The sequence below is a fragment of the Peromyscus eremicus genome, chromosome 15 (genome assembly GCF_949786415.1).
Source record: "Peromyscus eremicus chromosome 15, PerEre_H2_v1, whole genome shotgun sequence".
Taxonomy (NCBI): Eukaryota; Metazoa; Chordata; class Mammalia; order Rodentia; family Cricetidae; genus Peromyscus; species Peromyscus eremicus.
Genome location: NC_081431.1, coordinates 84,553,618 through 84,625,706, shown reverse-complemented (window position 1 = coordinate 84,625,706; position 72,089 = coordinate 84,553,618). Strand labels below are relative to the sequence as shown.

Genomic DNA, 72,089 nt, shown 5'->3' with positions numbered 1-72,089 from the left:
ATAGTTGGCAACATTTCAGAATGGATTACTACAAAGGAGGTTTGCAACACTCAGCAACAAGCCAGGCCTGGGTGTTACAATTCCTCATCAGACAGAAAGCAGTAGGGAGATTTCATGCTGTCCCGTGGACTCCTGGCTCCTTCAACATGCCTAGCACCTTAAAACCACTCAATAATTTGGCAGACTAAAGGATAAAATACCTAAGAATGCGCCTGACTTCCACAGGCTATTGATCAAATTTGCATACGGTAATTTTGTTTGGAAGACAAGTGTCTTGTGCCACACCGAACTCTAGAGCCTGATTCTAAGTGATACTCAAAAATATTGGCTGAAAATAAACTAATAAAGAGAAAATCCTCATAGACTGCTTATAGATCTTCTCTTCTCCCCCTGTGTTCCCAGATCCAGTACCCCAGTCGCATCCCCAGCTCTGCAGCAGAAACCCCGTGGCAGCCTTCTTGCTCCCATCTCCTGTGGAATCCAGAGATCTTCCTTTTCTAACCTCCCTCACCCCAGTCATTGCTTTTTCCCCACCACCAACCCCAGCAGACACCCTCCGTTAACCTAAGGACAGCCCATGTCCTACAGGAACAGGAGACTTGGTAGCCTAGAGACCTAGGGTAGAATCAAACACAACTGGCAAAAAAAAAAAAAAAAAAAAAAAAAAAAAAAAAAAAAAAAAAAAAAAAAAAAAAAAAGAAATGATTACAAATAATGTTTTGCCATACTCATAGTTCAGGGTCTTGTCCAGTAGCCATCAGAGAGGCTTTCTTGGGCAGCAGATGGGAGCGGGGGTGCAGAGACCCATAGCTAGACATTGTGCAAAGAGAAGGTCTAAACTGGATGACTCTATTGGGTCCCACCTTTGGATATCTGGGAGCCCCAAGGAAGCAGGGCAGGTTTTTAAAGCATGTCCTTATGATTCTCTGTTGTTCCTTAGAGTCTGTCTTGTTAATAGTCATAATTTTGTAAATTTGGATATTCTTTCTCCACCTTTTATTTAGTTTGCATGCAGGTTTATCTATTTTGTTGATATTCTCTAAGAATCAACTCTTTGTTTCATTGGTTCTTTGTGCTATTCTCTTTATTTCTATTTTACTGGATTCAGCCCTCGGTTTGATTATTTTCTGTCATCTGCTCCTCTTGAGTGTGCTTACTTCTTTTGTTCTAGAGCTTTCATGTGTGCTGTTAAGTTGCTAGTAAGAGATCTCTCCAGGTTTTTGTTTGTTTGTTTGTTTTTATGTAGGCACTTGTGCTTTGAACTTTGCCCTTAGCACAGCTTTCATTGTGTCCCTTAAGTTTGAGTATACTATGTATTCATTTTCATTGAATTCTAGAAAGTCTTTAGTTTCTTTCTTGACTCATTTTTCACTCAGTAGAAGGTTGTTTAGTTGCCAAAATCTAAGATTTTGTTGTATCTGTTGTTGAAATTTAGCTTTAATACATGGTGGTCTAATAGGATGCAGGGGGTTATTTCAATTTTTTTTTTTTTATCCATTGAGACTTGCTTTGTTTCCAAGTATGTGATCAGTCTTGGAAAAAGTTCTATGTGATGCAGAAAAGATACATTTTTCTGTGTTTGAGTGGAATGTTCTGTGTATATGTTAGTTTCATTTGGTTTATAAGTTAGCTCCATCATTTCCTTGTTTAGTTTTTGTCTGGATGACCTGTCCATTAGTGAGCATGTCGTATATGATTTAAGCTGTAGTAGTATTTCTTTTACAAGTTTGGTTGCTTTTGTGTTTAAGACATAGATCTTAAGAATTAAAACGTCATCTAAGTGGATTTTTCCTTTGATGAGTATGAAATTTCTTTCACTATCTCTTTTGATTAGTTTTGGTTTGGAGACTATTTTATTAATTAAAATGGCCATGCCAGCTTGTTTCTTAGGTCCATTTGCTTGGAATATTTTTCCAACTCTTTACCCTGAAGTGATATTTATCCTTGACACTGAAGAATGTTTCTTAGATGGAGCAGAAAGATGGATCCTATTTTCACATCCACTCTGTTAGTCTGTATATTTTTATTGGGGAATTGAGACCATTGATATTGAGAGATATCAATGACCAATGGTTGTTGATTACTGTTATTTTATTGTTAGTCCTGGTTGTGTGTGTGGGTGAGAGAATGGGTGTGTTTCTCTTCTTTTGGTTCTGCTGATACAAAATTATGTATTTTCTGTGTTTTCATGGGTTAACTTCCTTAGGTTGGTGTTTTCCTTCTAACATCTTCTATAGAGCTGGATTAGTAGATAGATATTGCTGACATTTGTCATTATCATGGAATATCTTATTTTCTCTATCTATGGTGATTGAACGTTTTGATTAGTTAGTAGAATGGGCTGGCATCTGTGGTCTGTTAGAGTCTGCAGGACATCTGTGCAGGCCCCACTGGCTTTCAGAGTCTCCACTGAGAAGTCAGATGTAATTCTAATAAGTCTGCATTAATATGTTACTTGGTCTTTTCCCCTTGAAGTTTTTAGTATTCTTTGTTCTGTATGTTTAGTGTTTTGATTATCATGTGGCAAGGGTACTTTCTTTTCTGGTCTAATCCATTTGGTGTTCTGTATGCTTCTTGTACCTTTATAGGCATGTCCTTCTTTAGGTTAGGACATTTTTCTTCTATGATTTTAGTGAAGACATTTTCTGGGCCTTTGAGCTAGATTTTTTCTCCTTCCTCTATTTCTAATTTTTTTAGGTTCAGTCTTTTTATAGTGTCCCAGATTTTCTGAATGTTTTGTGTCATTAGTTTTTTGGATTTAACATCTTCTTTGACTGATATATCCATTTCTTCTACCGTATCTTCAAACTGAGACTCTTCCATCTCTTGGATTCTGTTCACGAAGCTTGTCTCTGTAGTTCCTGTCCAATTTCCTCGATTTTTCATCTCCAGATTTCCCTCAGTTTGGGTTTTTTCTATTGATTCTATTTCCATCCTCAGGTCTTAAGCCATTTTATCTATTTCTTTACTTTCCTGGATTTCTTTAAGAATTGATTAATCTCTGATGGCTACTGGACAAGACCCTGAACTATGAGTATAGCAGAATATTATTTGTAATCATTTCATTATTTTTTTTGCCAGTTGTGTTTGATGCTACCCTAGGTCTCTAGGCTACCAAGCCTCCTGTTCCTGTAGGACATGGGCTGTTTCTGATGTTGCAGGACTCAAGAAGAACCAAACATTGGTTGTCTCCTCCCACAAGTTCTCTGAAATTTGTACTCTATCAAATTGGAAAATTGAAAAGAAATGGATAATTTTCTCGATATATACCACTTACTAAAGATGAATCAGGATCAGTTAAGCAATTTGAGTAGACTTATAGCCCCTAGTTAAATAGGAGCAGTTATTAAAAGTCTCCCAGCAAAAAAAGCCCAGGGCCAGATGGTTCTTACACCGAGTTCTACCAGACTTTCAAAAAAGAGTCAATGCTAATACTCCTCAAATTATTTCACTAAATAGAAACAGAAGGAAAATTTCCCAATGTTTCTTGCAAGCCCACAGTTACCCTGATACCCAAACCACATGACCCCCCCCCAAAAAAAAGAGAATTGCAGAACAATTTCCTGTTTGAACCTGCAAAAACACTCAATAAAAGACTTGCAAACTGAATCCAAGAACTCATCGAAAAGAATATCCATCATGATTAAGTAGGCTTTATCCCAGAGATTCAGGTATGGTTCAATAAATGAAAAAGAATAAATGTAATCTACCGTATAAACAAACTGAAAAAAAAACCCACATATGATCTCCTTGGATTGGTTGTAAAACATCCTTTTACAAAATCAAACCCCCTTTCAAGAAAAAAGTCTTGCAGAGATCAGGGATACAAAGGACATATTTAAAAATAATAAAGGCAGTTACACAACCAGCATTAAATTAAATGGAGAAAAACTTATAGCAATTTCACTAAAATTGGGAACAAGACAAGGTTGTCCACTCTCTCCATACTTATTTAATACAGTACTTAGTCTTAGGAAATCAAGGGTTTACAAATTGGAAAGGAAAAAGTCAAAGCATTGTTATTTGCAGATGATATGATAGTACACATAAGTGATTCTAAAAAATCCACTAGGGAACATCTACAGCTGATAAATACTATCAGCAAAGTATTTGAATACAAGATTAACACACAAAAATCAGTAGCCCTCCTACAGACAACTGATAAATAGACTGAAAAGAATCAGAGAAACAACACCCTTCACAATAGTTCCAAGTAATATAAACTATCTTGGAGTAACTATAACCAAACATGTGAAAGACTAGATAAAAATCTCAAGTATTGAAAGAAATTGAAGAAGCTATCAGAAGATGGAAAGATCTCCCATGCTCATATATCTGTAAGATTAACATAGTAAAAGTGGTCATCCTACCAAAAGCAATCTACAGATTCAATGCAATCTCCATGAAAATTCCAATACAATTCTTCACAGGCCTTGAAAGGACAACTCTCAACTTCATTTTGAAAAACAAAAAACCCAGGATAGCTAAAACAATCCCAACCAATAAAAGAACTTCCAGAGGTATTACCATCCCTAATTTTGAACTGCATTATTGAGTAATAGTAATAAAAACCACATGGTATTGGCATAAAAACAGACAGGTTGATCAATGGAATTGATTGAAGACCCAGAAGTAAAGTAAATCCACACATCAATGACATGTGATTTTTGACAAAGAAGCCAGAAAGACACACTGGAAAAGAAAGACAACATCTTCAACAAATAGTGCTGGTCAAACTGGGTGGCTGCATGTAGAAGCTTCATACTTATTACCCTGCACAAGACTCAATTCCAAAAGGATCACAGACTTCAACATAAAACCATATACACAGAATCTATTAGAAGAGAAAAATATGGAATAACCTTGAAATCCTTGGCACAGGAGATTTTCTTAACAGAATGCCAATTAATCAGTTTCACGAAACTGAAAAGCTTCTGTAAGACAAATGACAAAGTCATTCACACAACGCCACAGACTACAGATTGCAGAAAAAATATTTTTTACCAACTCTACCTCTGATGTAGGACTAATATCCAAAATATATAAAGAACGAGAGAAATTAGATATAAAAACCAAAATAATCCAATTAAAAAATAAGCACAGATCTGAATAGAGAATTCTCTGTAGAGGAAACTCAAATGGCTGAGAAACACTTAAAGAAATGCTCAACATCCTTAGTCATAAGGGAAGTACAAATAAAAACTACTTGAAGATTCCATCTCCTGTCAGAATAGCTAAGATCAATAACACAAGTGACAACTCATGCTTGTGAGGCTGTGGAATAAGGGGAACACTACTCCATTGCTGATGGGAACATAAACTTGTATAGTCAGTACGAAAATAAATATGGCAATTTCTCATAAAGTTTGGAATTGATCTACCTCAAGATCCAGCTATACTATTCTTGGATATATACCCAAAGGACAATTAATCCTATCACAAGTCTGTAGCATGAATCTTAAAAGGTCTTATTAATAAAAACAAACCTGGAGCTTGGTATTAGGGTGAATGATGAAAGACCAGGGAAGCAGAACAAGCCACAGCCAACCTCTCTTAGCTAATTTCTCAGCTGATCTTGTTTCCTCAGACTGAAAGCCTTTGAATCCTCATCCGAATGGATCTCAGCTGAACTGCTGCTGAAAGCTTAAAGTTTAAAAAGGCTCTAGTTCCTGGTCCTCATGCCTTATATACCTTTCTACTTCCTGCCATCACTTCCTGGGATTAAAGGCATGTGTCATCATGCCTAGCTGTTTCTACTGTGGCTTTGGACTCACAGAGATCCCGGTGGATCTCTGCCTCCAGAATGCTAGGATTAAAGGCATGTGCTACCACTGCCTAAACCTACATTTAATGTAGTGGTTATTTTGTTTGCTGACCCCCAGATAAGTTTATTGGGGTATACAATATATCAACCACAAATGTCTACTTATTTAACTGTGTTCATTGCTGTTCTATTCATAATAGACAGAAACTGGAAACAACCTAGATGTTCCTAAACAGAAGAATGGATAAAGAAATTGGTACATTTACACAATGGAGTATTACTCAGCTGTTAAAACAAATGACATCATGAAATTTGCAGACAAATGGATGGTAACTAGAAAAAAAAACCATTCACAGTGACATAGCCCAGAAAGATAAATATGGTATGTATTCACCTCTATACTCTATATGGATAGTAGCTATTTCATAAATGATAATAAGCTACAATCCATAGACCCAGAGAGGTTAAGTGTAGAGGAAGGGACTTGGGGTGACACATGGATCCCCCTGGAAGGGAGAAATAGAATAGATTTTATGGGTGGACTGGGGTTTGGTTGGGATACAAATGGGAGGATCAAGTGGGAAGAGATAGGGGAGATAGAGTTGAAGGTGGGAATGTGGGGAGAGACAGCTAGATTTTGAGGGGTATTTGAGGGTTGGTATGAAAACCTAGAGTAGTGGAAACTTCCTAAAATATATGAAGGTGCTCATAATGAGATCTCCTAAAAATGGTGGTGATAGAGTCTCAACTGGCCATTTCTTGTCACCAAATGAGTCTTCCAGTATTGGGACAGGGTTGCATTCAATTGAGTTGTAAACCAAGGGAGTTTCATGGAAATCAGCAAACAACCCAGGCTGTTGCCAATGGGTTTCTCTCTGCAAACTGACTGTGGGGAACCATTGCAGAGTACAACACCCATACAATTCATTGAGCACAGAGAAGTCAAGCTAGAGCGTACCTGGAGCCTTCAACCCTCTGTTCTGCTGCCTTTGGTGCAGGAAGGTACTCTGTAGGCTACCAAAAAGGAAACATAAACACCAACAAGTCACAAAACCTTGACCTACACCATGTCTTTCCTCCAAGATATGCTAGGGCAATGGTGGCACAGAACTTGAAGTAGCCAACCAACATCTGTTTAGACTTAAGATCCACTCCAAAAAATGGAACCCATACCCAACACTGTTTGGATAACCAAGAACCAGAGACTAGATAGCCCAGAAATTTAGGGTAAAATTATATATTACTCATCTAAAAAAAAGTAACAATAAAATGACTCCTGTTGATATTCTGCTATACTTAGAGATCAGTGCCTTACTCAGCCATCATCAGAGAAGATTCCTCGTGCAGCAGATTGGAACAGATACAGAGACTCACAGCTAGATATTATGGAGAGAGAGAGAGAGAGACAGAGAGAGAGAGAGAGAGAGAGAGAGAGAGAGAGAGAGAGAGAATAGAACACCCAACTGTAAATTGGCTTTCTCCATCAAATCCTTCCCCTCCAGAGCTCAGGAAACCCAGTGAAAGTGGAGGTAGACAGAATGTAAGAGCCAGAGGAGGTGGAGGACACCAGGAGAACAAGGTCCTCTGAATCAACTAAGCAAGGATTATATGAATTCACAAAGACTAAAGAAGCAAGAACAGAGCCTACAGTGGCCTACAACAGGTCCTATGTGTACATAGTGTAGATTTTAGCTTAGTATTCTTATGGGACTCTTGAGTGTATGAATAAGTGGGTCTCTGATTCTTGTGCCTGCTCTTGAGGCTTTTTTTTTTCATTCTGTTGGTTCACCTTGTCTAGCCTTGATGTGATAGTGTTTATCTTATTATATTTTATTTTATCATGTTTCATTGTTATCACCAAGAAGGCTATTCTTTTCAAATGAGAGACAGAAAGGAAGTGAATCTGAAGGGGAGGGGATGTGGGAGGGACTGGGAAGAGTAAAGAGAGAGGAAACTGTAATCAAGTTACATTGTATGAGAAAAGAATTTATTTCTTTCCTTTTTTTGTTGCTTATTTGTTTTGTTTTGTTTTGTTTTGTTTTGTTTTGTTTTGTTTTTTTGAGACAAGGTTTCTCTGTGTAGTTCTGGCTGTTCTTCAACTCATTCTGTGTACTAGGCTGGCCTTGAACTCATAGATTTGTCTGTCGCTGCCTCCCAAGTGCTGGGATTAAAGGCATGTGCACCACCACCAAGCCAAAAAAAATTGCTTTTAATAAACAGGAAAAAAAACAACTTTAAAAATAAAACAGAAAAGAAAAAACTAATGGATACCTCTAGACATAATCTACAAATGTGTATTTTATTCTTATTTTAAACATTTTTATTGAAATGAATAAAGTCATCCATAAACTAGGTTGCAGCAGACTTAGAGTTTGTAAATAACTAAGTATGCTGATGAATAGGCACAAATTCAAAAGATGAGGTGTTAAGAGCACAATGAAGTGCTTGGCATCTAGCCTAAAAAGTATTAACTATAGGCTTGTAAGGATGGAGTTCCCAATAATTAATACAAATGAGGCCTGAGATTTACTTGATTGCAAACTCAAAAGCATGACATCAGTTCTAAAATATAAATGTGATTTGGTGCTACATCAATGATTAACAATGGTCCTGTGGTCTACGAAGCCATCTTTGTGCACATGGTGCTGTGTATGAATACTTTTCTTGGGAGAAAGAGGTCCTGTCTTTCATTAGCTTTTTAATGAGAAAAGTGACTCATGAAACATGAAGCTTGAGCAGCCCAGGAAGAGACGGTAAAAATCCTATTCTGGACACATGTTAGGTCAAATGACACTTGTACCATTGGAATTAGTTCTTGGAAATGCATTTTAAGGGGATATTGATTAATTGAAGCATCTCCAGGAGGCAGTCTGGAGCAGTGAAAGGTCTGAAACCCATGGCCTGTAAAGGTGTATTGAAGGAACTAGAGGGCAAGGCTGGAAGAGAGTATAATTTTACAGAAATGTTGCATGTGACTTAAAAAGTAGTGGTTATATTGAAAAAAGATGAAATTGTAATGTGTGATAGAGAATGTGAGGTAATGGAAATTCTCATAATCTGGTAATGAGTATGATGTGATCATACTGCAAGCAATTATGAATGATTGGTGTTCAAAGTACACATTTATTTGTTCATCTTTTAAAGGTATTTTGTAGACAAAGTATATATACAACACCAAGACATTTATAAGGTGATTACCATGATAGTTTTATTAATTGTTCCAAACTGGATATTCTCAAAGAACTTGTCATGTTTAAGAATACCACATGGCAGTTAAAACCAAAGTGGTGGTAGACCTAATGTGCAAAGATAAAGATTTATCTAGTAGTGTGACCATCTAGCACATGAGGGAAACTCTATGTGTGTGTGTGTAGTGCACAGGGGTGGGGGGATCAAATAGTCTGGAGCCCCATGTCATACTTAAGACTCTGAAAAGAATCTGACCTCCTGCTGATGCATGGTCAGAAATTTATCTCAATGAATAGCTGTTTATTCTTCATTGAGATACCACATACTAATCAGTCTGGTCTAATACAGATCCGTAGGAGACATAAACAGCAGGTTTCACACCAGGACAGTTTGCTCCATCAGATGGTGTGCTGGCTAGGTTTTTTTGTCAAGTTGACACAAGCTAGAGGCATTTGGGAAGAAAGAATCACAACTAAGAAAATGTCCCCCCGCCCATATTGGCTGACAAGGCTGTGGGACATTTTCTTGATTAATGACTGCTATGGGAGGGCCCAGCCCAGTATGGGTGGTGGTACTCCTAGGCAGGTGGTCATGGGGGTGTATAAGGAATCAGGCTGAGCAAGCTGTGGGGAGCAAGCCGGTAAGCAATGTTCTTTCATGGCTTTTGCTTCAGTTCCTGCCTCCCAGTTTGCCACCTTGACTTTCCTCATGGATGAGTGTGTCCTAAGAGTTGTTTTTGGTCATGATGTTTTCCGACAACAATAGAAAAGTAGCTAAGACAAATGTTTGCAGGGGTGGGAGTGGAGCATCCAACATCTATCCTAGAAAGGAGTATTTACTGATGCTGGACTAGTTTTGTTTTAATTTTATGTTACTTTGACTCTCATTCTTATTTTTAATCTTTCCTCATGAGTACACAGCTCTGAGTATTTTATTTGAGTTTTTGCCTGTTTTTTATTGATGTTTCTGCTTCTATTCTATTTTTCTCTCCTATTTCTCTATCTAGTCTGTTTTATTCTTGTGTCATCTCCTTTCTCCTCTTACTTATCATCTTAACTATATATTTCTGTGGACTGAGTGATCTTTAAATTGCAGTTACCCTAGTAGTATCCCCACTTTTCCTTCCCATTCACTTTCCTTTCCTTTATTTTTATATGTTGCTCTAATATTAATACCTAGTCTTACATGGTTCATATACTTTCCACTCACTTCCTTAAGAGCTAATATCTTACTACACATTGTATTATATATTATTACTTTCCTTTAATAAACTTATTTAAGGACACAACCACAAAAGAAACTTATAGGACAATATCTCAGATGAACACAATTTCAAAACTTCTCAGTAAAAATAAATACCTGTGAACTGAGTTAAGTGATGCCCTCAAAACATCGTTTAACATGAACAAGTTGGATTCATCCCAAGGAGAAACATCAAAAAGTGTAACGTCTCACATGAGTAGATCCAAAAACAGAAATTAAATTATATTTATTTCAAGTGATACAGAAGCCAAATGCCACTTTATAATAAAAAGCAGAAGAAATTTGAAATAGAAAGAATGCACTTCAACACGATAAAGGCTACATAAAAAAAACCCTATAACCAACATTATACTATATGTGAAAAAACTCATAGCATTTCCATGAAAATCAGAAATGAGATAATGATGGCTTATTTCTCCATTCTTATGCAATATAGTGTTTAAAATCTTAGCCAAAGCAATGAGACAAAAGATAGAATTAAAAGGAATATAGACAGAAGAGGAAGTGAAAATATCCCGGTTTGCAGATGCCCTCATAAGAGTGATCCTAAAGATTTCACTAGAGAGCTCTGAGGCCTGATATGTACTTTATCAAAGTAGTGGGCACAAAATCACCATGCAGAAACAGAAGCCTCTCTATAGACCAATGACAAACGTGCAGAGGAAGATGTCAGAAAGATGATAACTTCAAAACAAAATTATCCCCCACCAAAAAAACCTGGACTAAGTCTAACAATTCAGAATATTATATTAAATGCTCCAAGTGATAAAGTGAAGAAATGGAGGAAACTGCTTTCAAATTTTAAGATGAATTAAAAGATAAATGTAAGTAGACAGAGAATAACTTTCTAGCTTTGAGAAATGGCTGTGAAATGGATCATAGAAGCAAGGTTATAGAGTGAGTTTGTACATGTTTATATCCTACCTGAACGATCTCACAATGAAGGGCAGATGAGTGAGTGGGTGTGTGGAAATGGAGTATGGTTACATAATTTCATTTTTGGAAGGACGACAATGAACAAGTTTCTATGAGAAGACTTACTGAAAGCTATGTGGCAACGTTCATCTTTTATAATGTACACCAAAATTCGTTTCTTAAGAACGTTTAAAGTTTTTCATCACCTGTCCCTTTATTTTCTTGTAACTTGTTTGTAGAATGATTTAAAATATAAAAAATTAAAAGGACTCATGTATATGTATGATGATGACTGCTTCCTGCTTTAAAAGGGTTAAGTGGAAATAGATAACTATAAATAATCTTATATTTGTATCAAGCACTTGATACAAATATAAGAATATAGCAAAAAGTCACATAACAGGTTATTATAAGACAGTTTGCAAAATATCTTATAAAAACCTTTTCCTTTATTCTATCTTTTACATAATTCTTTGTAAGTTAGTGTTATTTTTTCTCTTGATATTTTCCCTGTGCTTAGAGTTTCTTATGTAAATGGCTTTTTAATTGGTGTATAGTTTTGCTTAGGAATATGAAATAGTTCTGGTGATGGATTCTGCCCAGCAATGTGAATGTACCTAATGCCACTGATTTGTACAATCACAGATAGGTATTTTATGCTATTTTTACTTTATCTAATTAAAAATTTTTGCATCCACTGACAATGAAACACTTACATTTTAAATTCACCTCTACAGAGCACTTCAGGAACAGCATAGTCCTACTAAAGCCTTTATTTTGAGTGACCTACCAGTTTCGGGAAAGAATCAGGATAATGTGGATGTTGTGTACATGGATACACTCACATCAGAGAGAGAGAGAGAGTTCAGCATGAACACACCAAAATATTTCAGTTAGATACTTGAAGAGATTATAGCTTGGTATTAGGAACTGCTCTTGTGTGCAATGAGGGTTGTAGTGGGCTAACATATTCATTCCTGAGAGGAATTGATTTTGCTGAGTAGCTTCCATTGTGCCTGTTTCCTGAGTCAAGCTGCACATAACAAGGCTCTGAGATCTTGTACACTTGAATAATCAGCGTCCAGGACCCCTTGGGGCTCGCAGCTTGCATCTGGCTACTTGTGTCTCCTTTCCCACTGGCTTTCTTCCATCACACATGATCCACAATGCCAACCACACCTGCAGCTGCTAATACTTTGCTTTCTAGTCTCTGGAATCTGATGATGGGACCATGAAGACACAATTGTAAGAATTCAAATAGAGGTGATTTTGGTCATGCCTAGGCATTGGAATAGTTGCCTGAGAGAGCAAACCATGTCTACATAAAAATGAAGTATTGAATTGCTGAAGCTTATGATGATGATGATCAGTGTCCCAGTGCACTGACTGTCTTAGATATATTATTATGCTACACTTACATAGATGGGCACTGTAAAAACTGTGACAAGGGAAAGTATTTTTATATGTTTCTTTGGACATTTCTCTATGTGTGCTTAGTATTTCCACCACATTTCTAAGGAGTCTCCCATTTTTCCTGAGAAGTTGAACCGCTTTTGTGCTCTATTCACTACAAGGATTTCCCTGAAATTTTTTTAAAAAGGATTTCCAGCAATGGGGTCCTTTCAGAACACCTACAGAGGATACAAAAACCACATTGTTGTGTATTATATTGATGTCAACAGGATTGTGTCTGCACCCTAGTGTGATGTCAGAACAATAAAGTGTGCCTTTCATGTTGCCAACTCACTGGAATAAAAGACCCATTCAGAGAGAAACTCTTGGATGGTCACAGTTTTTAGGAGTTTTTATGCATGGCCACACAAGCTTATAACTTCAGACATTTCTTTAAACACTGCCCTTATCGTGTCTCCTTGTTGAGGCTGAGTTTTCAGAGATGAGTGAATATTTTTATATTTAGAAGATGAAACATCTGTTCATTCTTTGCTTAACAAAAATAAATATGCTTTCTAGAGTGACTGCTTCCCAAAGCCAGGGTCAGCACTTCATTCAGGCTACTTTCTAAGGCCCCTAGTGTTAAGATTGACAGCCAAACGTGGGTTTCATAAATCTAGTCTCTGCACAGTTGCGAAGCCCCCTGAGCAGGAGGTTAACTCTTGTAGGGATGGCTAGCCCAGTGGGTACTTTAGAAAGAAATGAGAACCTTCTGCACTTCTGTGCCTCAACTGAGAAAGCATTTCACTTTAGCAATTAGACTTTGGAGAGAGAAAATTAAGCACTCTACCCTACTTTCTGACTCTTCATTTAATTGTTAAACTTTCTTTCCCCTAATTACAAGTTAATTTTGAGTGCTGGAGAGATTGGCTGTCCAAGGACCAAACACCGGTTACCTGGAAGCTGCCTTTCCTATCCCACCCACCCACGTCTGTTCTTGTATTGAGTCTGTCTAGTTCTTTGAAACACATAACCTTTTCATTCATAAGTAAACACTGAAAAGCATAATTTTAATGATTATAAGGTATTTCATTATAGAGTGACTACTAGTTTAAAGAATAGCTTGATTAGGACACTTGTGTTATTTTTATTTTATATAACTTTCTGCAATTTTAAATATTTTTTTTTGATTCTCTGTCTCTTTTGGTTGAATCACCATGTCTCTGCTCAACTATATTGATGTATTTTGTACAAAAAAGCCACAATCTTCCTCTCTGTGCACATGCTGAGCACTTATGTAGTAGAGCTTTCTAGGAGGTGCAGACCTTTGTAATGGGTTGTGGGCCTTTTATTATCACAGGACTTGAGATGGAACATAGGCCTCATGCTTGACAAACAAGGACTCTGCCTTTCAGTCACAGCCTAGTTTTATATTTTCTATATTCTAATAGATAATGTCAAGTTGCTACTGAAACAGATGTATCAATTTGCATCCCTGTAGCATGAATCTCTAAAAATCTTATTAATAAAAACAAACCTGGGATGAGGTATTGGGGTGAACGCTGAAAGATCAGAGAGACAGAACAGACCACAGCTAACCTCACCTTGCCAGTTCCTCAGCTGATCTTGTTTCCTCAGACAGAAAGCCTCTACATCCTCATCGGAATGGATCTCAGCTGAACTGCTGCTCAAAAGCGTAAAAGCTTAAAAAGGCTTCTAGTTCCTGGTTCTCACACCTTATATACCTTTCTGCTTCCTGCCATCACTTCCTGGGATTAAAGGCATGTGCCACCATGCCTGGCTGTTTCCAGTGTGACTTTGAACTCACAGAGATCCAGATGGATCTCTGCCTCTGGAATGCTAGGATTAAAGCAAGTTTTCTAGTATTACACTTTATCTTGGAAACATTTGTATGGTTTTCAAGATCTGGCAAGTTTATTCTTTTAATTCACTTTTTATCTTTTAATTTTACTTATGGTAGTTTTCACTTAGAAATATTTTTAATTATAGCCCACATTTTTATCAATTTCCTTATGAATTCTAGGTCTTATGTATGTTCTAGAAATGTCTTCCATAAAAATATTGTTCATGTTTTCTTCTAGGACTATTGTGCTTAGATATGAAATCTATTTGAATTGTGTTTGTGTGTATACCCATATGCATGTGAGTGGTGTAGATTTGTGTTTCTGTGGGGCTGTGCATGCGTGTGTATAGCTTTATGTGGTAGTCAGAGTCAATGTCAAGGGTCTTCCTCAATCACTTTTACACAAATCTACCCCACTCACGTGCATATAATTAACTTATAGAATAGCAAGTTTTCTAGTATTACACTTTATCCACACTTGGAAATTTTTTGAAGTTTAGTTTAATTAAATTTGATAATCTTTAACTCTACATAGCAACTTTAAAAATAAGTAAAAATAGACAAAGAGTGGACTTGTTCTGGCTTCGACAATCGGCTAGGCCAGTAGAACCAAAATGCCCAGTTGTGGTGCTGGTTGCCTTCTATGGCATTAGTTTTCCGTTTTAGGTTTAGGATGACTTGGGAAAAGTGGAGGGAAAAAACTGAATGTGTAACTAAACACTGGTTATAAACAAGCTTTAGACGTGCTGGGTGGTTCTTGTACACAGATCTGAAGCAGGAATTGATATGTCTGTAGCTGCCTTTGTAAGGATAACATTAATATCTTACGTTAGCTACTGTAACACTGAACAATAGTTCCAGGAAGCCCAGCTTAGAAGAGGATAGTTTAAAGAATTCATAACCAAGGATTATCTTACTTAAAAAGAGTGTCAACCTTAGTGTCCTCAGAACAATGACACATCACAACATCATTGTATTACACCCTAGAAATGACCCCTGTCCTTCTCATCTCACATGAGACAGAACTGAGCATGGTCAGTTTCATCCCCAAAGTGTCCCACACTTCCCCCCAACTTCTTCCTTTCTGTCAACCTATTTACTCAGTAGTCTAAATAATCTTTTCTCTGTAACAATGATGTATTTTAATTGACACATGATAATCCCACATCTTTGTGGATGAACTGTGCTAATCAACACTTGAATCCTGTGTTATGATCCACTGATGGAACCTAGCATTTGTCTCCTAAACACTTGTCATTTCTTTCTGTTAGGACCTTCAAACCCCTCTCTTTCTGTTCTTCAAAAATAAGCAGTACTTTCCTTTCTTTCTTTCTTTCTTTCTTTCTTTCTTTCTTTCTTTCTTTCTTTCTTTCTCTCTTTCTTTCTTTCGTTCTTTCTTTCTTTTGGTGGAATTGTTACCCCACTGTATTACATGTAGAACTCTAGAACGTTTTTCTTTTATCTAACTGCATGTGATAATGGATCCATCTGACCTTCCTCTGCCCCTCTCCATTTCCCTTCCTGTCCTCTAGTTGCTATTTTCTACTTTTATGAATTCTGCTTTTGTAGTATCCACTGGTGAGGAAACACAGCATTATTAATTAATTAATCAATCTACTTACTTATTTATTTATTGTGTGTGTATGTGTGTGTGTGTGTGTTTGTGTGTGTGTGTGTGTGCATGTGCGTGCACGTGTGTGTGTATCTGACTTTAACACAGTGTACTCTGGTTCTATAAATGGTCTTTTACATTTTTTATTTTTATTTTAATTTAAATTAAAAAATCTTAGATCACAAAAATTTGAAAAGTCATTCAGAAAGTTCTTACATACAACCTACTAATCTTCTAACTTTAATAGCTTTCATACATCCCAGTTATGGACACCCGAAAACTGAGCTGATTCAATGCTGTTCATTAAACTACAAAACACGTCCATTTCACCAGCTGTTCCTCTCATGTTTCTGGTCCAGGATACAATCTAGGTTCCCACATTACATTTCCATGTCATAACTCTTTAGTGTACTGCAATTCGTAACAGGTCCTTAGCCCTGGCCTTATGGAAACGTGACATTAGCGGCTTATTCTGTAGAGAGTTCACTAGTTTAGGTTTGTCTGTTTTTCCCATGATTACATTGTGGTTATTCATTTGGGGGAAGAATAGCCATGAAAATGGTGTGCTTTTCTCCATACATCATGCCAAGGAGATTGTCTTGTTAAAGATATGTTAGCATATGCCACAAACTCTTATTGTTTTCCCATTTATTTGAGAGTAAAATAAAAAACTTTCCTACTCAACAATACTACCCATTACTTTAACTTAAGCATTTTGTAAGGGTCAATGCAAATTAAAAGGCAAATGCTTATAATTTTCCCTGCTGAAAACAAAGAGAAAAAACTCCATCCTCTTCTGTTTGGGACATTTACTTTGGAAACTTTGTTTTTTCTGTTTGAAATGCATGAGAATTGTGTTTAAAGCTAATAAACTTCTTGCCTGTTCTGGACTGTCTCTTTTAAGGCTCAGGGCTAGCTGTTGGAAATGTAATTCCCAAGGAAGACAGCACTGTCTTACAGTTCCTATGGGAACACAGCCCCTTATTCCAAGTTGCAAAACTACCTGTTGTCATAAAGAGTCCTGTGGATAAAGGCGCACAGCTAACATAGGTAGTGTTAGCCAAGTGACTGAGAAGATGTGTGTGAGACAGGCTGTGTTTTTAGCAGCTCTTAGGTGAGGACTTATAACAATGTGTCTTGAGGAACTTGAATCCCATTCATTGTTTCTGCTCAGCAGTATAGAAGTGCATAGGCCTTTTAGTCATTGTATTCTATTAGTGGACTACCTGTGTTATGTTAATATTATTCAACAATACAATTCTTTACTGTGTGGAAAGGTTTTCTAGATTGGGAGATGATGTTTTTAGCTCTGTTCTCCAACAGTTTCCCCTCTACTTGCTCCACTCACTGTGGCTTTCTTTCATATGTTGGAAAATACTAAGTTGTCGTTTACCCCAAATCCTTTATGTTCCCCATCTCTTCATCTGAGTGGCTACTTCCATTGTTCAGACTGAGTTGAGATGTGATCAACCCCTTGCTAACATGTTTATCCCACGATCCTGTTTATGTCTTGCAGAATACTTAGCACAAACCATAGTTGTTGTATTTATTGATCTCTTCATGTATTTATAGTACATTTATCTCCATTACAACATGAGCTATAGGAGGAATGCCTCTGTCCTGTTCCTAGCTGCTGACCCTTCATACCTGGAACACTGCCCAACATAGAGGCACTTCGTGAGTACTTGTGAAATGGACCAATGAATGAACACGTAAACTGAGAATGATGCACAGCTTGGGATGGTTATGTAATGAAGATATGCCTCTCCTTTTATCTACTTTCTTATTGCTCAAAAGCTGTAGTTTTTAAACAATATTTTTATTTAATGGGCATATAAAATCAGTGTACCAAACGAACAATACATGAAAAATTCACCTTCATCCTTGAGTAAAAATTAGCTCAAAGGCTTGTTTTTGAAATGGGAGGATCTGTGATTTTTTTTAAATCATCAAATATTTTAGGAGAGATTTCATGTTAATTCTGGATATTGCTGGGGCCATTTGAATTAGCATTGGCTAATTGGCCACTGAGCACCAATTACTTGTGAATAAAGAGAAAATGAATGCCAAGAAGAGGAAAATGGAGACTCATTGTTCAGCATGTCTACTAGGTGCCTGCACATCCTTACGGACAAGAAGGGATCTCCTGTATAGCGCTGGGAACGAAGGTAAGACGACAGTTGAGGGAAGGCTTAGAGTAGTGCTTCTCCTGGAGAGCTTTTTAGACACAGACTGCCCAACCTCTGCCTTGAAAGTTCCCCTGTAGTAGGCCTGGGGAAGGGCTTCAGAATTAGCATTTTAAGAAGTTCCCAAATGATGCCAACCTTGCTGATTTGGGCTCAGCACTTTGAGAACTGCAAGTATTGGTTGACTACTGGAAAGATAACATTTGCTCATAACAATCTTTTCAGAGTTGGTCATGGACTTTTTTGATTAAAAATCGTTTGTTCTAACGTTATGTGCGTGCGCATTTTGCCTGCACGTGTGTATGTATACCACATGTGTCCCTGGATCAGTGCTTTATCACAACAGAGAAGCAAGTCAGGATACCGGGCAAGCACTCCACCAACTGATATACATTACTAACCCAAGAAAAGGATTATTTTACATGCTCCAGTCTCTATTTTTTTAGTGTGTGTGTGTGTGTGTGTGTGTGTGTGTGTGTGTGTGTGTATGTGTGTGTGTGTGTGTATTGCATGTACTGGTTATACACATTATTTAATTTAATGCTATATACCAGGGTAAATGTTATTCTTTTCTCTTTTACCCATGAAATACTTAAGCCTCGAGTGTTTGATTACTGTTTATGACTCCCACGTAGTTAGTGACAGGTACATATCTTCCGTAGGGCTTTCTGACTCAATCATAAAGTCTCTGCATTAGGTTGCTTCTCAGGAAAAATAGAAACACATTTTAATTTGAAGCTAATGGGTAACTCCCTGAGTTGTTATTAGACTGACATGGAAGTCACTTCTTTGCTTAAAGTTAACTTATTTTGATATGGAGGGGTTGTTAACATAAACGTCCTGACTTGACATGTCATATCTTGGTCCTTTATTATCCAAGGAAGATGGTAGCCTTGCTTATGGAAACAGCTGGAAGTATTTACAAGTTAACTCTAGCAAAATACCCACTTCTTCTTGAGTCTGGGTAATTTGTCTAGGTTGCAGAAACAATCTGACCTTTTCCTTTCTTTCGCTTAATTGCCCATATGATATACTGAATTTTCTATGAAAAGAAACTAAGACCAAAGAGTTCTTCTTAACATCCCCAGAAATGCAGGGATCACCTTGAAATCCTCTGAGAAACTAACCAGGAGAGGCACATGACTACACCCATAAATGCTTCTCTTTTTCCAAGTCAAAATTAATGGCTAATAGGATAGCATAGATACCCAGTCCATATTGACACTATTTATAAAGTCTTGATATTTTAGACTTGTATTGCACCATTAATCTCAGAATCATAAAAATGGTTGTTGAAATTTATACCATATTAATCTGATTAACACTGAGATGGTCAAAATAAAGGATTGGAGAGAAATATTTATTTCACAAGGGTAAAGACTTTAATATACAGAAAGCAGCATAAATCTGCACATGTTCTAATTAGATTTGCTGAACTGCTTCAGCATGTAGAATAACATGGATTTACTCTGGCAACCACCAAGAATAACTTTTCTGATGCAAAAAAATGTTGAACTTCCAATATTGAGACATAAACTACCCCAGCCCAGGGGATAGATTTCTTTCGCATAAATTTCATTGGCTCCAAGCCCCTTAGCACCGAAGTTCCTTTATTATAAGACTCCAAATGGATTTGCTGAATTGTACCCTGTTGGTACTCTCCTTTGATTACAGTACCTGGAACCTTCCTTCCTGTTAGTAGTTAAGCATTAACCTTAGATCACTAGGATTCCATCAAGCAAGTTATTCATATGATGCTTAATTTACAATCAGGAAGTAGTGCAGGCAGTAAGAAAATCTGCCTCATAAAGGAGGTGACATTAAGAAAATAAGAAATATATTTCATAGGAAGCATTTTTGTTAGCTGATTTCCTATCTATTTTTGTAACCTTTGTGTGTATGAGTTTCTCTCTCTCTCTCTCTCTCTCTCTCTCTCTCTCTCTCTCTCTCTCTCTCTCCCTCCCTCCCCCTCTGTTTATCCCCTCTTATAGACAGATTTCTAAACGATCTTATTAAATAAAGAACACGGAGCCAAATATAGGGGTGAAAGCCTTAGAGATCAGGGAAATAGGAATAGCCACCAGCCAACCTTACCTCACCAGCTCTGCAGCTTCCAAAATGCCATGACTTCCTGTCTACCTAGGCTTTTATTGCCTTGTGGTTCTGCCCTCTCATTGACTATCTTAGCCTAGCTACCTTACTTTCTTGTCTCTGCCTGTCTGTACAGACCTCCAGGTCTCTATAGTAGGTACTGGGATTAAAGGCATGTGTCATCATGCTTGGCTCTGTTCCCTAGTATGGCCTTGAACATACAGAGACCCTGCCTGCTAAGTGATAGGATTAAGGGCATATGCTACCACTGCCTGACTTTTGTGTTACCTTAAAATGGCTTGCTATTTCCTCTGATCTCCAGGCAAACTTTATTTATAAACATACAATTAGAATATCACCATATTTCAGCACAGATAAAATATCACCTCTCTCTCTCTCTCTGTCTCTCTGTCTCTGTCTCTGTCTCTCTCCCTCTCCCTCTCTCTGTTTCTCTCTCTCTTGTGTGTGATGTTTGTGTGTCTGTGTGTCTGTGTGTAGTGGTATTGTGTTCCCAAAATATTGTACACTCTAATAAACTTATCTGGGGTCAGAGACAGAACAGCCACAATATTAAACATAAAGGTTAGGCAGTGGTAGTACACGCCTTTAATCCTAGCGTTCCAGAGGCAGAAATCCATCTGGATCTCTGTGTGTTGAAGGATACAGCCAAGCATACTCGTCAGGGTAAATCTGGGTAAATTCATGCCTTTAATCCCAGAAAGCGAGCCTTTAATCCCAGGAAGTGATGTCACAAAGCAGAAAGGTATATAAGGCATGAAAACCAGGAACTAGAAGCATTTGGCTGGTTAAGCTTTTAGGCTGAAGCTGAGATTCATTCTGGATGAGGACTGAGAAGCTTCCAGTCTGAGGAAACAGGATCAGCTGAGGAACTGTCGAGGTGAGGAAGCTGTGGCTTGTTCTGCTTTTCTGCTCTTCCAGCATTCACCCCAATAACTGGACTCAGGTTTGATTTTTTTAATAAGACTCTTTAAGATTCATGCTACGTGTGTGTATGTGTGTGTGTGTGTGTGTGTGTGTGTGTGTGTGTGTGTGTACACCAGAATTAGCTATTGGTCCCCACCTTCTATCTCATTTGAGGCAGGGTTGTATTCACTGCACATATTATGGCCATGATAGCTGGCTGTCCATTTTCTGGCAATTTTCTTGTCTCTATCTCCAAACTCACTGTAGGAGTGTGGGGGATTACAGATGCTCATTACTATGCCTGTCTTTTTCTGGTGATATTTTGTTTGTGCTCTAACAAATAAAGCTTGTCTGAAGATCAGAGGGTGGAGCTAGCCACTAGTTAACCATAGAAGCCAAGCAGTGGTGGCACACATCTTTAATCCCAGTACTTGGAATCTCAAGCCTTTGATACTAGTACTTGAAAGGCACACACCTTTAATCCCAGCACTAGGAGTGTGGAGACAGGAAGTGATATAGCTGGGCAGAAAGAGGAATATAAGGTGGGAGGGGACAGGAGCTCAGCTCCCTTTCAGGCTGAGGTGTTGGTGGGGTTAGAGATAGTTGTGGCCTGCTCCTTTGTCTCTCTGACCTTTTAGCAGTTACCCATAACTGACTCTGGGTTCTTATTATTAAGACCAATTAGGATTCACACTACAGCTTTGTGTAGATTTGGGGATCTGAACTCAGGTCGTCACACTTGTGCAGCTAAAGATTCACCACCAAGACATCTCTTGATTTCTTCTTTTCTTGAAAATGTGCCAGTTTTTTTTTTTTAATCTTCCATATCTCGTCAGGGTAAATCTGTGTAGTCTTATGTTAAAAAGTGGTTCAGTGACTCTTCTGGACCTTCATGGAGGTCCAAGTATGGGTACAGTAAGAAACACACCCTCATTTGGCTTGGGACCCCTTACTTGATTCTTTTTGGTGCTTAGCTTTGGAAAGCCCCATTGGCAACACCAGCTTCCCATTCTATTAATCACTAGACCTTTCTATCAGATGTGTTGGGAGGTTTTTGTTTAACTATTTTTCTTTCTTCAAGAGCAAGGTGAAGGAGAATGTTCTTTTCAAAGGATGTCAAGGAGAAATGTGATGTAAGCTGTGTTTGGACCTCATTTCATTGGCTTCTCCTTAGACAAGCCTCCCTTTGGTCAATATTCCCTCAATTATATTTGATAAGCCAACCTGTTCTCCTTAATTACAATGTTGGCAGGCCATCTTTATGTGAATCCATGCCAAGGATTTGTTATAATCCTCACGTTTTATGATTTTCCATTTTAAATACTGAAAGAATAATTTCCTGAACCTGTCTGAAGGAGCACCTCTTGTAAGCATGAATTTTATCTCTCTCATAATCTTTTCAGATCTCAGTGAATTTGTGTGGAACAAAAACCACACTGCTCAAATATACAGTGTTTTAATTTTTTTAATAAAACAATGTAGCTATGAAAGGCATTTAGAGGAAATTGATTTGAAATAGATGTTACAGTGTCATAAAAAATAGTTTGCAAAATTCAGAACAGTGAACATAGAAAATCAACATTATTTGTAGACTTACCAGCTACCCATTGCTGTAGAATCTAAGTCAGGAATATTATAAAGTTATGTAGGACAAGCTCTTAGCATTGACATTTAACACCTGTTTGTCCTGTTAACATATTTTGTTTCCTGTATATAAAGCTATATATCACAGAGTACATGTAGCATTTGTGCATCATATAAACATGTATTTTGTAATACACAGACACACAGTATGTATGTGTAACTGATGTCAAAACAAAGTGGTAACTGATATAAAACCCCATAGTGCCTATAATATATAAGAAACTGTGTGTCAATTTTCCTTGCTTTCTCTATATTTTCCTTTTATTTCTTGGACATTTGCCTTTGCATGCTCACTTCCCTTGAAAGATAGGTTGGGAATTAAAAGGAGACTGAATTGGGTTAAGCTTATTAGAATGCTTTGTAGCACACTGCACAGGGAAATACTGGCAGATGAGCTTGGACACAGCTAATGTGAGTACAAGAATGACGGTCCCTCTTCTCACTCCAAGACTGTGTTCCTGTCAACATGGGTCCTGGGGATTAGGGCAGAGAACAATGTCAGAGTAGAGAGACAAGCTATGGGAGTAAACTCTTTAATGGGTCAAATCGTGTGCTCTCAGAGGGATGAGGCCTACAAATATACCCTAATTTAGTGTCCAAATGACAGCTACTTCCTCTTATGCATTAACTACTGAATATGACTCAGCTTCTGATCATGTGGGGCTTTCTACCTATGAAAATAATGATTCAGTCTTTATTCACTTCATTCTGAATGCCACTGGGACACTGAAGATGGATCCAAAGTCATCCTTGGTTCTTGATTCCATGTTTTTTTCACCAGCTAAGGTGTTGCTGGGGTACTGTCTTAGCTGAAAATACAGACATTTGCCTTTGTTATATGTCTGAGGTGAATAATCTGCCTATTTATCTATCATTTGATAACACTAGACAGGAACAACTGGCCCCTCTGGATAGCATCCAGGAAATGAAATTGTGCTGGCATAGAATAATGCAAGATGTGAATCCAGCAGAAGCACAATCTAAGCCACTGCCATGGTGATGGGTAGAGAAAAGAGCAGAGTTTCTGTGCTTTGTACATATTCTGAATCAATGGAAACCCAATTGTCACCACCAGCTTTTCTAAGTTCAATAGACACTGCTCACTTTGCTTATTTTTACTTCATGGAATCTCAGTGATATGCCGCATACCTTAAAAAAGAACCTTGATTTTGCCTCTAAGTCTTTGAGAAGCTAGCCAAGGAAGGACTATTCAGATCGACTATTATCTCACTAACCACATCTACCCCCAAGTCTAGCAGTTTCTCTTTTGCTTTGTGCTGTCTACAGCTGGCAGCCCAGACAGAGTTAAAGCTCATTAGCAGTCTGCAGAGTTCTGCTAGACTTTCTTTGCCAGATAGTATGATGTCACGGTTTTCCTCCTCTGATAGAATCTGGAAAGGGCTGAGACTGCAAGTCGGGGGAGGGACATGCAACAGGAAGCAGCCCCATTGTCCCTATTCTTGGTAATTGTCTCATGATACAGCTACACACTCAGCTCCTAGGACAAAAGCAGGTGTTTTACTTTAATTAAGACCAACAAAGACTTTTCTGTTCTCATAGGTTTGTATTTTTAGATACTAAGGTAAGGCAGAAGAGGACATTATTCTATTCTGTGCATAAAAATAAATATTCTGCATGAACTGTGTAATTAAGAACTGAAACAGGAGAAATGCAATTCAATTAAAACTGACAGAATAATACATGGAATCAATGGCTTTATTTGGTGTTTAATGATGATATTGTTTTCATTTCATTATACATGAGTCATAACCAGCATTGCCTTAGTTTAATTGTATTCCTTACAGAGTAAACCTAAGTATGTATTTGCAGTAGACTCATCAATTAAAAAGAGGCTTATTTAAGGTTGTCATAAATTTATTCTCATGAATAAAACTCAATTTTCCCCATTCTAATAAATTAATCTATTGTAACTATGATCAAGCTTAGGATGGGTAGAGAGAGGCACTGGTATAGAGATGGAGTGAGGGAAGAGTAGTGTGCAAAGGGTACAGGAAAACTTTCATAAAAAATAACAGTGGGGTGATTCCCAGTGGAGGAAGGATAAGTCAATGTCATTTTGATTCAGCAATCTGAAAAAAACATGATGGGATTTTATATGAGAGAGGAAATGCTAGAGACTATGGAAAATGAATCATGGAATTGGCACAAAATCAAATGTAACAAGGAGATACCATTTTTATATTTGGGTTATGGATATTTGACTTTTGTGGGTTTTATTTGAGGGGTAGTAGGGTTTGTCTTAGTTAGGGTTTCTATTGTTGTGATAAAACATCATGATTAAAAGCAAATTGGTGAGGAAAGGGTTTATTTCATCTTACACTTTCTTGTCGAAGTCCATCATTAAAGGAAGTCATGGCGGGAACTCAAGGCAGGAACCCAGAGACAAGAGCTGAAGCAGAGGCCATGGAGGTACGTTGCTTACTGTCTTGCTCCCTATGGCTTTTGTAGCTGCCTTCTCACATAACTCAGGATCACTTGCATAGCAGGGGATACCACCCCCAATGGGCTTGGCCATTCCACATCAATCATTAGTCAAGAAAATGACCTACATATATGCCTACAGGACAAGCTGCTGAAGACATTTCTCAATTGGGGTTCTCTATTCCAAGAAGACCTTAGCCTGTATCCAGCTGATATAAAAACCTAGCTACAGTCTTACTATGTAGCCCAGGAAAACCTTGAACTTGCTGTGTGGCGCAAGCTGGCTTCACACTCATGGTCCTCTTGCTTCAACCTACCCAGTAGTTGGACCACAGGTGTGCACCATGACTCAATCTTTTAGGTTTTATAGCTAGAACATGAGACCCAGAGAAAGCAGAAAAAAGAGACACATGTTGGAAGTTAAGGTACATGAGTACTTGGTGGGCTTAACAGTAGAATTTGGATATTGTGCTTTTGGACATATTTGAAGAATTAAGTTCTTGGGTGTTCTACTAAGTAGAGTACATGCCATTTCTTACTGCTCTGTGAACCCCTCTACGGACACTAGATGAAGTAGTAGTACATAGTGTGGTAGGGCCAGGTTCTGACAAGTTGGTCATAACAAAATGTATCTAATTTCCATATTTCCTATTCTTGACTAAAATTTAAGTATATTATATAAACAGATTAAGATACTTTCACTTGCCATGACAATCCCAAATCCAGTCCACTTCAAAACCTCATAACAGATTTATTGGGGCAAGAGTAATTTTTACCCTCACCATGAGGTTCAAAGGGGGCTACCCCCATAACCTGGGGTATAACCAGCTATAGCCACCAAAGCTGTACTTGGGTGAGCAAGAATTTCCCATAGTAAATGCATGCATCTGATTCTTTTGTTTCCTTAAGCCAGAGTCCTCTGACTAGGCCACACTAGGTCAACTATGGTGGTGAGTCTTTTATGGTGTCTTGGAAAGGACAGAGAGAAAGCAAGACAAAGAGATAAGTATACACAATGGAGTCTTAAAGCTCACAAAACATATATCAATAATAAGACCTGTGTCCTATAGATATGGTTGCTAGTCTTAAATTCATAATAACTCATCTGTAAGAGTCATTTTATATTATCTTTAAATATATTAGATTTTCCTTTCCCTTTCTGTTTCGATTGCAGGCACTGGGAAAGAAGTACCAATGCATGGATCAGTAGGAAGACTTTTTGGAGATTTACATGGAATTTCCATTTAAGTACTGAAATTAAACTGATCTTCAAAATTAGATGTATCTGTAAATATGTATATGTGGACATACCACTTAAACATATACATAAATAATTTAAAGGAGGCTATAATTAAATTGCTATTATTTTTTTTTAAAGCTCAAGGATTATTGTTGGCAAATGACATAGTTTTCAGGGGATGATTAAAAACAAGAGCCATCATTTATGGATTAGGCAAAAGTATAAAGCACGGTGAATCAGATATTGATTTGTATGTTAGTGGTGAAGACTAGACACTCATTCATTGAGACTCTCCCTTTATCTGAGCCAGTTAATAGCATAGTGTGGGTCACAGAAGACTGAAGAAGTACAGGGGTATACTTGGAAGCTTCACAGCAAGCAGTTATGCTATACTCTTTAGGATCTAAGCAAGTGACCTTGATCTTACTGCACTGTGCTTTACCTAACAGGGCAGTGCATCACAGGTGAGAGACACTATATTATTACAGTACTTATTTAGTATACTTAGAATTGTAGTACTCACTCATTCACTCTTAACAGTCAATAATTAGATTCTGAGCAGCCCATAGGGTTTAAGCCTTGCACTAAGTGGTAAATGCTTTGATAATATACACTTTATCACATTTATTGTATGTAGGGCATTGACTCATACGGTTCTCGTAACCATCCTATGGAGGTCAATTTCCGTCTTTTTAAAGGTAGGTCAAGGCATTTGCCTAAGGTCATATAGCAAGTAAATGGCAGAGCTGAGATTAGAACACAGAGAATCTGGTTCCAAAGTCTATCCTTGTAAACACAAGAAAGTTTCCCTCCTTATGGTACTTGGGATTCACATGGAATACAGACAACAAGTACACAGAAGAGAAGCAACAAACAAAAGGGAAGAGCTAAAACAGGACAGGAACGTGGAAGGGAAGTTAGGGATGTGAAAGATACTGAGCCCCTAGACTGGCTCTTAGCAGAGGTGATATCTAAGTTAAGGCTGTCAGGGTGATCAAGAGTCAACCAAGAGCAGGGCTGCAGAGGCCCAAATTACTCAGGGTCAGAGAATCTGAGCTTGCTTTACCCAGCAGGGCTGCATAATGAGATGATTTGATCATGGGCATGTTTACCAGGTGTTTGGAAGGGTCTACACTTGGCTGTACAGTGTGCTTTGATCTTTCAAGGGAAAGGTCTTTTGCCTTTCCTCTTGGCATGTTATAAAAAGACTTTTGAATAAACCTTTGAGGCCATTGGGTACTGATCCAGGCCCTCCCAAAGCTAGCCTATGTTTTTGTCTTTCTTCTCATCAACTAGGTCTCTTTTTTATCTAATATTTTCTTATCCCTCTCTCAAAAGAACCCCTCAAAAGGTGAGGGCTGGACTCCCACACAGGGCCAGGAAGGCATCCAGGCCATGGGAAGACCTGAGTGCTCAGAGAGCCCTGTCAGGGAAATCCTGTGCTTCCACCTTAGTAGAGAAGTCTGCCAGAACAGGAGGGTGCCAGTGACCTGCCTGGAAGGAACTTTAAGAGATGGAGAAGACTGTGCTCCTATATGGACAGAATATTTCTTGGAGTCCGGATGTTATGTGGGATGGGGATCAAGTGAAAAGAAGTAAATCAATTAGAGATAGAGATGGTTTTGAAAGACACCTTAGGAGAATGCCCATTCCCTAAGAATCTCAACAGCACTGAACTCAACAGTCATTTGCTTCCTTTAGCCTGGAATAGATTCCAGGTTATCAAAATCCCCTCTCCCACCTGAGTAATTGAAAGTTTGTAAACAGTGAGGAGATGAATAGTCAAATGGCTCTTGGTCCTTAGCAACACAAAGAGTGGACAGACTAAGGAAGAGAGAATAGCATCATAGGGTCTGTCTCCGGAAACAGCCAACAAGTAGCAAATGCCCTGAACAATAGTTCCTCTCTCCCAGAAATCCAGATTGTCATCACCTCAGTAGAATGGAGCTCCAGGTTGTGGGGATTATCAGCCAATCACCTCTGCAGAATGGACTTTGGAAAAAAAGTAGACTCATGGAGAAAGTAGAGCTGGTCACTTGCACATCTGAGTTTGGGGGCTGAAGTCCCTGCCTGCTTGATGTAGAGGAATTGTCTAGCTTTGCTGAAACTTTAGCTGCCACAACATCTACAGCACGGGTAGACTGTAAAGTCTAAGAATAAAGCCATCACACTGGGAGAAAACACATGTAGCCCTGTGGGAGAGCTGTTAAAAAGAAGCCACTGTTGATCTAGAAAAAGCCAGGGAGCTGTGAGAAAGCTGAGTCACAAAACATGTGTAAGAGAATGTTTAAACTCTCTGGGCAGATACAAGGTACTCTTCAGGGAAAGGGCAGGTCAGATGATGGTGTCTTCAGAGGTTTCTAGCCAACAATTTACATTTTAGTAATTGTCAGTTTCCAGGAGAAATTTCAGAATGAAGTCCAGAAAATAATTTTTATGGCATCTAACTTAGACAAGGATTTTTCTTTTTTTGTTTTTATGTTTAATTAATATTTTGTCTATTCTTTGAAATTTTCATGCATCTATACAATGTATTTTGATCATATGCAGCCTCCTCCATCTAACATGTCTTAGCTCTATTTCCTAAGAATCATGATTTTTCAAATTACACTAATGCTGCCCAGAAAAAGAGAGAGTGATTGTAGTAGCACCCACAAAAGTGAGACTCCTCTTCTATATTCTTAAGAAGTGACTACAAGGTAAAGGTGAATCTGGTTTTCCCAATGGTGCCTGTTCCCAATTTACCAATGATGTTTCTCTATAAGGTGTGAATGTACGAATACACACACACACACACACACACACACACACACACACACACACACACACACGTTGTAAGGAGGGTAGAAGAGAGAGGAGGAGGGGAGAGAGAGAGGGGGGGGCCCGCGGGGGGAATAGTAGGGATCCATGGGTGGGAAGAAACTAAGACTTCATTGCAGGGCTGGCAGACAGCTTTAGGAAGCAGTGGTTTCTAAGACTGTGAGAAGGTCACATTCTCTTTAAAAACGTAACTGTTTACTTTAATGGACATTTTCTCATTGTGGTAGTTTGAAAGAAAATGATCCCCAAAGAGATTGGCACTATTAGGAGGTGTGGCTTTGTTGGAGAAGGTGTGGCCTTATAGGAAGAAGTATGTTACTGTGGGGATGGACTTTGATGTCTCCTTTGCTTGAGTTATGCTCAGTGTGGTAGACAGCTCTCTTCCTGTTGCCTGTAGTTCAAGATGTAAGAACTCTCAGCTCCTTTTCCCGCTCCACGTCTGCCTGCATGCTGCCATGTCCCACCATGATGATAATGGACTAAACTTCTGAAACTGTAAGCCACACCAATTAAATATTTTCCTTTATAAGAGTTGCTATGGTCATGGTGTCTCTCCACAGCAATAGAAACCCTAACTAAGACACTCATCGAATTCTCAGTTTTAAGGGTATCCTGGGGGTGGTAAGAAACCAGAAAAGATCTTGAGAATAGAGGCTATGCTTGGAGGGTGCCCATTTTATTCTTGACACAGACATCCATTATTGACACTGGTAGCTACAGCCAAGGACTGGACTGGGAAGCGCTGTCCAGAGGCAGCTGCTGTCATGCCCAGTGGTTATGAGAGCATGCCTACTAATGCGTATAAAAGGAGCAATCTCACGGCTGTGTAGAAAGCTAACAGAAGGGACAGACGTATTAAAAACATGTTCAGTTCACTGAGACAGTCTAATGGCTTTATAATTCTCTCTAGAATTGTTTACCTCATTGAGTGTGGGCACAGGGTGGTAGGGGGGCTGAGAAGAAACTGCAGACAAGAAGGGATTGATGGATAGTGAGACTGGCAGGTGTGGACTGGAAGTTAGAGGAAGTGATAGGGTTTTATTAGTGAGAGCACTTGAATGGAGCCTATTTTTAGTAAAAAGAGGCTTGACTTTATGTTTTTAAAAATGCCAAGCTCATATGAGAAAACACTGTGAGTGGAGTTTGCAATGTTCAGTTTTATTTCATAAGTTGGAGGTGGAACACATTTTAGAGTTACTAAGGTTAAACTAAGATCAGCCCACCCATGGCTCAAATGGTGTGGAGGAAAAGGTTGTTAGAAGTTAGGAGATCAAGAAAACAGAAGTCGGGACTTGGTATAGGTCTCCAGGGTGTGTGTTGAAGGCATCACCGAAGAAGACAGTGTGGTGCAGATAAAAATGACAACTCAGAACTAAAAGTTGATATAAGAGCTCATGTATACTCAATGCTTACCAATTTCCAGGCACTCTTCCAAGAGCTTTCTATATTACCTTCATTTTATAGATGAAGAAAACAGACTTAGAAAAGTTGACAGAATTTTCTGAGTGACATTGTAAGTGAGTGAAAAGGTCAGTTGGAGATGTAGGCAACCAGCCCAGACTCTCTGACTTTAGCTTCCTTGGTGTCATGCATCTGTGACTGTGCAGCTGTGGTACAGGAGGAGAGCGGCAAGAGAGTGAACTTTAGCAGAACAAGGGATGTTACAACAAGGAGACATCTCAGGCAGCTGAGACTCTTGGCCTTGTGGTTGGAGATATCTGAATGGCAAACCAGCATCCTCACAAGAGCCACAGAGTTCTAAGGTAGACATCCAGGATTGAGGTAACCACAGGGTTCACAGGGGCTGTGGAGGGAGTCTATGTCAGCCCTCACATAGCTCCTTGTGAATGCTGGCAGTCTTTGGTGTTTCTCAAAAGCAGGTAGGAGAAACAACACTCTGAGTCCTGCCTTTTCATGTGGCCCCCTGCCTTAAGCATGTATGTGTCCAGAGTTCCTCTGTTCATAGGAATATTAGTCATATTAGATTAGTGCCCACCTTAATGATGTCATTCTAAGAACTATTTTCATTTACAGTGACCCTATTTCTAAATCAGAAACTATTGTGGTAGAAAGGGTTAAGATTGCCATGCTGTTTTAAGAGACACAGTTTAGCCCCCTGTAGTGGGTATCACAGAGACTACTCACTTTCAGTCATCACTGTCATCACATTTGATCTGTCTTGTTAGCACCTGACTATTCAAAGCACTTTCCAGGTATATTAGTCTCTTTTTGTTAGTATAAAAAATACTTTAGGCAGGCTACTTTTCAAAGCAAAGAGGCTTTAGATCATGGCTGTAGGAGACTCAACTGGTGATGGCTTCTTCCTGGCAGCACCTTGATGAGGCAAGGAACATGACATGACATGGTCTCTGTCCTTTATCTAACAAAGCCACTGATGTTAGTAATGGGAGCTTCACCCAAATGACTTTACTTGCCCTGTATCACTTTCCCAAAAGCCCATTTCTCCATGTTGTCATAGACGGCTTCTCTCTTTACACCATAAGCATGGGACTTTGTGGATTAAACTTCTAACTGAGAACTGAAAGGGGGCAAACCACACCTGAGCCATAGCACTTGGACTACAGGGAAGACAGAGATGACAATACAGAGATGATTAAAAGCTTGGGTACCAGGTCTCAAGAAGGATCTGGTAACTGCTGTGTTGTATAGACAAATCACCACACAAATAATAGGGTTATTTGAGACAGAGAATAGAGCCTATAGCAAGGCTCACTTGCTTTTTTTCTTTCTCCTTTTCTTTTTGATGTGTTCTATAGGTCAGGAATTTCAATTCTATAGATGTTAAATGACCTACTGAAGGTCTGCCAACAACGAATATGCTGTTTCAGTTATGTTATAAATGTAAGTATTCTTGCAGGCCCACTTTTCAACTGTGTCAAATAGCTCTCTGTGTATGATTGAAAATTTTATTTTTATATAGCTATTCAAGAAAATGGTTACAAGAACTTGTGAAAACAATGTGGAAAATAATGTTTAGAATAAGTCATAGACATTTATATCCTTAACAAAATCACTAAGATGTTGGGTAAATATTGATTATAAATATTCAACTACTCACTATCTACAGGTGCCAATCTGAATACATCTACACACAACTAAGACAATATACACTGATGCCAAAATACAAAATGCATTTTTTTATTATCCTTTATTGCTATTATTAGTATTATTATTTTATTAAAGCCACAAGCTACCTTGAACTTCCATAGTCTCCTCCCACAAGACCCTTAATCTTCTGAAAAGATCAGAATAGCTTCCTTGGAAGAAATAGTTGCACTCCACACAAAAGCCCAGATTCTTCACTGCATAGATAAACAGTGACTGTAGACAACGTAGCTTTAGGATTTAAATATATGGTGCTCAGGTGGGAACTGCTTGATAACCATGGGAGTAGGAAGTCTATGGCTAGCTTTGGCAGCCAATGTAGTATGAAATGGATAACTTAATAAAAGAAGAAGATGATGAAAGAAAAATTCTCCTTCTTTTGGTTTAGAGTAGAATTTTCCCAAGAAAGAGGGCTATGGCAAGAGGGAAGAAGAAACGGAAATCTGAAGTCATCAGTTCAGCTGGAATTTTTGATTTACTGCATGCTGATGAAAAAAACAGACCAAGTGTCATCACTGATAAGATTCAGGAAATCAGGGATCTGGGTCAGGGTGGGTTTGGATCGTGGTGTCAGAGTTCAGAGTTCACTGTAAACTTGACCCTGACACTGGGGGTATGTCTTCTCTCTTGTCTGCAACCACATCCAGGCGCCAGTGATCTTCTGAATCCAGAAGGTCAAATTAAGCAGGAAAATTACAATTTCTATGATTAAAAGTTTGTAATTTTTACATCCTTATAATTATTAATTGTCTTTGGCTGTTTATTTACTTCTGAATATCAAATAACAACAGCAAACCATTATTATCTCTCTTCAGCTTCTGGACTTCAACTAACAGGGGCAAATCCTTACCACCCTCTTCCTTGCTTCCCTACCTTCCTCACTGTATGGTATTTGCTGTGTGATATAAGCCAGTCTGTAACAAGTTCAAAGCAGCAGGGACATCGAGAAGAGGGAAATAGACAAGCTCTTGTTCTCAGCCTGGACACAGAGAGATGGATGATGATGATACAGGCTTGCAAACTGTGACAATGTAGCCCAGAAAAAGGGAAGATGGATGCAAGAACTTATAAAAAGGGAGCTGCTCTGTGGTGGGTGACCAGGAATGATGGTCCTGGGAAAATGATAATCATGTGGAGTGCCAAAGGCACAGACGAGCTAGTGGGGAGAGGAAAGACAGGGGATGCCTTGATGGCTCCAGGCAGAAAATAAGAAGCAGAGAGGATAAAGGTTGCAGTGGGAAAGGCAGGTGGTATAAAGGAAAGATGGCTACTGTGGTGGGGCACTGGCGCAAGTAGGGTAGAAGCAGAAGGAAGCTCTATGAGGGGTATGAGCCAGGGCTGGATTGGGCACAGAGTAGAAAACTAGGTGGTGGTGAACTGTTACAGTCTTTAAGTACAGATACTGAGAATGCAGGGCTATACTCAGGGCTGCTGTGTGAACAACAAGCAGGAGGAAGCTGGCAGGAAGCCAGGGGCAATGAAAGAGGGTATTGCCATGAACATTGTAGTAGAATGGGGAGAGCTGGGACAACAAACACCAATGTGCTATTGTAGTTTTATAACCTGCCTTTGTCCACTTGACATTTTGTAGATCTCTTTCTACATTTCAAAAATGTAGGGAGAGCCCAGAATTAGATTTCCTTGAATACATCAGTGGTAGTATATATAATAATCTACTGGTGGACATCTTATTTTTTTCATTTACAAATGACTGCAAAGAATACCCTCTATGGATTACTTGTCTAGTTATTCCCTTCATGGATGCTTTACATTAAGTGTAAACTAACTCCTAGAATCATTGCACCAGTTAGCTCTGACGAACAGTGCTTCAAAAGTTTATTCCAGCCTCCTGCCACTGTGGTGTACTGACAACCTTTTCATTTTGTCTATCTACTGGTAAACATATTATTCTGATGTTATTCTTTTAATCACTTGTGAATTTTCCATCTTACATGTGTTTATTGATGATTTGTACTGACTCTTTCATGGTCTATTTCCTTTGCCTATTTATAGATGGAACTGTTCTTATCTCTGTTGATTTGAACATAATTCTTTTTTTTTAACCTTTGCCATATGTATAATACAAACTGTAGGCTAGTTTTCTGTTTGTCTTTTAATCTTGTGGACGTGGATTTCTAATTTTGGTTTGTATGCTTTTTTGCCATATGTATTTTCTCATTTTAAGTCATTGATTCTGACAGTGTCTTTGTTTATGATTCCAAGTTTGTTGCTAATCCCAAAAGCCCTACTCCAAGACTAGAAGGTTGTTTTTCAATCATGTTATTTTCCCTCAGGAATACATTTGGGATTAGCACAAGGTGCTGAGGGACTATTACTGATGTGTTTGACAATGCCTAGGACACTGTCCCAATACCCTCTGCTCAAGATGCTCTTTCCTGTCCTGATCTGCTATGCTGTCTTTATGTAAAACCTGTTTGTACATGAACTGTTTTGTTTCTGATCTCTCCTCTTGTGCTAGATTTACACTGTTTTAATTTCTGTTATTTTGTAACACCATTTTTTATCTGCTAACACAGACTTATCCACACTATTCATCTTCCTCAGATTTTCTTATTTATTTAAAAATATTTATTTTTTCAAAATGGATAATAGGGTTATTTTACCCAGTTATACTAAAAGTCCTGTGAGTGACTTTGGTAAGGATTAAGTTACATCTATACATTAATAGTAGCAATCTGGGTTATCAGAAATTTTTTCAAGTCATGAGAAAGTAATTTAGTTTGTGATCAAGTAAAGTTTATGATATATGGTGACCTGTCTTTTAGAAATATATGAGAAATTAGCAATCAATGTATTATGGGATACACAAAAACATGGTTTTAGATGACTTATCCATTCAACAAATATTTGCTGAGCTGGTCATGTGCTTGGCACTGTCTGAGTGGAAAGGACATAGGAGCTTTCTTTCCATATCCCCCAGGAGAGACAGTAGGGCTTACCATCTATGTGACTGTAGATTACTCTGATACAAAATAACTTTATGATCTGGAGAGATGACTCAATTCCAAAGTACTTGTTGCTTTTTCAGAGGACTTGTTCCTAGCAGCTCACAACCATACCTAACTCCAGTTATAGGGGATCTAACACTTTCTACTGGACTCTGCTGACACTGGGTAGACATGTAGTACACAAACATACATGCAGACAAAACATTCATACACATAAAATAAATCTAAAGAAAAACATTAGAGGCTGGATGACAATTGATCCATGAGGACAAAGAGGGTTTTGTTTGGTTTGCAAGATCTGAGACACGAGAACATATTTACCTACTACAAAAGGGGGGAAATGATGAGAAAGATAGAAATGAGATCTTTGAAATATCTGTGCAATTTCTTGAAGGTGAAAAATGGATGTGGTATATTCCACAGGCACAGTGTGAGGTTTTCACAGGAGCAAGTAGTTAAAATTTCAGAGTGGACTTGTGCATGGGTAAGCTAGTGTTCACTACTGAAATAAAAGAGGTGATTTTGCCTGAGTAATAGCCAAATAACCTGTAGAGTATTTCTCACTTTCATTAAAAGTTGGTTGGTTTATTTCAGTTGAAGTTTCAATGTCATAGCTTCTTTGTTTCTAGTTGAATATTTTTACAGTGTTGAAGCTGGTGCCTAACACTACACTGGGCACACATCTGGCACTTCATCTTCATGGAGCAAGCCCACAAGTTAGTGAGCTGTGCATACTTTTATGCTGCTAATTAGAATTTTCATGCTGTGCATGTGATACCCCATCTTTACTACCTACCTGCCCTGATTCAATGTGGGAGGCCAGCACCCACCTTTTAAAGGATTCCTGTGAAGAGGAGAGAGGAATAAGAAACTTGTAGATAGAAAGATAGCAGAGAGGAGAAAGACAGAAACATGGGATAGCTTTGGGAGGACCTGGATCAAAATCTACCCACCCCTTCTGTCTCTTCAAAGGGGCTTTTTATAACAATGCCAAGGGGCAGGGCAAAAGACCTCCACCTTGTTAGATCAAAGCATACCACACAATCAAGTGCAGACCCTTCCAAACACCTGCTAACCACACAAATGGTCAAATCATTCTCTTATGCAGCTCTGCTGGGTGAAGCAAGCTCATATCTCACTAGGAAACCTCTGTGGGTCTCTGCAGCTCCCCTTTTTTAATATATTAAAGGGCCCCTCAGACCATTCAGATAGACTGTATGTACCTTAGGTCATTCTTCTTCTCTAATCAACTTGACCCATCCTTGAGATACACTTTCCATCAAGCATACTCTGTCTCAGGTTGGAAGCTAGCAAGAAGAACATTGCCCATCCCTGACTACCAGCCTCTGAGAGGAGGAAGTACAGAGCTTAACTCAGATCTGACTCAGGTCCCTACTAAGAGATTGCAAGTAGTTGAAACAATCACAGCAATCTTTAGGGCTGCCACACTCTCCATTAAAGGAGTAGAGGATGATAAAGATGGAATGTCCTTTTTGAATGGGTCTAAGATGTTTATAACAGACTTGGCTGTGCCAAGTCCTCTTTTTAAATCAATAAACTCTTAATGCAAATGCATCAAATACATCAATAAACTCTTGATGCAACTACATCAAACTTAAAGACTCTCTTAGCTTTGCTAAACCATGGTTCATTAATATCAGCAGATTAACATAATTCTAGTATGAATATTACTATACATATTTACAACTATCATGAATACACATATTTACAATTCTTACAAACTTACATTCAAAAGCAAACTTTCTATAGGGTTATTTACACTTTACAAACTTTAGCAAACATCTAAAAGAGATCTTTTAACAGAACTATTTATATTTTCTTTCAACAAGAAAGAGAGTACATGAATCATGAGTCATCACAGTTAAAATTGTAGGTAAACTCAAAACTGTTTCATTTCTGAGGTTTGCAAAAGCTCAGAAAAGTCAGTTCTAGTAACAGTCTTATAGTTTCCCTGAAAGTTTAAAATCAGAGCCTAATTCATCAGCACCTCTAGAATCATGATATACACCTCCCTTGACCTTGAGATTTGGTGAGTGCCATTGCTAGCAGGCTGTAACACTTGAGATGCTGCTGCTCCCCCACCTCGCCCCAGTCACCTTCCCCTCTGGGCTATCCCAGCCATTCCAGAATGGGCAGAAGTGAGCCTAGCAGTGGATGGTTGCTGGCCAGGGGTCAGTCCCTTTACACAAATTTATTGCAGTTCCTCTGAATGTAACAATTCAACTAGGTTCAAACAAACAGCTCTGAAAGTTTCACTCTCGGCCATAGAGGCACTTTCAGTTAGCTTTCCCTAGGCAAAAACTGCTCCGGGGCAAAAGCTGCAAACTGGCTGAGCAAGAGTCCTTTCAAAAGAGACTTTCTTTACAGCCAGCAAAAAGAAACTGTGTGGCTTTAGCTGTTAGCTCTGTTCAGGGTGTTACAATCCCAGTCCTGAGGCCTTAGCAGTCTCCACTGCCTTTCACCCGAGGGGCTCAAGGTTCTTCCTACTGCTATGAGCAGTGGCTCTCAAGCACCCCTGGCTCCAGGAGGAAATCCAGTCCCTATGAGCTGCAGTTCTGAAGCAGCCCTTCCATGGTCAGTTGCAGCTTCTGCACCCCCAATCTGTTTACATTCACTTGCAATATATTACCCTGGGCATCTGGCTGTTTGATTATGGAGAACATTTGAAAGCCTTGCACCTCTGTCCCTCTGCTAACTGCCTCCTGAATACTGGCTTCAAGAGGAGACACAGCACTAACAGTGAGAGTTTGTCATGTTTTGGGAGGATTTTGTGCCAGGACAATTGTGGGTGACCTTTTCATTCTGATAGATGACCCCCAAGGTGAGTCTAACTCCACCCCTACAGAAGGAAGAGAGAACTGGGAAGGAGAGATCTGAAGATCTTCCAGTTTTTGAGAAAAAAATTACTAAGTTTTTCAAGCCCTCTAGTTCCTCCCTTGTCTCATCCCAAGACTTCTGTTCCTTAAACTCAGCTTCATAGCCAAGAGGAAACTGACCCTAATTAAACAATGTTGTAAAAGTGTTCTCATCTAGCAGCACTGCTGGTGGCATGGAGGGTTTTGTATTGCCCACATCTGTCTCAGGGAAAATTCCCGCTGCCACTCAGGACTTAGATCTAAGCTGTCCTGAATTAGTGCCCACAGGCCAAAAGCTTCCACAGGAATCTTTCTGGTCCATATTCCTCATAATATTTTTTCATTTTGACTTCAGTTCTACCCCAGAAGTCTGTGTCCAGAGTCCCATAGCCAGAGAACCAAGGACACAGTTCCTCTATGAACTCCAAGAACCTCTGTACTTGTTGTGGTCCTACCTTATCTCCCCTAGTTTTCAAACTTTCTACAAGTGAATATACAAACATCTGCTTACTATTTCCCTGTTCCATTTCAGCTTTTCTTTCTCAGACTACTAAATCCACAGTGGCTGCTTGTTCCTGGATGCTGTTTTCAGGTCCAACACTAGCGAAATTCTACTCTTACCCTAAGTTTCTTCCTAGATAATATTCCTATATCTAAGCTCTATATTTGTTCCTAAATTTAATAGACAGAAATTGAGAGAGAGAGAAAGAAAGAAACCTAGACACAGAGAGATACTTGCTGCAACCTAATTTTTCTATATACAGTTTTTGCTTCTGAAGAATAAAATACCACAACCTAACTCTTTTATACAAAACTGGACATGTCAAACTGCTTCCTTCATTGTTTCCCTACTCTCACTTACTTCCTCTGCACCCAAGTCCTTAGTTCTGGCACCATCTGTAGGAGGACAGCTCACACCTTTTAAAGGGTTCCTATGAGGAGGAGAGAGGAATAAGAAACTTGTAGATAGAAAGATAGTGGAAAGGAGAAAGACAGAAACACAGGATAACTTTGAGAGGACCTGGATCAAAATCCACCCGCCCTTTCTGTCTCTTCAAAAGGGCTTTTTATAACAATGCCAAGGGGCAGAGCAAAAGACCTCTCCCTTGCTAGATCAAAGCATACTGTACAGCCAAGTGCAGACCCTTCCAAACATCTGGTAACCACTCCTGTGGTCAAATCATTCCCTTATGCAGCTCTGCTGGGTAAAGCAAGCTCATATCTCACTAGGAAACCTCTGTGGGTCTCCACAATTCATGTCCTCTGTGTCAGTGTGATATTTATTTATCTTTACTATAGGCTATAGTAGAAAAAGCATTGGGCTTGGAGATATATTTGAGTTTAGTTATCTGGCCTGTCATGTTACAGTTCCTTAAAGTTAGATATTATTTCTTTTTTTCTTTAGTTTTACTTTGTAAAATGAAGTAAGTGAAACAATACAGTGATTTTTAATTCTTCTAAACCAATGGACATTCTCATGTTCTTTTTTGTTTCTTTTCTCATTCTCCCCTTTTTTACTACCTTCTTTCCTTCCTTCCTCCCTTCCTTGCTTGCTTCCTTCCTTCCTCCCTTCCTCCTCCACCCATCATTCCCTTTACACATCTTTTTTTTTCTTTTCTTCCTTTCTTATCAAGTTTCACTATGTAGCCTTGGCTGGCCCCTACTTTTGTTTCTCCTCTGGCCTCTAGCTCCAGAGTGCTGCTGGGTTACAGATCTGTTGAATCTGTGTCATTAGATATTTTATTTGTTGTGATACTGGGAATTGAGCCTAGGGCATTGAGAATTCTAGGTAAGTGCTCTGCCACTGAGCTACATCTGTAACTGAAGTGGATATTTATACACATGGGAGCTGGAGCCCAGCCTGTAAAGCAGGTATTGTAGACCGTCTGAACTGAAAGTAGAGCTGGGAAAGATGTGGGCTGCATGATCCAGTGCAACATGTTTGTAGATGACATCACATTGCATTGTAGAAGGTTGGACACCCCTGTACCCAACTCATCTGCAGTAGGCCCTCCAGCCTGCCTCCTCCCTTCCTGCATTTTGCTGTTAGGGGCCCATTAGTGGAGCTTCCTGGAACAAAACTCAGAAACCTAGTAAGATTATCTCTCCAGACTTTAATAGTTGCAAAACTTATGATATAATTTTCATAATACTGTGAAATAAGTGATGTACTGTCCTGAAGTCTATGCTCAGAGATAGAGAAATTCAAATTCATATTGATCATTTGTTGTAATCTCTTGTCTAGTTAGTGAGGGAGTAGGGACTTGAGTCCTGGGCTTCTGTTCTTGGTCTGGACACTATTATATTGCTATCAGATATTTACCCAACTAGCCTTATATTGATTTCAATAAATATGCTAGAAAAATAATGGAAAGTATTTCTGTTAGAAATTGAAACCCCACACTCATATTTAATTCACGTTCTCACATGTACCCCCAAACTGCCTACAATGTTTCCCTAGATGTGGTTCTGCAATGGGATGAACCAAGTTTTGGAACCATTATTCAGACTTCTAAGAAATAATTAGCTGTGAATAACTGTTCTAATTATCAACAGAAATCTCTCAAATGCAGATCACCTAACTGAAAGGACACTTGGGTCTGTGTGATTTTTTTAGATCAGTTTAATATTTAAAATAACCCTTTTCATTGAGATAGATGACTCATTTATTCTCATTTAATGTAAAGTACATTAAAATGGAAACTCACTTATAACCTCAACATATATCATAGAATTAATTTAAACAAGATTAACATTGGGCTTAAAAGGAATGACAACTGAGGTGTTCCCACAAGTGAGGACTACCACCCAAGGACAAGGGTAGGATGCTCTGTTATGTTTCTGCTGTGATTTTCTTGACTCCACAAGGGTATTTATTACTCATCCTTCAAGGCTCATGTTATCAACCACCTCCCATGTGAAGTTCATTTGTCCTGGTTCCTTTTCTTCCTGGGGATGACTTCCTTCTCCTGAGAGCTGCCCTAGAGCCTGACACTGTACATGTAGCCCTCTTTATAGTGTGGTACAACTCATTGCAAAATCTCAGCTCTTGCTGGAATTTAATTTCTGTATGAGCAGAGAACAACTGAAAGATATTTCTCCTATTATAAAAGTAATATGCACTCAGTGAGGAAATTTTAGAAAAACACAGAAAAGTTGAAATAAAAAAGAATAATTTCCTTAATATAAACAATGCTTGGAATTTCCAACGATTCTGTTTCCTTTGCCTTTGACCAATAATGTTTCACTTAATTGGGTAGGCATTGTTTTCAAGTGCTAGAGGATTTTCAAGTGCTAGAGGATTATAAATGTCTGGGCCACTCAATGTACAGTCTGGTTGACTGGTGCATTTACATTTATACCTTTGTCTTTATATCCATATAGTAACATATGGACACTTATAGCAGTGAAGGGTATTTTTGTTCATAGTATGGACAAGCTAGTCTGAAAAGTATTGTGTAAAGGGATTTGATTCTGGAAATCACTTACTTTTTTGTCATTGTTTATTAATGAAGCAAAATTGGAGATTATTATAGGAAGTTGTTTTATTTTTTTTAAAAACAAACCAACAAACATATTTAAGCTTGTGCACTGAGGGAGGGGTGAGGAACATATATAAGAACTGTGGAGTTCTTAGAGAGGCCCCTGGGCTTCTCAAGAGGGGAGAACCTCATCCTCAAAAATTTAGCAGAATTAATGAAAAGATTTGCAACCTCTTTGTGGAGGGAGAACCAGTTATTCATCCACCTGTGTGATCTGACTCACACCAGGAAAGAATGCAGGCTCCCTAGGTTCCTGCAGTTAATGGTATAAGTGCAGTTGAGGACAAGCTCCTAATCTCAGTGACAGTTTCATCATTAAAATGAAGGACACACTGGTGAGGTTTTAAGCACAGACCCTGACAATAATTTTCTTCAGGCTACCCTTCTTCAGCTCCCTACTTCTTTTGGCAGGACTGACAGTCTGTCTGGGTAAGCAAGCCAGTCTCCAAAACAGCAGGGAACATGCTTGTAGTTTGGGCCACACCAACAGGTCATTGGCATTAGTTACTCTAATGAACGTCAATCATGTCATGGGAGTTGACTTATTTCTAAAACTTGAGTAGAAGTGTGGATGAAAATAGACTACTCACACTGGGGCTTCTTGCTGGCGAAAACTGAGATAATCTCACATCATCCAGGCACAGAATATCACTAATGTAGGCTTTCCTATATTTATAACATTTTAAGAGCATAAAAATCATATAAATTCCATATAGCTTTGAAAAGCAGAAAAACACATAAAATATCCCACACAGAAATATCTACTGCCAACATTTCCATGTATTTTACATTTCAATGCATAATTAGGATTTGTATTAGTTGCTTTTCTTGTTCTAACGAAATATTTGGCAAAAGCAACTTAAGGAAGGGTTGGTGTGGGCTCATGATTTAAAGAGATAGCAATCAGTGACGGTGGGAAGGACAAGGCAGCAGGCTGCTGTGACCGCATCTGTGGTCGGGAAAAAGAGGGAGATGCTAAGGCTGCTGTTTAACTTGTTTTTTTCCTTCCCCCCTTTATATTGTCTGTGATTACAGCCTTTGAGATGGTGCAAACAGCTTTTTAGAAAGGTGTTCCTTCCCCAGGTAACCCTCCATGGAAGCTCCCTTAGGTGTACATCCAAAGATATGCCTCATCAATGGTGTAGGTGCTTCTAGTCTAAGGAAGCTGACAATAGACACTAAGTATTACAACACTGTGTTGCATGTAAATAATCTACCATTTCCATTCAGTTTTTGACATCTATGTCCTGACATAGATCATTTTATAAGTGAATGTCCATGCAATATTTTAGAAGTTAGCTCAGAATGCTGGCAAAAGCAAAATTAATTTAACCATTTTTCTATTGTGCAAGTTAGAATAGTTCGACTACTTTTCTCAGTATTAAATGTAACATTTCAAATGATACTGCTGTCTAAATTTCAAGGCATTCCTTCAGGATAAATATGTACTATAGTAATTACTGAATGAGCAGTATTTTAGTCCTTTGAGGTTGCTGTAACAAAATATACTGGATGGCTTAGAAACCATATGCATTTATTTCAAACAGTTCTGGAGGGGCTGGGGTGGGGGATCTGGCCTGTCCAGCAGCAGTGCACCAGGAGTATTGTACAGCAAGACTCCTTCTCAGCATGCCAATTGCTAATCCCATGAGATCTCTGAGCACATGAGCTAATCATCTTCTTGATGGTTAGCTTTGATTGTTAACTTGATACAACATAAAATCACCTGGGAAAAGAGTTTTAATGCGATGCTGTCTACATTGGGTTGCCCTGTGGGTATGTCTATAGGGGTTTGTTTTAATTAATTTAATTGATATGGGAAAACCCAGCCCTGTGTGGGCTGCACTGTTCCCTAGGCAGGGGACTTGGAATGTGTAAGAGTGGAGAGATAGAGCTGAGCACAAACAAGCCAGGTGGTGAGTATGCATGCACTCCTTCTCTCTGCTCTTGATTAGGGGTGGAATTTGACTATCTGTTTTCCCCAGAATGGACTGAAGCCTGGAATCAAAAAAGCTTCTTTCTCTACTATTCTTCCTTCCTTCCTTCCTTTCATTTTTTGTTTGTTTAGTTTTGTTTTTAAGGTATTTTATCAGAGCAATAGATATGTAACTAGAATATCTTCCAAAAAGTTTATCCCCTAAATATGCTCACATTAGGGATTAAATTTCAACTAATGACTGAGAGACTCACACATGGCAAATCAAGCCACGGGAAATGAAATGCCTAAAATCTTCATATCTGTCAGTAGATTTCTGACCAAAGAAGTGAAGAAATTTTCTCTTCTACAAGCCATCACTCAGGGCTATCCTTTAAAAAATATCAAGTAGTATGTATGAAGTGGTCACTATTTTAGTAAAGTATCTGATTCTAAAAATGATACTCTTGATTACTAGATGAGCTTATAGTTTTTCAGTTATTTCCTTGCACTTTTACATAGTGTCTTTGTGTGGGGGTCTTCCTGTTTTTCATATTGGCTGAAGTTTTTCTTTTCTTTTCTCACCCGAATATTTTCATAGCCTCATCTCTTTGTATTACAAAGCATGGTTGTTTTCCTTTTGTAATTTGTTTTTGCCTTTTCATTTTATTGAGTTCCTGAGGGCATAGCCTTTTGTACTAAGATTGTAACTTCTATTTTTAGGTTTTGCTTTTGAAGTGTGGTTTCTATTGTAGTAGAATGTATCACTTGGATATTTACTTTTCTTTGTTGTGTTGTTACTTTCAAAACAGAAGTTGCACCCTGTAGCCAAGGCTGCCCTGGACTTCACAATCATAGCCTTCACAAGGTGGCAGTGGTGGCCTTGAACTCATGGCAATGCTTTCCCTTCAGTCTCCTAGGTGCTAGGTGCTAGAATTACAGGCCACTATATGAAGGTAATTTGCTTCCCTGGGGCTCCTGTTCTATTTCATTAATAAGAGCTTATAGAACAATCTCCAATAATCATGGTAATAAGAAGTATTGACTTCTTGTTTGCCATTTAATAGCTACTGACTGTTGACATAAAGAAAATACACCTTAGAAAGCTAAAACCTTTTATCTTTTGTTTACTATGAGTGACATTAGTATATCATGATGACTTTAAAGTGAGTTTCAGAAAAAAATATGTGAAGGCAAGTTCTTCAGTGTTTTGAAACCTTAATTATGAGGGTGTGTGAATGCTTTCTTATAGAATGGATGAGATGCTTAAGGCCAGGCATCCATACCACTTCACACTGGACCTGGCACATGAAGGTGTTCAAACAATGTTAGCTATTATCTTTACTATTCTTAGGAAACTCCTTACGAGTATTCATTGACTAATTAGAGCAAATTCACTTTTGTCTACTAGAAATGACATATTGCTGGGCACTGGAGAGACGGCTGAGTGGTTAAGAGCCCTCGCTGCTCTTGCAGAGGACTTGGTTTAGATTTGCAGCACTCACGTGGTGGCTCATAGCCATTTGTAACTCTAGTTCCAGGATCCAACACCCTCTTCTGGTCTCTGTGGATATATGCCGACAAAACACACACATAAAAGTAAATGAATGCTAATTTAAAAGGCATACTGTTAGGACGTAGCACTTGGCTTTAGTGGATTGTTATTTTTATATACCCTTGTCTAATTTGTGTATTTTCAAAGGAAAGTATTGGTGTGGTGCTGTTTAGTAATTCTTCACTTGGGAATTTGGAATCCCACCTATTTGTAATTATTTAGGGATAAACTCTGAAAAGAGAAGAAATAGCTCAGTGACAGGCTTGCTGTAGTTAGGGAAGACTTACTTCTGAGATGCGGCAGTCTCAGGCACAAGCCCGGTTCCTTTCAATCATTTAGATACTTTTTGAAGGGTACCTAGTCCCTTCCCACTGATGGCGCTTCTTGGCTTCTTGTTCTCCCTATACCAGGATGTCCTCCTGAGGCTGAACCCACCATGGCTGTGCTCAGGAAATCTTTATGAAAAATCTCATCTCTTCCCTCTCTTTTAGATTCTGGAGATCTGGCATGTAAATGGGCAGAACTTATTTCTACGTACTGAAATAGCATCAGCTTGAATGTTCAGAATCTAAATATAGCATCTTTTGCTGCTGTTATTGTTTAGACATTTATACTCAGTGGATTTTCAGATATTTAATTACTAAAGATAACTGAAGCTTCTTAACTTAAACACTAGATCTTTTAGAAGAAAATAACATTTCTGGTTGAACTAAGTCTCAAAGATATTGCTGTTTCTCTCAAAGAAGCAAAATTGTAAACCAGGTCTGATAATAAAGGCTTATTATTATATAATCCCATTTATTTGGGAGGCTGCGGCAGGAGGATCACAAGTTCAAGCCTTGCTTACACTACAGAGTAAGTTCAAGTCCAACCACAACAACTTAGTAAGTCCTTCAAAATAGAAAGGGAAAAGAAGGTTGGGGCTATTGCTCAGTGGTAGGGAATTTGTCACTCAGTGTGGGATACTCTAGGTTCAGTTCACAGTACCACAAATTCAAGCCATCAACACAAAACCACAAAATAACTTGTGATATACAGTGCGTACCTGGTGCTTCTGATGAAGCAGCCAGTCTAGAAAGTGTCACTCTCAATGCTGTTACAGAGAAAAATGCGCAAGTGTGTCTGTGGTCACTCACTATGAACATTTGTAGTGAGTTATTTACTTATTTATACATTTATACATTTACTTATCTCTCCGACATGCGTGAAATGCTTATCTTCATTTTATAGAGGAGTCTTATGCCCTGAGCAGTTAGGAGATGTGTTGCAAGCCAACAGAGCTGGGAACTGATCTGATTCCTTCAGAATTGTCTGTGCTCTTCACCTCCACTTCTGCTTGTGTCTTTGCACCTCACGATGGGTCCCTCCACACTAGTGAAAGCTGCTTGTCCTGCGGCATGCATTGTCAGTCCTTCTGTTTTGAGGTCAATATGTTTCCTCGAGCTTCCTTGCTTCCATCTACTCTGCTCATCACTTTGACTCTCTTCCCTGCCACTGCTCCTCATGGGATTCAGGCTGAGGACTCCCAATCACAAGAGCCTGCCTAGAGTGCTGTATCAAGTAGAAAGTTTGCAGTAGGCTTAATTTTGGCTTACAAAGAAAAACCCAAACAGTATTTTGGAAAGGCCTGGTGGAAAGAACAGTAATGGTCAGTTATATGCAGAGTGTCAACTATCACTTTACATTAGATGCTCAGCTTTCATTCCTTCATTTAAAACTCTCAACAGTTTCCAAATTGGAGACTACACAGCTGTGTTGATAATACAGAAGTTCCTTCTCTGTCCAGTCTTCACTCACCCAATAATCTAAACTCAGTCCATGGCTTACTGCCCATAAAGCCCTGGATTTTCACATTCTAATTTTTTTCCTTACATTTATTCGATTTCCTTTAACAAATACTTTTCCACTTAAACCATTTTGGGTTTTATAGTCTACTTTCCAGTATCCTAAGTATATCAAGTTATTTGAAGCATAAGCTTAGGGACAAGATGATCTGAAGCTTGATAGAATATTGAAAGCAGCATAAGAAACTTATGATTTGGATATTCTTTCTCTGCTGGTGAGAGTATTTCAGATCAGGTGGAAGCCTGGTGCCGGGGAATCTCCCAGAACCTCAGCTTAGACTCCTAGCAACAGTGAGTGAGTAGACTGAACTGGATATCTCCTGTGACCAGATTGGTGCCTGGCCCAATTGTCATCAGAGAGGTGTCATCCAGGAACTGATGGAGGCAGACACAGAGACCCACAGTCAAACATTAGGCAGAGTTTGGGAATCCTGCAGAGGGGAGGAGAAAGAAGTGTAGGAGCCAGAAGGGTCAAGGACACCATGGGAAGGCTTACACAGTCAGCTAATCTGGGCTCATAGGGGCTCACAGAGACTGAACCTACACAGTCAACTAATCTGGGCTCATAGGGGCTCACAGAGACTGAACCTACAACCAGGGAGCCTGCATGGGAATGACGTAGGCCCCCTGCATATATGTTACAGTTGGTTCTCTTGTGGGACTCCTAACAGGGAGAACAGGGGCTGTTTCTGACTCTTTTACTGGCTTTTGGGACCCTACTTCTTGTACATGGTCGCCTTGCCCAACCTTAATACATGAGGAGGTGCTTAGTCTTACTGCAACTTGATATATCATGTTTTATTGATACTCATGGGAGACCTGCCCTTTCCTGGATGGAGGTGGAAGGGGAGGGGATTGAAGGTGAGGAGCAGGATGGCAGGAAGGAGTGGGAGGGGGAAAAGAGGGGAAAGCTGAGGCCGGGATGTAAAATAAATAGATGAATAAAGAAAAATAAAAGAAACTTTTGAAGGGTTATAGGAAGCATTCAATGATTTCTGTCATTCTAACAGTGGGGAGGTGAATGTGTCTGAAGTATGAAGTCCAGTCATAGCCCTTAGAGGGAAACCTAGTACTGTAGTTTTCCTAAATAGATACATTGTTAAATTGCCTCAAATCTTAAGTTTACAGTCACAGATCAGTGCTACTCTCAACTCTGGTCAGAGAAGCTTCTTTTTATAGCGAGTAGCAGTTAATGCAGACTCGTACTTGGACAAGCTGCTGAAAACAAGTGGCCATCGAGGGCTCAGTTTTAAATGAGACATGTATATCAGACCCCCAGAGGCTCAAAGGACATTGTGAAGAGGGCTGGAAAAGATAGAAGAACAAGAGGATGACGAGAAGTGCCATGGAACGTCCTCTGGACAGGACACGGCTGTCGCACTCATGAGCTAGAGTAGCTGTGATGTCAGCATGAGGGGAGGGGCTCGTGAGATTCCACATCTACCTGAAGAGCTATAGCAATCAATGGGAACTGGTGTAGGGGAGTCATTGCTCTTCAGGGCCATGGCTATTGATAGGTTGCCCATGATATACAGGCAACAATAACTGGACTCAGCAGGTTATTAAACCCCAATAAAAGCAAAGGATATGAAGGTGGGCAGGGAACATGCATACTGAGGGCTGGTTCTGGGGAGAGTGGGTAGGGGAGGTTGATTTGATATGATATAAAGATACATTGTGTGTGTGTGTGTGTGTGAGAGAGAGAGAGAGAGAGAGAGAGAGAGAGAGAGAGAGAGAGAGAGAGAGAGAGAGAGAGAGAGATTGTCAAATAATAACTAAAAAAAATGTAAAAACAGATTAGGGCATGGAAGGGTGAGCAAAGAGGAAATAGGAAATGATCTAGATACTGAATTATAGGAACTCTGATCAGATTGGGAAGCAGAAATGGAAGAGAGATCAAGAATGGCTTTGAGCTGGGTGTTGGTGGTACACGCCTTTAATCCCAGTACTCAGGAGGCGAGACAGGCAGATCTCTGTGAGTTCAAGACCAGCCTGGCCTACAGAGTGAGACCAAGGACAGGCACCAAAACTACACGGAGAAACCCTGTCTTGAAAAACTGAAAAAAAGAATGGTTTTGAAGTTGAAGTTTCTCACATTTTGCTTGGTGGAGGAGGCCTCAAGCCCCGAGATATGGAATACAGAAGGCTCAATGACTTTATAGGAGGAAAGTGAGTTTTACTTCAACGTGCTGAGTATGATGAACTTGGGACACGTTTAGGAAGAAACACCTAGACCTCTGAAAATGAGAGTCCTTAATGGATTCTCCTGACAGTTCTTAGAGATCTCCAGGTTCTTGGCAACAGCAAGAATGGTATTCTTGTTGGTGGTGGACTCCATGTGATGCAGACAGTTTTGTATGCTTCCTAAATGTCTCTGTTTCCCTTTCCTTTTCTGGAAGCCACTGAGACTTTTCTCTAGATTATGGCTATTGATTCTTTAATGTGCTTTTCACTTGGTAGCTAGATAATTGTATTTCCTCCAGGAACCAGAGTGATGCCTTTGTATTCAGGGATGGTAGTGTGCACAGAGAAGCCAGATGGCACTGGGCTTCAAAGGGTCAATTTTGAGAGAAACATAAATAAATAGACCCATGTCAAAATCTTCTATACTAGGGAATAACCACAATTCTTTTCATTTTATTTCTTGTCCAAATAACTCTTCCAGAGAGTCCTCCAAGCAAATTACCCCATCAGAAATTAAACGGGACACTCACAGCACACACTTTTAAATCTATGACCTGCTCTTGTTAGGACTAAAAATAGTACCTTCCTGATGATCACAGGACAGGCGTGTTGTAGAGCCTCTTATTTTAGCTCCAAACATCCTCATCCTCTTTGAATGACTGGTAAGTTGGTGATTTTTCTATTTCCTTCTTTCTTTTCTTGATTCAGTATAAAATAAGCAAATAGGTTAGAGGAACACTGTTCAAAAGCCGTGCTTAAAAATCCCTTTGTCCTCAGGGGCTGTCATATCTATGTCCTTAGTTGAAAATAATTACATTAATAGTTTTTAGGGCTAATTAGCATTTATAGTAAACACATTGTTCCCCACTCTAAGGGGAGGAGTGGCTGTATCCTTTCTGCAGAGTAATTGCTTTTCAAAATCAGGACCCATTTATCTTTTGCAATATCTGCCATCAACTGATCAACAGGTGCTTGTGTGTTGACTTTTTTTTTACTATAGGTGTTAAGACTGTAATCCTTACAACAAAAGTTGAAGAAATTTGACTACGGAAATGTAATGTAGGCATAATTTCTACTTTTACGAGCCACGAAATGCCTTGTGTAGTTCACATGCCTCTTGTCTTCCTCAGTTTAAGTAAGGAATTTGTCATCTGTGTTCACACCTTCTTCCCTGCTTAGAAATGCAGGAGACGGCCAGAATTCTCTCCTTATTGCATCAGGTCCTTCACCCTCAAAGCCAGTTGTGGATAAATTCATGTACTTTTCGAGTATGCTTTTAAGGCTATTGGTCTTCCTCCCATGAAGCCCCCTTCAGGGTATTTAAGTGCCCACAGCCACTTTCAGTACTTCCTAACCCAAGATACCCAGCAACTCAAAATAGACAAAGTGGTCAGAGGAATGGTCTGAATTAAGCATCCACTTTTCTGCCACATTCTAATCCTGACAAGGATGCTTTGCTGCATCAATTGCAAGCCAGCAGCCTTTGGATACACTTTGCTCCCTCTGGTACAAAGGCGGATGAAGAACACGTATAAGTTCGTTATATGTTTAGTTGGCTCATGGTGTAAAGGCCCACCTGTCTTCCCCTCCCACAGCCATGTTCTCAGTGTCGATGCCTCCTTCAAGTGAAACTCTCAGAGTCAGTCAGCAGATTACTTAAAAACACCCTTGACAATAACCACTTTATAGACAAAGAGTCAAGATGAGGAAGACATACAAATCTCAAATCCATACTTTTTCAGGCTAAGCTCCCTTTTCCTGTCTTCTTAGCTTAATGATCATTAACACTGGGATATGTTTGGGACTTATTGTGGGAAATATCTTATGACAGCAAGATTATCAGTTAATGATACATGTTCTGTCTCTAGTGCCCTTAAGAACTGTGTATAGGTTTTTCTTCTTCAGCTTCCCACTTTGAGCTGCTGTAACAAAAACAGAAAATACTAAACTTGCGTGCTCTATCTCTTGAAGGCAGGGTGACCAGTGCAGTTTTATAAATGGACTTCTATTAATGTCTTAAAGTCTGGTGTACTCAACAAAGCCATTACAATTTTGACATTACAGTTTCTTAAGCAGCTTTAATGAGCATTTTAAAGGAGAATAATAATACTTGTAGGCTTTGGAAATTATATGTTTTCAGCAAAAATTAAATAGAAATTTCTTGGTTATTAGTTTTATCTGATGAATTAAAAAGTATCAGTTGAAATAACAGAAATCTACTCTTCCATAATTATCTAAAATGATTATCTGTGATCTATGTACCTAATATGAGTCATTATAATTTTTATACATCACTTCAAGGATACAGTCAGCCTCAGCCTAGTAGCCCAATACTTCCATAACAAGGGGAAAATCCAATTGCAAAGTTTGTTGCTAACTTTTAAATTTATATTTATGTAGACATCACAGAATATTTTTAATGCTATGAGGAAATTGCTGAGATAGAAGGGAGGTGCTGTCCCGTTCATCACAAACATTTCTTGAATTACCACATGTTCTCTCCAAGACAGCCTATTTGTGGATATATTCTATTCCTGGTAAGTAGCCCTGAGTGTCTCATATTAATTCTCCTTGAACATGGTTGTTTCCTTAAAATATATCCAAGTGACACCTAAGCTGAAGTGCCAAGTAACAAACCTTTAGTATGTTTTCAAGGGGAACTGTCCTCATTCTCTACCTGATACTTTTCTCATACCTTCTCTAACTCAGAGCTTTCACAGAAGAGAATAAGGACTGTAATCATATGTAATTTGAATCTGGCTGGGCCATGGAATGCCTAGACATCTGATCAAGCATGGTTTAGGATATGTCTGTAAGAGTGTTTCTGCATGAGATTGACATTGGGATCTGAGTAGAGCAGTCTGTCTTCCCAGTGTGGGTGAGCACCATCCAACCCATGTATCTAGAGCAGATAGGAAGGCTCTGTAAATGGGGCTTGGACTCAGAATGGACTCCATCCACTCTCCTAGCTCTCTAGTTTGTACATGAAACATTCTGGAAGTTGTCAACTTGGGAAAGATTCCCACCCCATCTTTCTCTCTCCAACCCCCCTAATACACACACACACACACACACACACATTTTTGCCCCATTAGTTTCATTTCTCTGGAGCACCACGACAAACACTTCAGCTACCCAAAGTTAACATCATCATTTCATCAAACTCCTATTTTAAATTTTAATTTTGAATGTCCATATAAAAATTTGCTCCTGGTGTGACAAACTGAAAGTGAGCAATCTGCTACATTATAATTTGGACTCTTCTGATGTAAACAGAGATCTGTTGGCCTTTGAGACTCTATAAAGAAGGCCAAAGAAATGCCTGGATTCCTTCATATATGTTATCAACTTGAAAGAGGTACAAATGTCTCCTGCTTGAGAAGACTGTTCCTAAAAGTATAGCCACATTTCAAATGTGTGGAGTTAATATATCATTATTTGTTAAGATATGAACTCAATCTACTTAGCAAAATAGTAAGTGGCCTCATATGTACAGATCTCTTCACTGAATAATTATGTGCATCCTATTCATAATTTCTTCAATATTTAGACCCACAATATCAAAACAAATAAAAGGCCATAATAATAAAGTATCCAAATAAGCAACTGAGGTATGGATTCCTGATACTAATTTGATAACAGCTAGATCCTCTCTATTATGAAAGAGGGGGCAGGCATATTGTTAGAAAATATAAACAAATAGTAATTTTACTAGCTTAGGTTTAAGAAAATAAATACATCCTTTGTAGTAGTCACCAAGGAATCAATGATGACAACAATCAAAATATAGTAGTGGTTGGTTCTTTTGGCAGAAGATACAAAGTTTGAGTTGTGGCTGAGTACTTACAGTGTATAATTTTTATGAAAAAACTGGAAGCAGGATGGAAATGGTATTAACCTCTGTCATCATCCCTAGCATCTCAACTCTAGCACAACAGTCCCAGTATTTTTACCATGTTATCTAGGTATATAATTTCCCACAAAAGACACATTTATCAGATTCCTTTGCAGCTAGGTGTGTCCGTGAAATTTCATTTTCTCTAGTGAGAAGTGAATGGATATTTACAACCACAAGTTCTATAACAATTTCCAGAAGGGAATTATTTGGAACAGACTTCCTCTGTCCATTCTTCCTGTGGAAAGACATTTTCAGGTGAATTCCTCGCTGATCATATAAACTCGAAGTGTTCCAAATTAGATGGACCTTGTATTCCTCTGACTTGGATGGACCTCATGTTTCTGAATGACCTCATGGAACAGAGCTGCTATTATGTTTGTTATGGAAGAAATAAACTCTTGTACATTTTTTTGTTCTTATATCTCTAAGTCTTTATCCAGCCTCACTGTGTCAGCTCTCTACTCTTGATAAAACATGAGAATCCCTTAGCTTACTTTTGGTTTCTTATAATAGTTTCTCCAGTAACAATCAACTCCTGTTCCTAGTCGTTATCTCCAAAGTCACAGATTCTAATGGACTGCTGTCCTCTAGAATAGCACAGAAACAGTAAAAAGAATCTCGTGAACAGATACATCTTTGTAGCTAGAGTTTTCCTGCCTGGCCCACAGTCAGGACAAATCTCTATCACCTGCCAGTCCCACAGCCGCTCAGACCCAACCAAGTAAACACAGAGACTTATATTGCTTACAAACTGTATGGCCGTACCAGGCTTCTTGCTAACTGTTCTTACAGCTTAAATTAATCCATTTCTATAACTCTATACCTTGCCACATAGCTAGTGGCTTACCGGCATCTTCACATGCTGTTTGTCATCATGGCGGCTGGCAGTGTCTCTCTTTCTCTCAGCCTTCCATTTCCCAGCTTTATTCTCCTCCTTGTCCCGCCTATACTTCCTGCCTGGACACTGGCCAATCGGTGATTTATTTATTGACCAATCAGCAACACTTTTCACATACAGACCATCCCACAGCAACTTTATTCTTTTTTTAGAATACAGAGAATAGAGAGACTACACAACATTTTGTTTTACCAATGCAGTTCAGGGCTTATGGATCTAGATTTTTTGTTTGTTTGTTTTCATCCCACCATGTTCCTTCTATCTGTCTTAAACATATATTGTATTTTAATGATAGAAAATAGTACAACTAATCACACATCCAATAAGAGGCAACTTTTGAAAGGAAAAATTATGTCAGATAACTTCATTTTCCAGATAATCAACACCTAGAAATCTGTCCATTTGTGTTTCCATAGTTAATGCTAAAAATCTGTCTTACATAATACCAACAACAATACCAGTAATTTGAGAAGTGTGATTTTCTGATGGAAGAAATAGATATGATACTTTACATCCAAAAGTAAACCAAGACTGTTGTGGAATATTAGTTTAGAATATTTATTTATGCTGTGGACTATTTGTCTAATGATGTAAAGATGTGTTGCATTCTTTTGTGTTGCACTTATTTAACTCTTTAAAGCTGTGTTATTTTGCCTGTCTAAACACCTGATAGGTCTAGCAAAGAAATGAATGGCCAATAGCCAGACAGGATAGAGGAATAGCAGGGCTGCCAGGTAGAAAGAACAAATAGGAGGAGAAATCTAGGCTCAAGTGAAGAGCAAGGGGAGGGAAGAGGAGAAGGAGAGGAGGATGCTTGGGGCCAGTACCTAGCCACACAGCTAGACACAGGAGCCTCTGTCACTACAGATTTTGGGTTGATTGTAATAAAATCACAAGTGAGGACAGGACTCTGAGGGAAGAGCAAGCTTGATTCTTTTAAAATCACTTCAGCTTAGAGAAAAGACTGACCGAGTGAAAGACAATTCAGCATTTGGAAAAACTGCACTGATAGCATAGGGTGGTTGAGGCCATGATGCTAAATCTATCTCTAACTTTTGACAATATGGTTTCTCTTGAGGAACACGGATGTCTAGGGAGAAGATAAGCTCCCTGCATATGGAGTGAGACATGAAGTGGACCTTGGATCATACAGGCTAATGTCACCCAGTGGTTCTGCTGGTCCCATGTGTCACCGGTGTTGATTTCTTGGGGATGGATTGATTCAGCCCTACAGTTAATGCTACTAGCTGTTGGCAGCATGCTTTTTCTCTCATCATCACCGATCCCTCCTTAAAGACTTTATCTGTTCATACACACCATAGAGAAAAAAATAAAGTGTGCTTCACGGCTTGGGGATAACAACTAAAGTAGTCAAAGTCAGTGTGGGCATTGGCACAGTTGCTATAGAGAACATGTAGAGCCAGCAGACGCTCTAGGAGTTAGGGTGGAGCTGTAGCCCCCCAGAAGTCACGAGGGAGAGATTCATTGCCTGAGAAGTGATGGGAGACTGTGATTAGAACTAACTTCTGCTATTATGCAGAGTGATTTCATTTATGGTCATTAGGAGATTGAAATTTAAAAATATTCAGTGAGGGTCAGGGATATGAATTTCAAACATAACACACATCACTCCTCTTGCAAACAATTAAAGTAACACTAGCCAACAAAATCAAACCAAATGCTCAAGGCCAAATTGATCCTTCAGTCTCAGTCAGTTACCCAGCAGCAGTTGCAATACAATCCTAGAACCACAGGACACCTGTAAATAATTAAATAGCACATGTTCCTGTAACATGTTACAGGCACTGTTGTGTGCATTTCCTAGCATTTTTTTACATTAACAAAATATTTTTTATTATTTTGACTTTTTCCCAACTGTTTACAAACAGAACACATAGAGCTAAGAAGAGGAAGTGGTGGTGGGGCATAGGGAAGGAATTTTAGGGGACTTTAGGAGATGGAATGGGGGGTGGACTTAATCAAAACACAATATGTGCCTGTATAAAAGTCTCAAGCCGGGCGGTGGTGGCGCACGCCTTTAATCCCAGCACTTGGGAGGCAGAGGCAGGTGGATCTTTGTGAGTTCAAGGCCAGCCTGGTCTACAAAGCGAGATCCAGGAAAGGTGCAAAGCTACACAGAGAAACCCTGTCTCGAAAAACCAAAAAAAAAAAAAAAAAAGTCTCAAACAATGAACAAGGAGTAAAGAAAAGAAAAAAGTGTAAAAATCCATTATAAAATTTATGGTTCCTACAAAACCAAGCAGTGGGCCACAATGTATAATTTCTAGTATAAATTAGTAAATCTTACTGGGGCAGATACATAGCCTACTCTACAGCATTTGCAAAACAATGGCTGACTTCTTTTTGTCTTAGAGTCTTTTCAGAGCTCCTACATATTAAAATTCTTGTGAATTTTGTTCTAAAGTATGTTCCTTTGATTGATAAAGTATTTTCAAATTAGAACCAAGTTGAATGCTTGGATGGCTCTGTAGTCTCTGAAGATGTTTTTAGCGTGAATATTCTTCACAGTAAAGCTAAATAGCAATGGATTGCAGGAAAGAGATTCTCAGAAATTTTTAGAAATCTAAGAAAGACCAATGAAATTTTATAGAAGAGGTCTATTAGTCCAAAATTGTAAATAAGAAAAGTGTCTTTGCTGATTATCTTTACTCACACATGCACACAAATGTCTATATTCACAAACACACATTTTTATTGAGTGAAAGTATCAGGCCCTCAAGCTCTTTCCTGAGTGTGACCTCCACCTCAAGATTCTCTAGTGATTGTTTCTCCAGTTGCGACCTTACTTCCCCTGGGATTTTTTAAGAACACAACCTCAAGCACCAGGAGAGAATCACTAGGATTGAAATACATTTTCTCAGCTTTTACTTCAGAGTATCCATGCTATTTGCAGGTAGCAGGCCTCTGCTGGCATCAGCCATCAGAGCTGATTTGCTGTGGTGTATATTTCTGTAGTGACAGAAGGGAGCCCCACGTGGAAAATGCAAGGCCAATAATCATATTTATCACCAATTTAGCTTGAGGTTGCAAAAAGTCATTGCTTTCTAACTCCTAATGAGCTACTTCTCTTTCAACCAGTTATTAGCCTTTCTTGAGACTAAACACTATGGGCAGCTGTCAGTCATTATTGCATAATGGCACACAGGGCATGGGATTTCTTTTGGAAGAAAAAGAACTCTTTTCCCTCTTCTCTCTTCAGTTCTAGCAAATGTTCTTTCTGTTTCTAAGGCAATGTACGTTTTTATATCCATGCATGCAAATGGGTTACAAAACAGTTGTGCCCTTATTTTCCTGAGTTCAGCTTCCTCAATTTAGTAAATACTATATTCTGATAATATGGATAACAACACCAAGGAAGAGTCTAGCAGCAACTCTCTACACAAAACCCATAATAAGGTGCAGTCCAGGACATGCACCATATTATTATCATCAGAGTAGTTTTCCCCAGTTGGAAAGAGAAAGCAATAACAAGTATGGGAGCTCAGCTGGGCAACTGGCTCCCACATTTTATGACAGGGAACTCTTGAGGAGAGAGGGATAAGAGATATTAGATAGAAGGACAGAGGGGAGAGAAACAGATACAAACACAACATAGCCTCGGGAGGGCCTGGATCCTTATCCACCGGCCCTTTCTGTCTCTTCTAAAGGGCTATTTATAGGAATGCCAAGGGGTGGAGCAAAAGACCTTTCCCTAGCTCAGCCAAATGCAGACCCTTTCTAATCACCTGGTAACCACACATATGGTCAAGCAATCCTCTAATGCAACTCTGCTGAGTAAAGCAAGCTCAGATCTCACTAGGAAACCTTTGTGGGCCTCCACAAACAAGTCAACTAGCACTAAAGAAGAAACATTATCCCTGGGCTTGGTCTCCTCCATGACAGCACAAAGCTGTCTGAGGAGCGTGAAGTGCATGGCGACAGCAGGTGAGCTGCAGATTCCTTACTCCTTACCAGGCCCCTTTTGAAGAAAACACAGATGATCTCTCTAAAGGTGTGTGTGTGTGTGTGTGTGTGTGTGTGTGTGTGTGTGTGTGTGCATGGAGGACTGTGGTCAACTTCAGCTTCTCATCCTCAGGAGCCTTTCATCTTGTTTGCTGAGACAGGTTTCTCCCTGGGACTGAGATTCCCCACCTGGGATGGTTAGCCTGTGCTACCATGCCTGGCTTTACCCATGGGTGCTGGGTAATCAGACTCAGGTCCCCATGCTCGTGCTGAAAGCACATTACCGACTGAGCTATCACCCCAGCTCCAGGCATTTTGTTCTTAAAATTCACTCTTAATTTACGGTTCTGTCAGTTAAGAGTTACATTAAAAGATCTCCTTTGCCAGTCAATAAAATAGATTTTATTACTATCATAACTATTTCTGGGGTCTCTTGGCTCATCTAAGTTTCTTAAAGTTTGAGAAAATTCTGTTGTGTTAAAAGAATATTCTGATTGTGGTTTTCAACTTAAAATTGATCTGTTATTGGATAATTATTATTTTTTTGGTTTTTCGATTCAGGGTTTCTCTGTGTAGCTTTGCGCCTTTCCTGGGACTCACTTGGTAGTCCAGGCTGGCCTCGAACTCACAGAGATCCGCCTGGCTCTGCCTCCCGAGTGCTGGGATTAAAGGCGTGCGCCACCACCGCCCGGCGGATAATTATTTTTCAAAAGAGACACTTTTGATGTTTGCTATCAGAGGAGTTAATATTTCAAAGGAAAAGTTTATACACTTGGACCAAAAAAGTTTCAGTTACACAGGATAATTATTATATATATATACTATATATATATATATATATATACTATAGATTTTATATATATATATATATATATATATATATACATACATACTATAGATTATAGATATACCCAAAGTGCAGGACTGTGGCTACAGTTAGAATACCAGGCTGTACAATGCAAACTGGCAAAGTGAGTAGATCTTACAGTCTTACCACATACACACACACACACACACACACACACACACACACACACACACATATAACCTTCCACATGTACCCACACTATACACACACAGTGTGACTACTGTGTGAGCTAATGGATAGACCCTGTTGGGTAATGATCAAGCTGTGTACCTTACTTATATACAATTTGTACTTACGAAAAGGAACAAGTTCATATTAGAAAAATCACATGGTGATTATACAGATCAGTTGTGAAAATCACCCTACACTCAGTCTCTATTAGAAGGAAGTTACAGATGTACCACTTCCAGATGAGCTACCTTGTAGATAAGAGCAGGTCAGCTAACAAATGTCCTGCCAAAATTTGGAGGCATGTCACTATAAACACACTACAGGCTCAATAGGAGAGCCTGTCTTGTTAGATGTTAGTCCTCTGTCTTCTGTGCAGAGGCCTTAAAAGAAAATCAACAGAGGTATCATCATTGAGAGCAGAAATCCTAGTTATGAAGATTGAGAATTAAAAGAAACTATTGAAAATGGAAGTGTCAATATGCTCCCTTCCCAGTGCATTGCCTGGGCCTCAATACATAGCCTCAGCATTCAACCCGGGAAATTCCTTATGTAAATGCTTTTCTTTACCTTTGGTAATTTTGTGCATGTATAAAATTAAAAGTGATCATATCTACCCTCCATTTGCCCCCTCCAACTACCCCCATTACTCCACATCATGCTCTACTCCCAACTTCATGTCTGATTTTTGTTAATAACCCACAAAGTCCTATTACTGCTACCCATATGTGCATGAGTGTGTGGGTATGTCCTGGAGCATGGGAAACTTACCAGTGGTAATAGCCTCAAAAAGAATGGCTGCTCCTCCCCCAGCAGCTATCTACTGCCAATAGCTCCTCAGTAAGGGGCGGGGCCTGGAGATCATCTACCCCATCTATGCTGGGATTTTGGCTAGCTTAATTTTATGCAGAACATGTGCAAGTGACTCCAGTTGTTGTGAGTCTATATTTGGGATGGTCATGACATGTCTATAAGAATGCATTTCACAGTTCTGCCTCCTTTTTGTCTGTGTTCTTTGAGCCTTGGTTTTTTTGTATAGAGGCAGTAATATAGATGTCCCATTTAGGGCTGAGCATTCAATCTCTTCTTAGCATTTTTAAAGCCAGGTAATTCCAAAGATGATATGCAATTTCACCATGTAATGTGCTTAGTAGTATATCAACTTAATAGATGTGCATGCAGTTGCACACTGTACCCACAATTAAGGGTGTAGAAATCTTCAGGGCGCAGGTTCTCCTGAGTTCATCTTCCAGTCTTGTAGTAACAGGTGGTTTGGTCCTGGGTAAAGCAGACAGCTTTGTTGAGCCTCCTTCCTTCCTGCCTTCCAGCATCATTTGAACTATGAATCCCTGTCTGACCTTGTTTCTACACAGCAAATGGTGGCGTTTCTTTTAGTTTTAACCCAAAAACTTGTAGTTCTTATAGAACTTTCCCAGGTCCTAGGAGCTATTTATATTTTTTCACTTACCTTCGGGAAAATTAATACACACAGCTTGGAACAGACCCTTCCCTGAGAGTCACCAAAGCTAGTCAGCCCTGCCAATATCCGTGCGGAGGCCTCTGGCACTTTTTAAGCAGTTCTGTAAGTCACTACTGCGGGATCTTCAAATGAAGAGAAGGAATCTGACAGCAATAGAGGAATTCATCTTGACTAGCCACTGCTGACCTCTAAAGTAGAAGGGGCCGTAAACTGGGGAATGTCAGCCACGTCAACCGATTCTCTAAGAGATGTCTCCAGAAAAGAAGGAAGTCTGCTGATCCCTTCAGCTTAGGCTAGTTTGACCTTCTTTGGACTTTGGAATTGCACATCTGCAAGTTGATAAGTTTATGTTGTTTCTAGATGTGAAGGGGCAAATGTTACGGCAGACCCAGGAAGTGCATGGGACCAGTGAGTTTAATTTCTTTTACGTGAAACCACATTTCCTTAAGAATCTTCCTGGCTTCTTTTTGTTCTGGTTTTATCTTTTTCTGGTTCAAAGCTTTTGGGCCCTCACTGGGTTCCTCTGTCTTTATTGTAGAGTGCATGTAAAACAGTTTTAAAGGCTCTTGGTGAGCTTTCTCTCTTCTGACTTTCTTAAGAAGCTCGGTCTCTTTTAGGATGTTCCCTTGCTCTACAGAAGAGGAAATGTTTGAAAAATGTGCATTTTTCCCAAAAGACCAGTGAAGTCCTTTATGCTAAGGCACACAAAGGGCCCATTTTCTTGGGCCTTCTTCCTCTCTGAAATGATTCTACAATTGGAGTAACTCTTAAGTCCTAGAAGTGATGGCCATTAGTTTAGTAAGAATTAGCGTCCGATTTTACCTGTCTGAGCTCTAATGTATTCACTTTCTCTTTCCACGAGCCTCATCTACAATGCCACAGCACTGCATAAAATAACACTTAATAGATGATTGGCCTGTAAGAACACAGCCATGCAGGGAGAGACTGCTTCTCACCATATCTGCTCTGCTTCACTATTGGAAATAAAATTAAACAAGAAATATAGGGAAAGGTGTGTGTGTGTGTGTGTGTGTGTGTGTGTGTGTGTATTATCTGTAAGCTTTCAAGTAGCAAGTTTTTTTCTTGACTAATTTGTATAATGAATGAATTTCAGTTATAATTAAGACATGTCTGAAATCTCAGATGGTGGCTACTCATTACAGATTAGCTTCACATTAATAAGAAATGCAAAGTCCATTATGTTTGAAACTTACATCAGTTGCTGTTCTTTAAAATGAAAAAATGTGTAAAAACAGAAGCATTTATGGAATGTCCAGTTGTCTAGTGCATATCTCGGGGAATAATATCAAATCTATAGAATAGTTATAGATTTAAATTTCCTTAGCTATATTACTGATGTAATTTGATAAAGTTTGGGGAAGTTTAAAATGATCAAAGGATGGCTGCCAGAAAGCCAACGCCCATCCTGGCTGCCTTTGGAAGCCCCACAGTATTTATAGTACTCACTACAAATACTGTCCACACTAATGATGTTGGTTTAGAGCCCTCGCTTTATACCAAATGGCAGGATGTGAGTTTGTTCTTCTCTGGCCCCTGACATTTACACAAGAAATGAATCATATGTAGGATAGGAGCATTCTGAAGGCCAGTTTTAGAAGCAAATGAGATTTGAGAGTTTAATATTACAGATAATTGATAAAGACCTCAGAATAGCATGCATTCACCAGTGGTCATTATAGGGATCCAATTAGGTAATGAATGTGAAAACACGGAGGCTAAGATGTTCAATGCTTTAAGTATTACTTTCAAAAAAGGTAAAAGATAACAAAAATTCCACTATTCCTACTGAAACATTTACCTATGAAGTTTAAAATGCTTCAGAATTATTTAGCACATGCACCTTTAAAGGTCAAGTATATTTTGCCAACAGAAGCTTGCGATCCCAGTGTACAACTCGTGTGTCACACTGAAACACGACTCTTGTGCCTTCACTAGCTTAAAGTCTGTGGAAAGCAGAACTGTAGAACCCTTTACCTGCAAAGGGCACTCATCTCCAGGGACTTAAGAAATGTTTCTGACAATGGGCACTTTTATAATTGGGACATAGGAGCTCCCAACTGTTTGGTGAGACATCTCATCTCTCAGGTACATAATTGACAAACAGAAAGAATTAACCTTTTAAAGGGATGAGAAATGTCTTTGCATTGTCAGGAGTGAATTCACAAAAGTATTACATTAAAATTCTTATTTTTATTTACCAGACACCTCCCCCCAAAACCATTAATATACTAAAGTTTCTGGGGGGGGGGGGAGTAGGATTTTCCAGTTTCCCCATGAGATTAGAAATAGCTAAAGATAAAAAACTTGAAATAAGAATTTAAAACTCACAGCATTTGAAATACAGAGGGAAGATGCTCTAGCCCTTTGTGGTACCCAGCATCATCCTGTGAGAGAGACTAGCTCAATAATGAAAATTCTAATGATGCCTAGCCTCCTCCTGGACAGAACCTTTTGAAGACAGTCTGGCCAGTGGCAAGAGCCCTGCTGCATGCTCCTCAAAGCATGTTGGTTGGCCACCTGCTCTGTGAACACAAAGCAGAAACGAACAACACCCACCACTGAAGACAGACCTCAGAGCTGAGGTTCAGACCTTGGAGACACTGGGGCACCAGACAGTTGAGGGAAAGAATGACTTCTAGACATGGCTTCAGGGTGCTAACACGGATATATAATACTGCAGCAGCACAGGTTTTTCAGGTAAAGAAATGGGCTTTCCATGGACATTAAAATAAAAAATAGTTGCAGATTCTGCATGCCGTAAGACTTGAACCTCAGCATAGGTGTTTAGACAGCCATTCCACAAACAGTCCTGTAGAGGCACCTCTGCCACGCTTGCCCTAATAATTAGCTGTGATTTATAACTTGTGGAAGTTACTGCTGTGCAGCCCTTGTGGAGATGGTCATTCATGGGGCCTAGTGTGCTAAGTGACTCTTCGTGATCTTACTACGTGTGAACATCCACAATGCTGTTCTGCACTAATGATTCCCTTTTTTTTCTTTTTCTTTTTCTCCTTTCTTCTTCTTTAGTTTTAAAAACAATATTTAGAAACTCACCCAGGGGAAGAACTTCCATCTCAATTCATCTAGGTCATGAAGTTATTTTCCATAGAAGGCCATTTTTTTCTTCATAACCTACTAACAACTTTAATATAATAAAGTGCTGTTACCACTTTCCAGTGGGATGGATTCTTCGATTCTTGCTTTAAGTAAGAAAAAATAAAATTTTATAGGTCTTCTTCATAAATCTGAAATAAATCATTATTCTCTTTCTTACACATAGCACAAGTCCAGAGAATAACCATTACTTTAAGCCTCACAAACAGTCAAGAATGACAAGCTCCCAGGCAAAGCAGCAATACTAGTTCACATCTGCCAAAATCTGCCTTCTGTTTATTAGTTAATAACTCACAGCACATTGCAGGAATGCTGTCACTTATAGTCCCTGAGGTTTCTTATTCATCTTTTTTAAAACTTTAAAATTTATGTGCATCTATTCCTCTGTGTGTGTGCATGTGTACATATGTGTGTGTGCGTGCATGTGTGTGTATGTGCGTGCGTGTGTGTGTATGCATATGTATGTGTGCGTGCATGTGTGTGTATGTGTGTGCGTGCATGTGTATGTGTGTGTATGTATGTGCATGCATGTGTGTGCATGAATGTGTACGTGTGTGTGTGTGTGTGTGTGTGTGTGTGTGTGTGTGTACATGCATGTGTGTGTGTGTCTGCCCATGGCATGCACAGAATGTATGTGGAGGTCAGAGAGAACTTGTGGCAGTCTATTTTTCCTTCCACTATGTGGATCCTGAGGCTCACATTCAAGTCATCAGACTTAGTGGCAAGTGCCTTTACCCACTAAGCCATCTCTTTAACCCCAAACTTTTAACTCTTACCCATGGAAGGTACTTTTATTCTGTCACTATAAACTAGGTATCATAGAAAAGGCAGCATTGCACTATGCTTCTTACATGACTACTTGATGGAAAATAGAATTCCACAATAAAACAAGCCTTCCCTCTTATTTAAAGTCCCTCCTTAGCATAGATTTGCACCTAGAATGTTTGCTAAACTCTTCCTCAGCAAGCTTTGTTCATGTTACTGCCAGCATTACTTGGCATAGTCTCACATTGCTCCACGAATACTTTAAATATGTCATTTTTTTTATTTTTTTCTTTATCAGCCATGATAGAGTATAAACTCTCCAATTAAACTAGTTTATAAATAAACTATAGATGCATATATATTTTAAACATAAAATCACTAATGTACATCTAGCAAAAACGTGTATGACTGCTTTGCCCACAATTGCTATTCCCCCTGTTCTTCATACACTTCCATTCCTCCTTTGTCCATTCCCTACTGTGTGTCACTGCCTTAGTGTTTAATTTTGTATATGGTATCTATTTCTCTTCCCTAGAATATGAATACAAAAGTGATGAGATTTTTATTTTTTGAGGCAGGGTTTCATGTACCCCAGGCTACCCTTGAATTTACCATGTAGCTAAGGTTGGCTTGGAATTCCTGATTCTTCTGTCCCCTAATATCACAGGCACATACCACTGTCCCTGGCTAGGATGGAGTGTCTGCCAACACCAAGGTCTTTTATCTATTGGACATGGTAGCTCCTCCCATATACATTGTCCCATATGTGTATACACACACACACACACACACACACACACACACACACACACACACATTTCCAGAGGCTGTTTGACTGAGATGATAATTCATAACTAAAAATCAAGTAAATTGAACAACTAATGATCAAAAGTTAAAATACTATTAATTTTCTAGAAAGACAGCTCGTTCCCTTGTTGAATGTGCATCTCCATAATGCTCTGTTGGATGGGTGTGAGGGCATGTCCTGGAGTTCATGTGCTCCCAGTCTTTCCTTTGCTCTGGTACAACTTTGCACATACCGCAGCTAGGAAAAGCTATGGAAAAAAGTTGATGGGAGAATAATCTTTCTGTACACTGTGCAAATGTATGTCCCTATGATTGGTTTAATAAAATAGCTGATTGTCCAGTAGCTGAACAAGATAAAGTTAGGTGGGAAAGCCAAACTGAGAATGATGGGATGAGGAAGGGTAGAGTCAGAGAAGTCACCAGCAGATGTAGAAGCAAGATGGGCAAGCCGTACTGAGAGAAGATATCAAGCCATATGGCAAAGCATTGATAAGAAATGTAGGTTAATTTAAATGTAAGAGTTAGCTAGTAACAAGCCTGAGCTGTTGGCCAAGCATTTATAATTAATATATAAGTCTCCGTGTTGGTTATTTGGGAGTTGGCAGATGGGACAGAAGCTTCCTCCAATAAATGATGCCCAATGCCCAGGGCCATGCACGCCCACATAAAGCCTGAGAAAGCTTTTAAAAAGGGGTTCTAAATGCACAGAAACAGAGCCAAATGTGGCTTCCTAGTCTTCTGTCTCTCACGCCAACCAAAGTACAGAGATATGTCTCCTGACAGCTGCTAGTACACCATGAGCTAAGCCACATGGCAGGCTCTCCCATCTCTCACACTGGCCATGAGCTAGGCTGTATGGCAGGTTCCCACAGTCTTACATGCTAGCTGCAGTACAGAAAAGCATCTCCTAACAGTTGCCCCCAACCACCATGCACTACCACTATGTGCTAAGCTGAGCAATGTGGTAGCTGACATAGCAGTTTAAGATTTGACTCATGCAATCAAAAAACAATACAGATAATTCAGTAAAGACAGATTCAGATGGAAAAAAACTCCAAACAGGTTATAGTGTGTTTAAAAATATATGTAGGCTTGGGAGAGAAAAGAAAAAGGGTAGAGAAAGTCCTTACAAAAAGGAATAGAATAGTAAAAAATATAATAAATCATGTAAAGATGGAAAATACACAGAGAGTCTGGATCCTGTATGTTATTGCATTGTCTTTGTTTTTTTTTTTTTTTGGCTAATAGGAGACACTGGATTATAAAAACTGCTAGATTCAGGCAACCTATATATTTAAAAAATATCTTGACTTCAAAATTTAAGTAAAAAGATATGTTACTTGGGGGGACAGGTTATGCTTTTAATTCCACAGGAAATGAGATGCTATGAATTCTTTCTGGGTTAAGGAAAATCAGGTTTGATTGAGGAAGACCCCTTGAAAAAAATATGACTACAAACATAAAGAAATAAATCTAGAAGAACTACAGACACGTGATGTATATTTTTCTGCTCAAACATGAAACAAAAAATCATCTTTGACTGACTGTGTACAATGCACAGTCTATACTTATATTAATTCTGATATGTAAGTTACCTTTAAAAGTTTATGTATTTCCAGAGCAAGAGGATCAGACACCAATAAAAGTGGCCCAGAGGATCCAGCATCCAGAACACCTTCAAGGCTGTTTACTGAGATGATCCAGCCTCACAGAATACTCCAGCCAAGACTTAACCATTACTCAATTTTCTCAAGGTTTCCCAAAAGATGTCAATGGCCCCAATCAACAGGAAGTAGTCTAGAGAACTACTCCAACATTCCAAAACAATTGTTTATGGATGTTTGTTATTATTTAAAGGAGATTGCTTACAAGTTTTTATTGGTAATGGTTAGGGAAAAAAAGCTGAACAAAGTAGATTCAATTCAAGAATCTCTTTCTGAAAAGCAAAAGGGGGATATAGAAATGATAGGATAAAAGGGTAGATTATTGAATCTAATTTTAAACCAAAAAGCAATTATTATTCTTAAATATTTTACATTGGTGTGAGTTTTTGTATATTGATACAAATTTAACATTAATGTTGTTGTACTGTATGTGTGTTTCTACTCTTGTTTGGTTTATTGTGCTTATGCAACTCATTTAAAAATGTAATCTATAATTAAAAATACAGATTAATAGTCATCTATAATAGTCAAACTCATAGTCATGTTAGATATGTTTTCAAGGTCATACACAGATATATTTAGATAAATAGATGTCTTCAAACACTTCAAAGACCTATAGAATGTGGCATTTAATATGTTTGACAACGAGACATGTCTGCTCCTGCCAGCACCAATCTACTTCAGAGAAGTGGTGGAAATCAAAGAAACTCCTTATGGAGTTTATTTCTTTATGGCAAAAGCTAGCCATGTGGGCAAAGAAACCACCCTTGCCTCAATTGCTGACAGTTACTGTCCAAACTGGGCCAGCAGGATGCAAGAAAGGTGGCTGCTGAACTTTGCCAAGACACGGTAGGACAGTCCTTCAAATTTTCCTGCTCCATAGGAAAGTCTGTCAGATATGCTAGGCCTGTAGGCCAGAGTTGGATGCCCCAATGCTGTAGAACTTTGGGTGACTGTCCAGGCAGCCTAATGTGCCTGTCATTTGATAACATACCATCCTTCTGGGGTCTTTGATGGAGTTAAAGACTAAATAGTTAAACTTAGTTTTCCTTAGTCATGATAGAAAGCAAATTTAGACACACCAAGGTAAGATAGATAATAGATTATTTTCTTTAATTTTGCCAAATACCACTGGGTATTGTAGCTGTAATTCTTACTTGATAACTGTTTTTGTTATATATAATTTTACTCTGTTAAAGTTAAAAACCTTCCTTTTAATTAGAAAAAAGAGAGAAGTGCTGTAGGATAATCCTTCTGTATACTGTGTGAATATATGTTGCTATGATTGGTTTAATAAACAAGCTGACTGAGCAGGAAAAAGTTAGGTGGGAAAGCCAAACTTAGAATGATGGGATGAGGGACTGATTCAGGGGAGTTCCCAGCCAGATGCAGAGGGAACCGGAGATGAATGACATGACATGCTAATATAGGTGCTGCCATGTGGCAGAGCACAAGTAAGGAATATGGGTTAACTTAAAATGTAAGAGCTAGTTAGTAATAAGCTTGAACTATTGGCCAAGCATTTATAATTTATATTAAGTGTCCAACTCAGTTATTTGGGAAGCAGCTGCTGGTTATTTGGGAGCAGGCAGTTGGGACAGGAAAATGCCACCTAAACTCCTGGCTAGGATTGGTGTCAACACCAAGATCTCTTATTTCTTGGATACACACACACATACACACACACACACACACACACACACACACACACACACACACACATTTCCAGAGGCTGTTTGACTGAGATGATAATTCATAACTAAAAATCAAGTAAATTCAACAACTAATGTTCAAAAACAAAGTACTATCAATTTTCCAGAAAGACAACTCTTTCCCTTGTTGAATGTGCATCTCTGTAATGCTCTGTTAGACATGCGTGTGGGGCATGTTCTGGAGTTCATGTGCTCACAGTCTTTCCTTTGCTCTGGTACCACCTTGCGCATCACAGCTAGGACAAGCCATAGCAAAAAGTTGGTGGGATTTGCTGTTTGCATAATCAACTTAGGTTCTTGTGCCCACTGTGATTGTATAGCCAGAAGCTTGCATGGGAGCTCAAAGATGGTCACATCCTTAGGGAAGGAGACCATATTGAGATTTCACATCACTTTTGTGGGAAATACTGAGACAAGAATCATGGTGGTTTGTACATTGCTAACTGCTAGTGTAGAAACAGAATACAGTTTCTATACATCACACTTAACAGCAAGAGGCAGTGGCAAGTCTGTAAAGCCTTCATGGCCTGGGAAGCAATTTCAGGAAATTCTGTCTGCCATCTTTGTTTACTCATCCTCTGGCAGGATGTTTCGGGTCTTTTTGCCTGGCTGTGCCTGGCTCTGTTTCCCTGGATTATTCACTTGTCATTATGGGGTAATGTCTTTTTTCTTGTTTATATTAGCTTACAATCAACTGCATACAAAGTTGGGGGTCTTGTTTTGGAATTTTTTTCTGATCCTCTCCCCACATCTCTCTTGGTACACCCCAGATGATCCCTTCCCTGTTAGTCCTCTCTCCATCCCCATGATGCCTGCATCGGGTTCCCTTCTTTCCTCCCTTCTACTCTTCTCTTCTCATGTCCCTTTTCTAGTTTCGTGTCTTATATCCACACCTACACATATAAAATTGAAATCTAGGATCCACACATGAGAGACAACATGCTTTGTCTGAGTCTGAGTTATCGCACTTAATATAACAATGTCTAGAGCTAGTCATTGTCAGCAGGAAAATCCTTGTGGGTTTTCTTTTATCCTGTGGACTTCCTGTCCACAGGTGGCACATCGGTCTCATGGGCTTGGCAAGGCTCCCTGCTCTGTGAACCTTAGCTCAACTCTTCAGGTACCTCTCCTGGCCCCCCTTTTAATGCGCTTTAGGTTAGGGCTTATGCACTATTTGTGAAGCTGCATATTTCTTGGGCAGGATTGTTTCTTTTGTGTTGTATTCCTTCCTTAAATATTTAGAGAACAAATGGCCCATCCATTCATTCATCTGTTCTCTATTAGGTTTTACGAATAAGCTTAATTGTTAAACCATGAACTATGTCCCTCCCTTTTACTGAAAAAGTCAGAGCACTTTTTCTCAAAATGGAACCTACAGATCATCTATAGCAAAACCACCTACAGAACTCATAAAAATGATTCTCAAGTTCCATGTCCCATCTCTATAACATCAGACATCACAGTAGTCCTATGTTGACTTCTACTCAATACGGATACTCCATACAGCTACCCACCTTCATTTATGTAGTGAAATCCTAGTGAGAAAAACAAACTATAGCTAGAGTTTTCCTGCCTGGCCCACAGTCAGGACAAATCTCTGTCACCCACCAGTCCCACAGCCGCTCAGACCCAACCAAGTAAACACACAGAGACTTATATTGCTTACAAACTGTATGGCTGTGCCAGGCTTCTTACTAACTGTTCTTATATCTTAAATTAACCCATTTCTACAAATCTATACCTTGCCATGTGGCTCATGGCTTATCGGCATCTTCACATGCTGCTTGTCATGGTGGTGGCTGCCAGTGTCTGTCTCTCTCTCAGCCTTCCACTTCCCAGAATTCTCCTCTTTCCTTGTCTGGCCTATACTTCCTGCCTGGCCACTGGCCAATCAGTGTTTTATTTATACAGAACGATATCCACAGCACAAACAGATAAATAAACAAAAACAATTGCTTATTTGAAACTGTTTCTGGTCATTGGCACACACTGAAATGTAACAATTGCTCTTTCTTTAGGATATTGCAGATAATGACCTACAATGAACAGGAAAGGTATTTTCTATCAGGGGATGTCTGTGTTATTCTGCACAGTGACAGGACTCAGGTTTACATTGAACAGAGGACAAGAACACATGGACCCAGCATTTTCCATGGAGTAGGAGCTGCCACAGGAATAGAGGGGTGATCGATGACTTCTAATCACCAGTTCCTAAACCCAGGTTAGCAACACCAATTTGGGGTCACCTCTAAGAAACATTCATTTCCCTGATAGATGGTTGGCTCTGCTCTCAATATGTCCAAATGCTCTCTTCTCTTTAGAAAGAATCTCCAAGAATGGAGCAATTCTCTGCCTTTCTCTGAACTGTACCAAGCTCCAGGCTTCCGAAGAAGCACATGCATTATTTGCCAGTATCTCCATCTTTACTCTCCTCAGCTAATCCACGCTTTCTGGCCTCAGTTGGTGAAGCCAGAGTGAAAGGAAAAATAAATTCTTAGAAACCTGGACATGAAAATGTTCTCATTTTGTCTGAGAAGGAAAATGAAACAGATTTCTAAGCATAGCACATTTCCCCTCTTTTCTTATTTTTTACTGCCTGTCTCTTTGTCCTTGCAGCTAGACAAATACGTATGAAAGAAGATTTGTACCAGAAAGTCTTTAGGAGATTTGCACTCAATAAGTGTTAGCTCTCTAGGATGAGAAACATTGAATCCCTATATCATGTCTGCGAAGTGTATTGTGAATGATACAAAACACTGGTTGGAATAATTACTATACATACAACATTTGAATCAGGAAAAAACACAGACAGTGAAAAAGGTCGCCTGCAAAGATGCGGAGATGTGTCGATTATAGAATATGGAAACTAAAGGTTACGATTGCTTATTTCAGGAAGCTTCTGAAAATGTTTGTGAGGAGTACCAAGTGTGCACTCAGATTTTAAAAGTTGAAAAAATACAGGACAAGTTCTGAATAACAGTTCTTAGAACACTGGGGGTCATTATGAAAATGTGGAAATGATGTTGGTACAAACATTTGGGGTAATGAAAAGCGGAGGATTACAGACAATGGCGGAAATAAAGGTCTGTGGATACCTAACCCCTTAGCTATATTTTCTGAAATACATTTTGTGATTAAAAAGCATACTTAAAAAACACCAGTAGAGAAATAGAAGAATTGAAAAAAACATGAAATGTCACTGGAAAATACAAATAGCATCAGCATTGTACTTATATTCATTCCAAAGTAGGAATGTAGTAAAGAGTTGGCAGCCCAGTGTAGACCAGAGAACCCACAGATCTGTTTGTTAGGACAGAGGTGACCTGATTGGGTACTTGGGAAGGCACTGGCCTTAGCACTGAAAGATAGAAAGC

The 72,089-nt window shown here is 39.1% G+C and overlaps 1 long non-coding RNA gene across 1 annotated transcript; it reads left to right on the top strand.

Moving 5' to 3' along the window:
• The first annotated feature begins 21,080 nt into the window (after window positions 1-21,080).
• LOC131925801 (uncharacterized) lies at window positions 21,081-55,346 on the top strand. Its single transcript, XR_009383353.1, has 3 exons — window positions 21,081-21,174; window positions 51,758-51,894; window positions 55,232-55,346. It is a non-coding gene; the product is annotated as an uncharacterized LOC131925801 (long non-coding RNA).
• Window positions 55,347-72,089: the final 16,743 nt, after the last annotated feature.